This window comes from Mixophyes fleayi, chromosome 2 (genome assembly GCF_038048845.1).
Source record: "Mixophyes fleayi isolate aMixFle1 chromosome 2, aMixFle1.hap1, whole genome shotgun sequence".
NCBI lineage: Eukaryota > Metazoa > Chordata > Amphibia > Anura > Limnodynastidae > Mixophyes > Mixophyes fleayi.
In genome coordinates this window covers 286625792-286697880 of record NC_134403.1, presented here as the reverse complement: position 1 = coordinate 286697880, position 72089 = coordinate 286625792, and the positions used below count along the sequence as shown (strand labels likewise).

The 72089-nt window shown below is 40.8% G+C and overlaps 1 protein-coding gene across 1 annotated transcript; it reads right to left on the bottom strand.

The window, feature by feature from the left end:
* Positions 1–32615: 32615 nt before the first annotated feature.
* On the bottom strand, positions 32616–40190 carry LOC142139061 (potassium voltage-gated channel subfamily A member 2). The gene is made up of 2 exons (XM_075196328.1): positions 39765–40190; positions 32616–38929 (listed from the first exon to the last, which is right to left on the bottom strand). Exon 2 carries the CDS (start codon positions 38792–38794, stop codon positions 37295–37297), a length of 1500 nt encoding a protein of 499 aa, XP_075052429.1. The 5' UTR covers positions 38795–38929; positions 39765–40190; the 3' UTR covers positions 32616–37294.
* Between the last annotated feature and the right edge of the window lie 31899 nt (positions 40191–72089).

Genomic DNA, 72089 nt, shown 5'->3' with positions numbered 1-72089 from the left:
GAGTGCAGGCATATTTCGTCTCTTGTTTTGTTCTAAAATATTGCCTTATTATGTCTTGTCAGCTGTCTAGCAGTCCTATTTAAGGTATTTGGGTGTGCTTACAAGCCAACCTTTGCTTAATGTAAGCTACCTCCCTATACCAGTGTCAGACTGGGACACAAATGGCTCACCAGTGGAATACAATTTTAGGGGCCCCCGAAATAGTGTGTGCTACAGTGAAGCAGCACCACACGGCTGAAGGTGAGTGATCAGCCAACAGAGAGGCATCGCCAGTCACTACAGGGTCAACTGACATGAGTGCATATTCCTTACTTCAGGCACAGTGGATGTGTAGTGAGGCTGTAATTTCAGCCAGAGTAAGGCGCTCTCCACCCTATTCCCACTCACGTGAAATACACAGCAATGCTGCATGCATTACTGTGAGGTGCACACAGCTCTCCATCCACAAGCAGGGCAATGTGAATCGGGACTTATATATACATACATATATATATATATATATATATATATATATATATGTAGAGTTCAAAGTGGGGGTGTATACAGTGGTGTGCCATACCGCCACTTCTCCTACTGCATTCATTGTGAAATTATCAAACTCCATTCACTTACATTCCTATTACGGTTTACATGCCACCCCTTCTAAATTTCCAATTCGACCACACTATAAATATATTTGTATATATTAGGGATGAGCGCACTCGGATTTATGAAATCCGAGCCCACCCGAACGTTGCGGATCCGAGTCGGATCCGAGACAGATCCGGGTATTGGCGCCAAATTCAAATGTGAAACTGAGGCTCTGACTCATAATCCCGTTGTCGGATCTCGCGATACTCGGATCCTATAAATTCCCCGCTAGTCGCCGCCATCTTCACTCGGGCATTGATCAGGGTAGAGGGAGGGTGTGTTAGGTGGTCCTCTGTCCTGGTAGATCTCGTGCTGTGCTGTTTAGTTCTGTGCTGTGCTGTTTAGTTCTGTGCTGTGCTGTGCTGTGCTGTGCTGTGCTGTGCTGTGTTCTGCAGTATCAGTCCAGTGGTGCTGTGTGCTGTGCTCTGTCCTTCTGAGGTCAGTGGTGCTGCTGGGTCCTGTGCTGTGTCCTGTTCAGTCCAGTGGTGCTGTGTCCTGTGCTCTGTGCTTCTAAGGGCATAGTTATTTCCCCAATATTCCCCTGTGTTTAAAAAAATAAAAAAAAGTTTTTTAAAAAAATACCAAAAACTACTTTAATTTTTTTTTATTACCACAAAATTTGCACAACCAATCCTGCAGTATAAGCCCATTGGTACTGCAATATTACCAAGTTCACACATTCAGCAGTTAAAGTCCAGTGGTACTGCAATATTACAAAGTTTACACATTCTGCAGTATCAGTCCAGTGGTGCTGTGTCCTGTGCTCTGTCCTGCTGAGTTCCGTAGTGCTGCTGGGTCCTGTGCCGTGTCCTGTTCAGTCCAGTGGTGCTGTGTCCTGTGCTCTGTGCTTCTAAGGGCATAGTTATTTCCCCATTATTCCCAAGTTTTTAAAAAATAAAAAAAAAGTAAAAAAAAATAAAAAATTAAAAAAAAAAAAAAAATATATAATAATTATAACCAAATTTGCAAAACCAATCCAGCAGTATAAGTCCATTGGTACTGCAATATTACAAAGTTCACACATTCTGCAGTATCAGTCCAGTGGTGCTGTGTCCTGTGCTCTGTCCTGCTGAGTTCCGTAGTGCTGCTGGGTCCTGTGCCGTGTCCTGTTCAGTCCAGTGGTGCTGTGTCCTGTGCTCTGTGCTTCTAAGGGCATAGTTATTTCCCCATTATTCCCAAGTTTTTAAAAAATAAAAAAAAGTAAAAAAAAATAAAAATTTTTAAAAAAAAATAAAATATAATAATTATAACCAAATTTGCAAAACCAATACAGCAGTATAAGTCCATTGGTACTGCAATATTACCAAGTTCACACATTCTGCAGTATCTTGTGCTACATATAATGGAGACCAAAAATTTGGAGGATAAAGTAGGGAAAGATCAAGACCCACTTCCTCCTAATGCTGAAGCTGCTGCCACTAGTCATGACATAGACGATGAAATGCCATCAACGTCGTCTTCCAAGCCCGATGCCCAATCTCGTAGTACCGGGCATGTAAAATCCAAAAAGCCCAAGTTAAGAAAAAGTAGCAAAAAGAGAAACTTAAAATCATCTGAGGAGAAACGTAAAGTTGCCAATATGCCATTTACGACACGGAGTGGCAAGGAACGGCTTAGGCCCTGGCCCGTGTTCATGACTAGTGGTTCAGCTTCACCCACAGATCTTAGCCCTCCTCCTCCTCCCCCCCCCTACAAAAAATTGAAGAGAGTTATGCTGTCAGCAACAAAACAGCAAACAACTCTGCCTTCTAAAGAGAAATTATCACAAATCCACAAGGCGAGTCCAAGGATGTTGGTGGTTGTCAAGCCTGACCTTCCCATCACTGTACGGGAAGAGGTGGCTCGGGAGGAGGCTATTGATGATGTAGCTGGCGCTGTGGAGGAACTTGATGATGAGGATGGTGATGTGGTTATTGTAAATGAGGCACCAGGGGGGGAAACAGCTGATGTCCATGGGATGAAAAAGCCCATCGTCATGCCTGGTCAGAAGACCAAAAAATGCACCTCTTCGGTGTGGAGTTATTTTTATCCAAATCCAGACAACCAATGTATGGCCATATGTAGCTTATGTAAAGCTCAAATAAGCAGGGGTAAGGATCTTGCCCACCTAGGAACATCCTCCCTTATACGTCACCTGAATAACCTTCATAGTTCAGTGGTTAGTTCAGGAACTGGGGCTAGGACCCTCATCGGTACAGGGACACCTAAATCCCGTGGTCCAGTTGGATACACACCAGCAACACCCTGCTCGTCAACTACCTCCACAATCTCCATCAGATTCAGTCCTGCAGCCCAAGTCAGCAGCTAGACTGAGTCCTCCTCAATACGGGATTCATCCGAGGAATCCTGCAGCGGTACGCCTACTACTGCCACTGCTGCTGTTGCTGCTGTTAGTCGGTCATCTTCCCAGAGGGGAAGTCGTAAAACCGCTAAGTCTTTCACAAAACAATTGACCGTCCAACAGTCGTTTGCCATGACCACAAAATACGATAGTAGTCACCCTATTGCAAAGCGTATAACTGCGGCTGTAACTGCAATGTTGGTGTTAGACGTGCGCCCGGTGTCCGCCATCAGTGGAGTGGGATTTAGAGGGTTGATGGAGGTATTGTGTCCCCGGTACCAAATTTACTACCGGGGCCACTCCACTGTGCAGTCCATATTTAGGTGTATCAGATATTAAACAACGGTGACAGTTGATGCCCAATTTTTTAATTATATTGTGGCCTCGGTACCAAATTGTGTACCGGGGCCACCACACTACGCAGTCCAGATACTTGTTTGGTGGAATTCAGACCAGTTGAGGGTTTTATTATTATATTGTGGGGACCACTCTATCTATACCACACTACAACTCTATACCACTCTATTTAATACTTTAATTCTATTTAATACTTTAATTCTATTTCATACTTTAATTCTATTTAATACTTTAATTCTATTTCATACTTTAATTCTATTTAATACTTTAATTCTATTACTAATTACCATAAAGAGGAACTGCCGCTTCTATTTAATACTTTAATTCTATTAGTAGTTACCATAAAGAGGAACAAAATAAACCAATTTTACCAAAAGTATTATATGACTTAGACTTACAAACACTACACTTGAAAGATGGTGCCTTTAAATGAAAAAGTCAGTCTTCATTGCACGACTATGTGCAACAGGGAAAGTTTTTTGGTTTACAAAGTCAACCAATAACACTTCGACCCTGTCTGTCTTTAACATACTTGATGGGATCTCAATGATGAATTGTCTGTACCATGTTTGGAGGAGGTATTGTGGCCCCGGTATCAAATTGGGTACCGGGGCCACCCCACTACGCAGTCCAGATACTTGTTTGGTGGAATTCTGACACGTGGAGGGTGTATTTATTTTATTGTGGCCCCGGTATCAAATTGGGTACCGGGGCCACCCCACTACGCAGTCCAGATACTTGTTTGGTGGAATTCTGACACGTGGAGGGTGTATTTATTTTATTGTGGCCCCGGTATCAAATTGGGTACCGGGGCCACCCCACTACGCAGTCCAGATACTTGTTTGGTGGAATTCTGACACGTGGAGGGTGTATTTATTTTATTGTGGCCCCGGTATCAAATTGGGTACCGGGGCCACCCCACTACGCAGTCCAGATACTTGTTTGGTGGAATTCTGACACGTGGAGGGTGTATTTATTTTATTGTGGCCCCGGTATCAAATTGTGTACCGGGGCCACCACACTACGCAGTCAAGATAGATAGATGCGTATCATAGATAAAGTACATTCAGTGGTGTGGGGCAAATTGAAAAATATTCAAAATGCACTGACATTATCAAAAACAAGAGGTTGTCACACGCTAAAACTCCAACATGTATATGATGGAGAGGATGGAGGAGCAGCCGTATGTGTAGTGTAATGCAGACCTGTTGAAGGTTTTTTATATATTTTATTGTGGTGCCCAGTGCCCACTCCTCTAGGCAGTCCAGGTACATTTATTGGTGCGATTCATAAAAGTTCAGGGTTTTTAATATATTGTGGTGACCCACTCCTCTACGCAGTCCAGGTACATTTATTGGTGCGAATCAAACAAGTTGATGGTTTTCTTATTATATATATTGTGGTGACCCACTCCTCTACGCAGTCCAGGTACATTTATTGGTGCAATTCATAAAAGTTCAGGGTTTTTAATATATTGTGGTGACCCACTCCTCTACGCAGTCCAGGTACATTTATTGGTGAGATTCATAAAAGTTCAGGGTTTTTAATATATTGTGGTGACCCACTCCTCTACGCAGTCCAGGTACATTTATTGGTGCGAATCAAACAAGTTGATGGTTTTCTTATTATATATATTGTGGTGACCCACTCCTCTACGCAGTCCAGGTACATTTATTGGTGCGATTCATAAAAGTTCAGGGTTTTTAATATATTGTGGTGACCCACTCCTCTACGCAGTCCAGGTACATTTATTGGTGCGAATCAAACAAGTTGATGGTTTTCTTATTATATATATTGTGGTGACCCACTCCTCTACGCAGTCCAGGTACATTTATTGGTGCGATTCATAAAAGTTCAGGGTTTTTAATATATTGTGGTGACCCACTCCTCTACGCAGTCCAGGTACATTTATTGGTGAGATTCATAAAAGTTCAGGGTTTTTAATATATATTGTGGTGACCCACTCCTCTACGCAGTCCAGGTACATTTATTGGTGCGATTCATAAAAGTTCAGGGTTTTTAATATATTGTGGTGACCCACTCCTCTACGCAGTCCAGGTACATTTATTGGTGCGATTCATAAAAGTTCAGGGCTTTTAATATATATTGTGGTGACAAACTCCTCTACGCAGTCCAGGTACATTTATTGGTGCGAATCATAAAAGTTCAGGGTTTTTAATATATATTGTGGTGACCCACTCCTCTACGCAGTCCAGGTACATTTATTGGTGCGATTCATAAAAGTTCAGGGTTTTTAATATATATTGTGGTGACCCACTCCTCTACGCAGTCCAGGTACATTTATTGGTGCGAATCATAAAAGTTCAGGGTTTTTAATATATATTGTGGTGACCCACTCCTCTACGCAGTCCAGAAAGATACCTTGTTGCAACGTTTTGGACTAATAACTATATTGTGAGGTGTTCAGAATACACTGTAAATTAGTGGAAATGCTTGTTATTGAATGTTATTGAGGATAATAATAGCGTAGGAGTGAAAATAAGCCCAAAAACTTGATTTTTAAACTTTTTATGTTTTTTTCAAAAAAAATCCGAATCCAAAACCTTAAATCCGAACCGAGACCTTTCGTCAAGTGTTTTGCGAGACAAATCTGAACCCCAAAAAAAACGAAAATCCGGATCCAAAACACAAAACACGAGACCTCAAAAGTCGCCGGTGCACATCCCTAGTATATATATGTATATGTAAGAGATATTTTTAAACAGAACACCACCATAGACACCTACACAGGGAGGCCCAGATGGAAGTATAGGAAAATGCTGCTTTTATACCAGTATATTAATTACTGGGGCATAACAACTTTTTGCCCCTAACCAAAACAACCCTACCTCAAATATACCTGCATGTTTCTCCAAAGTACAGTCCTCTGGCTAGTTCTGTGTTAACAATAACAGTCTCCTTTAGGGTAATTTATAGTAATGTAGCACCTCTCTTCTCTGTAGAGCTTGAGAATTGCGGGCCCAAACTGCACAGAAACACTTTAATGTAAGTGTGGTGTCCGAAGCATATGCCTGTTAACATCACCCATAGAGCAAAACATGTTCTAATGATGTGATGTAGTGATATTTAAATATAGTATTTAATTGCTTTTCCAGTTTAACAATTTCATCAATTTCATCAACTATCCAGGAAAGGATATCCCCTGCCTTTAATTTTAGAAAAAAATGAAAAAGAAAATGGATGAAATAAACAAAAAAATATATATAATTATGTTTGCTTTTTTATCATTATGTTATTGTTTTTTATGTTGTTGCTGTTATATGAAAATTATATTTACTAATCAAAAATTGTGCGATTGTTTTATTCATGAAATGGAAATTTGTAATAATGATATTTATTTGATAGTAAAGGCTGTGATAAAGGGATAATTGTTAACATTGAATACTGCAGATGAAAATAGGTAATATAGTGAAAGGGTTAAAATTGTCAGAAGGCAGCAGTGTTTTACGACTAATAAGAGTAATAACGGAAATCCATGTAGGTACGTTCTGATGTGATTTCTTTGTAAATACACGTTTAAACAAAAAGTGCAATCCATAAGCGGAATTACATAACGTAACTTATTTACTACCACATTCACATTATAACATATCTTAAGAAAAATGTGGATTTGAATACGGGCGGGTACACACAAAAGTTGCATGTAGATTATGTGCAAATTCCATTATGAATCAGGCCCAGTATAAATAGCAAACATATTCATCTATTTCAACCTATTCTCCAAAGTCTGTGAATAAAAATAATGATAATGTAACCCTTGACTGTTTTAGCAAGTTAAACGCTTATAAATTGAATTGACCAGTTTATAAGTTGAATTGACCAAAAAATCAGGGCTTTGGCTGTATACAAATTGCTGGAGGAATCACTGCATTGGACCCACAGAACACTTTGCGTGGTTTTTATCAGCTATTCAACCAAATCAATTCGGTCATCTGCAATCTTATATATTGTTATCAATTGCCATTAGAAACATTAGATCTTCTGACTATTAAAACCAATACTAATCAGATAAACTTTACTCCAAAACAAAAGTGCTGATTGGGAGTTAGGATAGTTATATATGATACAATGAGTAAATCGCAAGCTGTGTCAGTCAGTGATGCATAGCAGTGTCAGTGAAGCACAGAAGTGTACTGCTCTGAATTCTCCTCGTCAGCATTTTAACAATGTTGAAACAATAAATCAATATTTTATAGCTAGTAAAAATAAGTTGTTAATTTATTATTTCTGAAATAATACTAATGATAACACTAAATCACATGCTTATGGTCTCTTATTTATAATAAATAACAAATGACAGCACGGTGGCTAAGTGGTTAGCACTTCTGCCTCACAGCGCTGGGGTCATGAGTTCAATTGCCGATCATGACCTTATCCGATCATGACCTTATTTGTATGTTCTCCCTGTGTTTGCGTGGCTCCGGGTGCTCCAGTTTCTTCCCACACTCCAAAAACATACTAGTAGGTTAATTGGCTGCTATCAAAATTGACCCTAGTCTCTCTCTGTCTGTCTGTGTGTGAGTGTGTGTTAAGGAATTTAGACTGTAAGCTTCAATGGGGCAGGGACTGATGTGAATGAGTTCTCTGTACAGTGCTTCAGAATCAGTGACGCTATATAAATAGATGGTGATGGTGATGATGATGATGAAATGACTTTTAGAGGTTGTATGGACTATACAACCATACGATGTAGGATACAATAAAAGAGGGAGCATCATTGGACTAATGATGCTCCCTCTTTTTATGTATCTTACGGAAAACTTCTGACATAATGGTCAAAAAGAGATTGAGCAAGCAGGTAATATAAATAAAGATTATGGGGCCGATGCTGAGTTGGACGCATTGGCATTTAAACGCACAGGCGCAAAACATGAATTCACACAAAAACACGCAGTTCTGCGTATATGCTGTCTTTAGATCTGTACGAATCAGCATATACAAGTAATCAGGGGCGGATCTAGACAATAACTTTACCCGGGGCGATTTAAGGGGGAGGGGGGATTTAGGCCCCGCCCCCTTTCTGATGTCTAATGCTGCCGGCGGCTGCACAGTATGCACAATCAGAGCAGCCGGGCAGCACACTGTCACTGCTGAACAGACCTGCACAGTGTGCAGCTGTCGGCAGCAAGCCCCTGGTAGGGGGGGGGGGGGGGGGGGGCGATTTAGGGTTTTTTAAAAGGAAGTATGCCCTCACTGTCCCTAGTCTGGTAGTGGTAAAATCAGGGGGAAAAACAGCATGGGGACCTCTCGACAAAGCTGCTCCCAGCACTAGACTATGGCAGGCTGGTGACACAGCAGCATGGGGTAACCCTGTCATAATGTCACTCAGCCCTAGACTGTTCAGCACAGGGCTGAATTCTCCCCTTGCTGAAAGCAGTAGCTCATCTTCCCAATCCCTCAGTGCAGTAGAATTTGGGGTAATATGTGTTGAAAAAAACAGAAAAAAGCATTATTTTTGGCTGCATTACAGATCCCAGCAAACCCTGGCATGTCTAAATTAATTAGGCATACTGGTGTTTGTAGAAGTTCATTCTGCAGATTTTTCTTCTCATTCCTCAGTTTTGCTGCTTCTTCTTTTGCACTCTGACATTGACCTTGACTTATATTCTGGGCATACACATGGCTGCCAGAACTACAAGCGCCAGTATTACCTGGTATCCAGGGCCCTATGAGGTCTGTAATGCACATGTAAAAACACTCTATAGGGTCCATTTTAGTCAGCAGCCAATTAACCCACCAGTATGTTTTTGGACTGTTGGAGAAAACATACACAAACACACAAACTCCACACAGGTACGGCCCTGGTCAGAATCAAACCCATGACCCCAGCGCTTTGAGGCAGTAATGCCAACCACTGTGCGAATGGGGCCAGCTGGTCTGGAGGGTATCTGCCCCCCAGGCCAGTCCCATAGTGGGCTATGTTGGGCATTTTTTGTCTTTAAAATGTTCTTAATAGGTTGTTCAGTCGATTCTTGCCCCAGGGCTTTTATTTCAGATAGTGGTGTGGGGGCATGCATTTTGTGGGTGAGCCTGATTTTGCTATATGCTGAATAAGCTAGTGTTTACTGCAATTATGAAAGGGGGACTATAGGCTTTGTATTTCCTTGTTATAGTGTCACCAGTCCAGCCTGTCATTACCCAGTGCTTGTAGATCCTTTTGCAGGGGTATTCTCATGCTGTTCTTCCCCCTGATTTTGCAGCTACTAGCCTAGGCTATCAGCGCTGATGCTAGGAAAACTTTTGGGAGGGTGGGGGGTGGAGGGCATGATTTTATTTATTATTATTTATTTTACCTTTTTTTACACAATGCAAATGTCTGTGCAAAAGATACAGCTACAGAGAGGTGTTTCTTCATGTCCCTGCAAGTCCGCATCATTCACAATTATGCGAACACACCATTACTGTACTTGACCTGTGTTTGCACTTCCCTTCACTCATCCATTCCCCAGCTTCAATCATAAGGAGACGTGCCAGGTGCTAACAACGCTGCATATGGATGAATTTGTGCGCTATTGTATGTGGGCTTGTACAGTGCAAATTTGTGTAATTTACGCTAATCAAATGGGCATATGCCCAATTTGGTTTCAGCCTCTGTGTTTTATTCAGATGTATGGTACAATTCAGCTACATCAAAAGCACAATTCAACAATAGAGCAGATGGGGTTAGTATGCAGGGCTGCCATCAGAAACTGTGGGGCCCAGTACTAATTAATCTGGCAGTCCCCCCACACCTCCATCTTCATGGTATATGCCCACCTCCTTCTTCGCCGTATATGCCCCCTCTCTCTTTGCCGTATATGCCCCCTCCCTCTTTGCTGTATATGCCCCCTCCCTCTTTGCCATATATGCCCCCTCCCTCTTTGCCCTTGTCATAGTACATGCCTCCCCATCCCTCATCACAGTACATGCCCCTCCCTCATCACAGTACATGCCTCCACCTCCCTCGTCACAGTACATGCCCCTCCCTCATCACAGTACATGCCTCTCCCTCATCACAGTACATGCTTCCCCCTCCCTCGTCACAGTACACGACCCCCTTCCTCATCACAGTACACGCCTCCACCTCCCTCGTCACAGTACATGCCCCTCCTACATCACAGTACATGCCCCTCCCTCCTCACAGTACATGCCTCCACTCCCTCACTCCCTTATCGGTGCAAATGCTTGTGATATGCTGTTCACAATTGCAGGGTTTATTTTGATAAAATGTAAGTACAATAGGGATGTCAAATAAAGTAAAAGTTGAAATTATATATCTGTAAATAATGGAAATGCTCTAATTAACTTACCTTGTGGCCCGGCTTCCTGTCTTCTATACCCATCCGCAAAGTGGTAGCTCCCAGTCACTGATAGTCTGCGAGCGTGCCGCACAATAATGACGTTGTGGCACCGCATGCTCCCAGACTGTCAGCGTCTGGGAGTCGCCACATAGCTTAGGCAGAAGACAGGCTGCCAAGCTAGGGGGCCCGGACAGACCAGGGGCCTGGACAGACGGAGAGGTCTGTCTGGGCCCCTTAGTCTGTCGGGGCTCCTCAAAGCCGTACCCCCTGATGGTGGTCCTGTTAGTATGTCATGGTCTGGCACATCCTCCACAGCATTGGGGGTGTCGTGTGTTGCCAGTTCAGTAAAACAAAATGATGTAGCTGAGGGTTAAATGTGTGCTAATTTAGAAGGACCCAGCATGATATCGCCAGTAGAGCAGAGAAAATAATAGGGAGCAAAGGATGCAAAGAACAGATGCTTTCACACTATAGCTTTCATGTTTCAAGACTATACTATTGACACACTACAAGTCTTGTAGTGTTAGATACACTGAAATTCAAAATTCTCTTGTCCCCCTGTCATTAGGCTAATTGGTAAAAGAAAGAATTTAACATAATATATTCAATTTGGGTTTTCATTTTATTTCATTAAATTCCTGTCACTGTTCCTTATATCTGACTGTCATGCCCCTTTCCTATTTTCATGGTTGATTGGCTATGGTGCTATTCTACTGCAATGATTGGATGATTCATTTGCCCAGGACATCGCAGGACATTTTTAGGGATCAGTAACACCCAGTTGCTTGCCACTAGTTGCCCCTTTATTGATAAGTAACACCTATTTTTGTTAGCGAATTGGCTGCCACACGTAACAGGAAATGATGGGTATATTATTTATGACCGTGGTAAAAATGACTGAAAATGTATTAATATTTGAAATTAACTATTAGAAACAGTACAACAACATTTGGGTACTTGCCGAAAACGCAATTTAACATTGCAATACACCCTACAGTAATTTACATCAATAAATTAAAATAATTGGGTATGACTGGTCCTGAATGAGAATTTATTGTACATGTGTTCTTACTACTATTGACTTCAATAATAACTGTACAACCAATGGCACTCAAGTTCTTAGGACTTCCTGTTTTTTTTATTAGATTGTAAATTATTGAATGCCTAGTTGTGTACAAAGACTTAGCTTAATAACATAGGCATAGATGGTATTTTAGAAAACCTAGCAGCTGCGCTAGATCCCAACAGCTGATGGTCCCCATCAGGTTGTAATGGAGCCAATAGAGCTCCTGGGCCCTGGTGCTGTTGCTATCACTGTGTCAGACACCATCCCTGCGTGCCAGAGTAACAGGTTCCTGTCTCCAGCATTTTCAGTTAGTGTCTCCTGTTGTGACCCGGCTCCCCTGAATATTCTCCTGTTTATCCACTCTCCTGTTGTGACCCGGCTTGTCGACCATCCTCCTGTCTGCCTGGCCCATATTGTTCCTGCGACCTTGGCTTGTCTGACTACCCATTTGGATTCTCCTTTTGTACCTTGCATTCCCGATTAGCTTGACCCGGACCATCTGACCCTTCTATCACTACAGCGGCAACTGGCTAGTAGGACCGCGACCTGCGTGCCCTGTGCAGCGAAGTCCAAACCTCCTTGCGGGGGTCCCTGGTGAATACCAGGGGTGCGTTAGACTCCGCACCTGCTAGTTCAGTAGTGCTAATACCGGTTAGTGGCCTTCTTCATCTCAAGTCTTCAGCAAGGCCTGACAGTTTACTCTGGGCATGACGGACGTCTCTGGGGAACCCTCTGCTCGTGACCTCCTCCTCCATTTGGGCCAGTGAGTGGAACAGCAAGAGACTAACCAGGCTCAACTTCTTCAGTGTATACAAGGAGTGATATCCCGCCTGGATTCCCTGCAGGGGCCCCTGAATCTCCCCCAGGCAGCTTCTCCGGCCACACCTCCTCCTAGTGTGAATGCCGCTACATCCAGGAGCCTATGTATACCTACGCCTGAGAAGTATGATGACAACCCCAAGGGATGTCGTGGATTTCTTAATCAATGCTTCATCCAATTCGAACTCGCACCAGAAAATTTCTCTTCTGAGAGAGCCAAGGTAGCTTACATCATATCTTCTCCCTGGCCTGGGCTTCCCCATTATGGGAATGTAACGATGTGTCTCTTTACAATTCCTCTACATTCATTGAACATTTTCGTAAAGTATTTGATGAGCTCGGCCGAGTGTCTTCTGTCGCTTCCAGTCTTCTTGCTCTTCGTCAAGGATCCCTATCCGCTGGGCAGTATGCTGTTCAATTTTGTACCTTTGCCTCTGAGCTGGGGTGGAACGATGAGGCCTTGACAGCTACCTTTTGGCAAGGGTTATCTGATCCTATCAAAGATGCTCTCGCTTCCCGGGATCTTCCTACTAAATTGGACGAGCTGGTCTCACTTAGCATCAAGTTGGACATTTGTCAACAAGAAAGCTCTCTGGAGAGAGACCAAGGCCACCGGCTCGTTCGTTTGGCTCCTCGCTTCCAGTCTCCGGCTCCTCCGGCCGAAGAGCCTATGCAGACTGGTTGTTCTCGTCTATCCCGGGGCGAAAGATAACACCGGATTAAGAACCGCCTCTGCCTGTATTGTGGAGAGTCCGGCCACCTGCTATCAACTTGTCCTAAGGCCATAGAAGGGAGGTTGTCCTAGGATCCAGTTTCCATACTCCCTATTCTCTTGAGGATACCAACTTTTTGATGCCAGTTACCCTCAAGTCTACGGATGTCTCCCTGGAATGCTCCGCCTTTGTGGATTCTGGATCCGCAGGGAACTTCATTTCCGCCACTCTTGTGTCTAAGCTCTGTATACACTCTCATCCATTGCCGCAACCGTTGGTTCTCACTGTAGTGGATGGTAACTGAGTCAGCAACAGTTCCATCACCTGTATCACTAGTCCAGTCTGGTTGCAGGTAGGGGTTCTTCACCACGAGTGGATCAAGTTCCTGGTCATTCCTCAATCCGTCAATTCCATCATTTTGGGTTTGCCCTGGCTCAGAACTCACTCTCCACAGTTTGATTGGCTTCATGCCCAGGTATCCTCTTGGGTTGCTTCTTGTTTCAACAGATGCTTACCTAACGTGCAAGCCTTGTCTTTCTCTTGCCTCCCAGTATAAGCTTCTGGAACCGTACCTAGAGTTCCTTGATGTGTTCAGCAAATCTGCCGCTGAGAGTCTACCTCCACATCGTGCGTGGGATTGTCCCATCGAACTCATGCCCGGCAAAACCATCCCCAGGAGTAGGGTTTATCCGCTATCTTTACCGGAGACCGAAGCCATGTCACAGTACATCTCTGACAATCTTCAGCGAGGCTTTATCAGGAAATCCTCCTCTCCTGCGGGGGCCGGATTCTTTTTCGTAAACAAAAAGGAAAGCTCCTTAAGACCCTGCATTGATTACCGTCGCCTGAATGCAATTACTATCAAGAATCGCTACCCTCTCCCCCTTATTACGGAACTATTTGATTGCATCCGGGGTGCCAAGATCTTCTCCAAACTTGATCTCAGAGGTGCTTACAATCTGATACGCATTCGTAAGGGCAATGAATGGAAAACAGCATTCAACACTGGTGATGGGCACTACGAGTACTTGGTGATGCCCTTTGGACTCTGTAATGCCCCCGCTATTTTCCAGGATTTTGTCAACGAGATCTTCAGGGATCTTCTGTACCAATCTGTGATCGTCTACCTGGACGATATCCTGGTATTTTCTCCTGATCTACCCTCCCATCATGTTCATGTTAAGACTGTCCTCTCCCGTCTCCGAGAACATTTCCTGTATTGTAAACTGGACAAATGTCTCTTCGAATGTCCCCAGTTACCCTTCCTCTGCGACCTGGTTTCTGGCACTGGCCTCCAAATGGATCTGGAGAAAGTAGAGGCAATCCTCAACTGGCCACTACCCACTGGTCTTAAAGCCACTCAACGCTTCATCGGGTTTGCCAACTACTACAGCCAGTTTATTAGAGGGTTCTCATCCATCATCAGTCCCATTACGGCCTTAACTCGCAAGGGAGTCTGCTGTAAACTATGGCCCCTAGACGCAGGTACGGCTTTTAAGACACTTAAGGAGGCTTTCAATGCTGCTCCCATTCTCAAGTAACTGGGCCAAGGGAGACCTTTCTTTCTCGAAGTTGATGCCTCCTCCGTAGGAATAGGGGCTGTCCTGTCCCAAAAGTCCTCGTCTGGCTCCTTGGAGACATGTGGATTCCTCTCCAAGAAATTTTCCAGCTGTGAATTGAATTATGGAATTGGAGATAAGGAGCTCCTAGCTGTTAAGATGGCACTGGAGGAATGGCGTTACCTTCTTGAGGGTACGTTACACCCCGTGACAGTAATGACTGACCACAAGAATCTAACTTACCTCCAGGAGGCACAATATCTCAATCCTCGCCAGGCTCGCTGGTCTCTTTTTTTTCTCGTTTCCAACTCTTCCTTACTTTTCTTCCTGGTTGTAAGAATTGCAAAGCCGACGCTTTGTCCAGATCTTTTGACAATGCTGATTCCCTGGTTCCTCCGGACAACAAGACCATTCTGAACTCCGTTCAAGTAGTAGCACTTACTAATTCTACTGCGGTCTCTCCCCCTTCTGGACGCTCCTTTGTAGATCCACATCTCCGTCCCAAGTTGCTGTGCTGGGCACATGAATCTAAATTCGCAGGTCACGCCGGCTACAAGAGGACAAAGGAATTCCTCTCCAGATACTACTGGTGGCCTTCTCTTGGTTCTGATGTAAGCAAGTTTGTGTCGGCCTGTTGTGTATGTGCTCGCCACAAGACTCCCAGGCAGAGTCCTTCTGGTCTTCTACTTCCTCTCCCCATTCCTGACTCCCCCTGGAACAGCATCATGATGGACTTTATCACCGATCTTCCTTTTAATCCACGGCTACAATACCATCTGGGTTGTGGTAGATCGATTCTCCAAGATGTCCCACTTCATTCCCTGTAAAGGTCTTCCCTCAACTCCTGAGCTCGCAAATCTGTTCTTAAAGAATGTGTTCCGTCTCCACGGATGTCCTCAAGAGATTATCTCCGATCGTGGAGTAGAATTTGTGGCTAAATTCTGGAGAGCCTTCTGTACCAAACTTGGGGTCAAACTTAAATTCTTATCTGGCTATCACCCTCAGACTAATGGACAGACTGAATGAGTGAATCAGGATCTGGAATGTTTCCTGCGATGCTTTTCTTCAGAGTACCAAGCCTTCTAAAGTGACCTCCTCTATTGGGCCGAGTTTGCACAAAACAACCTCTTACACTCTTCCTCGGGCTATTCTCCTTTTTTTATTGTCTACGGAAGACATCCTACACCCTCCCTCTTATCAGAGGCTCCAGTATCTACTGTGCCCGCAGCTGATTCCCTCATCCACGATTTTTTGCAAATCGGGATCAAGACTCAAGCGAAACTTTCTACTTCTGTGCAACGGTACAAGACGGCTGCTGATTGACATCAAAGAAATGTTCCTGCATTGAAGGTGGGAGACCGCGTTTCGCTGGCTACCCGCAACATCCAACTCTGAGTTCCCTCCATGAAGTTGGCTCCCCGTTTTATCGGTCCATTTCCCATATCTCAAGTCATTAATCCAGTCTCCTACAAACTTTCCTTACCTCCTTCCCTCAGGATCCACAACACTTTCCACATCTCCCTGCTGAAACCTCTAGTCCTTAACGCATTCTTCAAAGAACCTGTCTCTCCTCCGCCCATCAAAACTTCTCTAGGTGACGAATTTGAGATAGAAAGAAATCTGAAGGTCCGCTCTGTTCAAGGCAACTCCCAGTATTTGGTACATTGGAAGGGCTATGGCCCTGAGGGTAGATCCTGTGTCCCGGAGGCTGATCTTCATACTCCTCAACTTCTTGCTAAATTTCTGGAGAGGACTAATCCTTCTTTGAGGGAGAAGAAGGGAGGGGGTACTGTCAGGCGCCGTCCCCACTGTTCCCCTGCCATACGGGGACGGACGCCTGCTTCCTCTAGCCGGAGCGCTCTGTTGCCTAGCAACAGTTGCGCTGCGGCTTCCGCCGGATCTCCCTGTCGGGCGCATGCGCCCTGCTCCGTCCCGTTGCCTAGCAATGGGACGCTACCTCTCACGTAGCGTGCCTCTCTCTGGCACCTCCAATCTCTTCCCAGTTGCTCCTATTTAAACCTGGCTCTGGCGCCATTAGGGTGCCAGAGTAACAGGTTCCTGCCTCTAGCATTTCCAGTTATTGTCTCCTGTTGTGACCCGTCTCCCCTGACCATTTTCCTGTTTATCCGCTCTCCTGTTGTGACCCGGCTTGTCAACCATCCTCCTGTCTGCCTGGCCCATATTGTTCCTGCGACCTTGGCTTGTCTGACTACCCATTTGGATTCTCCTTTCGTACCTTGCATTCCCGATTGGCTTGACCTGGACCGTCTGACCCTTCTATCACTACACCGGCAACTGGCTAGTAGGACCGCAACCTGCGTGCCCTGTGCAGCGAAGTCCAAACCTCCTTGCGGGGGTCCCTGGCAAATACCAGGGGTACGTTAGACTCCGCACCTGCTAGTTTAGTAGTGCTAATACCTGTTAGTGGCCTTCTTCAACTCCAGTCTTCAACAAGGCCTGACACACTGCTATCCTTATTTCTACATCAGTGAGCCATTTTATTGTTAAGCAGAGACTAACTAGATATTTGTGACCCCCATAGCAAGATTTTGAAGCACCCCCCAAAATGTTCACACCTGGTGATATGGGGGACTGATGTTATGGGGGTTTATGCTGACAATGATGATATAGGGGAATGAGAGGAAGCTAATATATGGGGGTTTGATGGAGGAGTTAATGATATAGGGGATTTATGGGTGCATGATGACAAGGGGGATTGTGGTACATGATATAGGGATTGGTGGAAGGCATGGTGATATGCGTGAGTGAGAGGGGCATTATGATACACAAGATCGATGAATAATCGTGGTTTCAGAAAGGTTGGCTGGGGATAACACTTGCCAGAGCTGAGAATTACCCTGCTTATAGGAGTCTGTTAATGCCATAAAGACTCCCATAAGTCCAATTTTGCGACAGCTCCATAGGCTACTCAAGATAGTCTGCAGCTCCAACCAATGCTACTTGGCTGACCAAAACAAATGGGGGTATATATACAGATAACAGCTTAAGACATTTAATAAGGGACTGACCATGAGGGAATATCCCCCCCCCCTGCCCTTCTGAGCAACTATAATAAGAGTGAGTTTTGCACATTTGAACAACCATAATAAAAGTCTGCAAGTAGCATAACTTTACAACCACTGTGCCACCATATATAATAAACAAAATTATATTTGATGGCTAATCTTTGTCTAGATTGCTGGTATTAGAAGTTATCACTTGTTAACTGTGTGGTCCACTTACTGAGTATAATATGCTGCACTCTTTATGACATGCTCAGTGCTCTTACATAAAATGTGCTGGTCACTGCATGGTATGTTGGGATAGAGAATAACACGTTATCCTCAATTTATAAATCAATGTTCTTTAATGGGCTACTTAAAGTGTGGATGCAATGTGAAGTTGTTAATTGAAGACAGTTTGCCTAGAAACAGCCCTGTTTGGATGCTTACCTTGCAAATGAAATGATCTGTAGCTATAATGATAAATAACATTTTATATTGATAAAGAAAATGCTAACAATGTTTTTTTTTGCCTTCTGTGAGGCAGCCTCAATTTATTTTATTTGCTCCATAGGCCACACACACCACACCGATTATTTACCCCAACGGGTGTGTACAAACACTTTAAACACAGTCATGGCTAAATATACTGCCTAAATACTCTCAATAAATATGATGCAAGTATAGAAAAAAAAAAGAGATATATCCAGTTGCAAAATGTATGAGTGACGTTCATTCATTTGGAAATACCTCCAGTGAGCAGAGATTGAAATATGAATGGTAGTAAAGTAAAAATTACTCTTTAAAGTCTAGACAACTATAACTTTTGGACCGGCCTCCTTAATAACATACATTTTCTCCTAAAATACTGCTCCCTGCAGCCTCATTTATCTCTTAAATCATGTAAGTAAGAGGACATCAGGCGTGTCTTTATTTCATGTGTCTCACTTATACATTTTAATGTTTTTGTTACTTGAACTGGTGTTCATATGATTTAAAACATGCCTTCCTGTGTAAAATTGTGCCTGGAAAGAGCAATAGTCATCCCACTGTGAGTACTGGCTGAAGCCTAATCTTGGCCACCTCTGAGGGCCTGTAACAAGTTGGTGGGGAGATTGAAATGCTCAGAGACTACCAGCTGGGAATGCAATCTATAAATGCATAATTTCAACTTGAAGTTCATACAAATCTCTTATCCAAAAATGCCCACATTCACAATTGCTTCAATCTGCCTAGGAGCAATTGTGGAAAAACAGGTGCACGATGCCATAAAACAGCATTTCCATTGCAAGGCCCAATGTTTTACATTTATTAAATGAACGTATATGCTAAGTGGAGTTAAAACAGTTAGATACAACAGTTTGTATGTTATTTGGAGGATATCGAGGAGCAAAAACAGGTATTTTTTAGGTGGTTTTGCATGTTCTAATTTTGAGGAAATAAAGACTATTTCAGCAGCTGAGTAACAGATCTAAGGGGTATAATAGATGGAAATGATTAAGAACATACAAAAACATGAGTTGATTCATTTTGTAGCAACCATTGTATCAGGGCTTCTATACTAAAATGTTGATTTGAAAACTTAATAACAGGTTTGACAAAAACATATAAAGAGTAAATGAAATTTGCTATTTTAGCATTAAAAAAATATTGTATATAATAAGAGTTAGTGTAAATGCCTTCATCTACATTCCAATTTATTATATTGTAAAATATTTTGAGGTAAAGGTCTAACTAATATTGTGACTATAATTGCAAAACAGCTAAATTTTAGCAGTTTCAAAGCCACGCTCCTTTTCACATAACTATATAGCACTATTTATATAGCGGATGTTATTGGAAATTTAGCAGAATAGTGAACGCAATAATGATTAGTTTACAATGGCTTTAAGAGTAACATTTTTACATTGCTAAATAGTCTCCATGGTTTAAAAAGTGCAAACATGATGCAACAGTAGTTATAATTTGGCAGAGAATATCTGAGAGCGCCACAATCTCAACCCAGATGGCAAAATCATCAGCTGCATAATGTATTAGAAAATGTATTATGTTTATTTCAGTACATATGACATTTAATGTTGTGATAACGTGTCAAATTAAACAGAGATACCAACTGTAAAATGCCACAACATGAGAAGAGCCCATGTGTAATAAAAAGATTCCCATAAGTTTGAAACTCTTTTTTAAACAACATATTTTAATTTGTTACATGCAGATGGTATATTTTGCATTAACAATAATTACGATCAGATACAAATATTGAGGGTGATTTGGAGTTGGATGCAAGTGCTTTTGCATGGCGTAATTTTGAGTGTCGCATTGGACATGTGCCAAACTTGTGCCAGTTCTTGCAGGACTGCAGGCTGAGATGATATATACATACAGATTAAACTGCATGTATCTATCACTGGCATCCCCTTACGCATAGAGAGGCGAATTAGGGGCACTCATATACAAGTGTAGTACAGTAAGGGCATGGAGACACGCATTAACTACACTCACCTTAGTTGCTCACTTATTAGAATTGTGATTTGTAAGAGTATTTTCTGAGCCTACACAGAGTAGGTGCAAATTCTAACTGGCACATTGTTTATGTCTGTATTTAGTGTTGAGAAGTTACTAAGCTCAACGCAATCTTAAATACAAGGTAGACATATTTAACTTGTGTCCTTGCATATTTGCGGGGAAGCATGTTTACCAACATACATGTGACCCTAAAACACATCATCTGGTCGGAAAAAAGTCCACATAATGAGAATCATTTACTACCATAGAAAACTGCATAAATATGAAGCATATATTTTGCTCATATACACATTTATGCTTGTGACGAAACGAGTGTGATAGGCTAACCATTCTGTGTCTCGTTTCTCACATATTGTAGATTATAGTACCTTTTTATAGCCCTTGCTTTTGTTCCCCAGCTTACCAGAATACAACTGCATTGTCCAATTACATGTGGTTAAGGGGACATTGTAGTTCAGTGTAAATATGTATATTATGTATTGTATATTGATGTCTTGTAGTAAGGTTGTTATTCATTGTCTTTAAAGTGAAGCCAGGGGGATTATGGGTAGGGATAAGGTTGTAAGATGCTGGAGTGGGAAAACTAATTAGTGTCCATTGTTCTCACCAGGCTAGTCCAGACAGGAATTCTAACAGGGGAGGTTCTGTGGAAGGACAGCTCATCTTCACTCCCCTCTCCAACCCCCACTTGTCCAGCACTGACCACTGGTTAAGGAGAATAGACACAGGGGTTGGTGGAGGGGAAAGACTGTGGAAATTAGACCTGAGATATAAGGAACGACTCCAGGGGGGGGAGGGTGTTCATTCTGGGATTTCATTCATGAAGACTGCAAGATCTAGTTTTTGAGTTGTCGTTCTCTACTAGTCTATATATGCAGCTGAGAGAGATCCATGGGTCGTGAAGTCTGGACAACCAGGTGACTATAACTCCTTAAGCTTAGATTGTACGCTCCCTTGAGCAGGGCCATCTCTCCTCCTGTTTCCTACACTTCTAACTCTGCTCTCCAGCTACCTTTTCCCCCACCCCTCTGGGGGTCTCCCCGTCATCACCGCCCTTCCTCTTGGGCTCCAGCGCTTGCTGGTCTTCCCTCCCCCTCTCTCTAGCTGTGCTTTGAGCTTACTGAGTTACTGTGCTTACTGTTTACTGTACCGTGCCGTCCCACCTTGTATTGTACTTGTTTGTCCCTGTACGGCACTACGGACACCTAGTGGCGCCCTATAAATAAAAATTAATAATAATAATAATAATAAGCTAGTGGGGTAAGGGACAGATGATGTGGTAAATCTGCCTGGCATTTATTTACTGTGTGTACATAATATTCTAGTGTTGTTTGTATGACAATAAATATACTGTTGTATTTTTATAACTGCATTTGCCTGAGTGACTATACGAATCATAGAAGGTACTGGGTAGACTTCCCTGGCATAGGAAGGCACCCGTGGGTGGCCAGCCAGCGTGAAGTGGGTAGCATTGGCCAGATAAACCCGGTATCTTCACAATGCTCATACCAGGTTCTCACCCTTTTACATCTTTTGAAGTATATCTGGGCAGATGCATTATGTAGCCATTTGCTGGATTTTCATCAGTCTTAGGGGTGTGATACATACACTATATGGACAAAAGTATTCCGACGCTTGACCATTACACCAACATGGACTGTAATGACATTGTATTATAATACATATACTTTGATATGGAGGTGGTCCCCTTTTGCAGCGATTACAGCTTCTACTTTTATTGTAAGGCTTTCCACAAGATGTTGGAGTGTTTCTGTTGGAATTTGTGCCCATTCATTCTGTAGAGCATTTATGAGGTCTGTCACTGATGTTAGACGAGAAGGCCTGGCCTGCAAACTCCAGTTCCAGTTCATCCCACAGGTGTTCAGTGGGGTTAGAGGTCAGAGCTCTGTGCAGGTCAGTCAAGTTCTTCCACACCGAACTCATCAAATCATGTCTTTGTAGTCATTGTTTTGTGCACTGGGCACAATCATATTGAAATAGAAAAGGGCCTTCCCCCAAACTGTTGCCACAAAGTTGGAAGCATAGCATTGTCTAAAATGACTTGGTATGCTGAAGCATTAAGATTGCTCTTCACTTGTGATAAGGGGCCTAGCCCAAACCCTGAAAAACAGCCCCATGACATTATCCTTCCTCCACAAAACTTCATGGTTGGCATAATTCAGTCAGGTAAGTAACGTTCTCCCGGTATTTGCCAAACAAAGAATGCCATCTGACTGCTAAACAGAGAAGCATGATTCATCACTCCACAAAACATGTTTCTAGTGCTCCACAGTCCAGTGTTGGTGAGCTTTACACCACTCCATCTGACGCTTGGCATTGATCTTGGTGATGTGAAGCTTGCATGCAGCTGCTCGGCCATGGAAACCGATTCCATTAAGCTCCCACTGCACAGTTTGTTTGCTTACATTAATGTCAGTGGAAGTTCAGAACTCTTCAGATATGGAATCAGCACAGCTTTGGCGACTTTTACACACCATGCGCCTTAGCAGTTGTTGACCCCGCTCTGTGATTTTACGTGATCTTCTGCTTTGTGACTAAGTTGCTGTTGTTCCTAAATACTTCCACTTTCCAATAACATCACTTACAGTTGACCATGGAATATCCAGTATGGAATTAGTGGTCCAAGTGCAAAGTTTATAGCCCCCTTGTGCCTTTGCAAATCCCTGAGGACACCTTGCTAAAAGTATTAAGTATATCACACTTTTCAGAAGAGTAATATGGCAATAGTTGTTTTGATCTCATTTTAAAAATGCTTTGTATACTTGTATGCATGGTCAACCTATTGTGACAGCCCCCACCTACCATTGCTGGGATTTGCCTACCATCGTCTATCAACAATACTACATGAGGCTTCTTTCAGAATTTTGTTCCAGTGCCACATAAAGGTCTCAATTTGCCTTGCTCCTCATTATGTATATGTATCTTGTGTCTCTTGCCTCCTCCCACATGTGTCTATGTGTCTATTTCTATCTTCTCCTACTATCTCAGTTTCACCTTTGTGTTTGTCTCCTTCCAATTTTTCCTTTCTCCCTGTGTCCCCATATATGACTCTGACCAGCCCTGTTATATGTATGTGCATATTGCTTTGTGTGGTACTGTCCCTTTCTTTCTGCCCCTGTGTGTGTGTCTGTGTCTCTCTGTCCCCTTATATGTGTATGCCTTTCTTTCTCCCCCTTTGTGTGTATGTCTCTATACTTTTGTTCTCTCATCCCATCTGTGCCCCAGGTGAACACCGGGGGTATGTTTACTAAATTGCGAGTTTGAAAAAGTGCAGATGTTGCCTAAAGCAACCAATCAGATTCTAGTTATTTATTTAGTACAAACTACAAAATTAAAGCTAGAATGTGATTGGTTGCTATAGGCAACATCTCCACTTTTTCAAACCTGCAATTTAGTAAATCTAGTCCTTAGAGTGTTTTCAGTTGACCCGAACTCCCACCACCATAGTAAAATCACAATCTCCTGAAATCTGCAACTGTGCAGACATAGTATGCGGAAGCAGGTTGCTGCATGGAGACTTCTCACCCGGTGGAATGTGTGTGTGGCAGAGCAGGGGCACGGCCAAACACCGAAGCCCACTGTCCCTATTCCCCAACACCAAAAATGGCGGGGAGCAGACAACATGTTTGAGGGAAGATGAGTGGCTGTTAATAATGCTGTATATATATATGAGTGACACTGGGGTTTATTTATCAATAGTTCCCTTGCTCCAGCGAAAAGTAAGTTTTTAATAGCTGTAAACTATACTAACTATATTGGGCTTTTGGTTTAATGTTTAAAAAAACACATTAAATTTATTTAAAAAAGCTACAAAATTAATTCATTAAAAAAAATACTATATTCAAAGAATAAAGCATTTTTTAAATAAAATGAATCTATTATCGCCATCCTGAGTAGGCGATAACAGAACAGGTATTGCAGTGTTACAAGTACCACCACAATGCTTGTGAAATAGACATCCCCATTAAAACATTTGGTCGACAATTCAAGTTGCTTTTGCGCGTCAGAAATGCTCTGCGGACACCAGCTAATCATAAATGCCCCCTCACTGGCGCTAAGTGCACTGTCGCCACCACTTGAAGTTCATCACAATATTTCATCTTGCAACATGAAATCTCGTTTTCGTATTTGGATGCAGAACCATACTCATGATTGCAATGTGCCCACACCAGAGCAAGGAACACCCAGATTCACTCAGTTTCTCCCATAAGGTGCTTAGCCAGTGCTTACCTGTAAAAATGTGCACAATGACACAGAAATAGGCACAGGCTAACCTGTGGCTAACATTGTTTAAAATGATATAATCTATGGCACAGGTTTAAAGGTATTTTCTACCTTCAGATAATTTTACTTTATAGGCATGAACATGCCCTACGGCACCTTTACTAAATAAAATAATCATTTCCTTTTATCCTTCTGTTGTTTATCTCTATATATTTGTACAGTCATACAGGGCAATGAAAATAAATAACTGTGTGATGATATAAAAATATACCTTATAAGCCACACTAGAAAGCCAGTACAAAAAGACAACATAAGCAGCTGCATGAGAGCATGTACAAAACAATACATTAAATTCATCAGAAGATGGATATCCACTTTATCTGCTAGTACCTATAGCTGTCCTAGTGGTATAATAGGATCACCCCTCTACTAGGGGCAACAGTGATGCAGAAATGGTCACCAGACTAAGCCTAATTAAATTTTGCCCTTTTCGTAACAAGTAAGCAATAAGTAAACCTGGTACAGTACCACTAATTGTGGGTTCAATATCTTAACCATGCACGTAGCATTGGCACATGGTGAATATCACTAAACTGTGAGGTCAATTTAAATTTTCCATAAAGAAAACAAACTTCAATACCAATATGGTTACTGGGAATCATGACTAACAAAATGTTAAATTTAAATTTAGTAGTAATTGGTAATATTGGTATTATGTAATATTAACATATTAAATGATACTTTATACTAAATTTTAAATTATTGGTGGAGGAGTTAGTTAACGTCACTGTATCATCTAAATTGGATATGTTAAAAGTCTTCAATACATTGAAATGTAATTAAATATTTCAATAAGTTTAATTAGAAACAAAATAAACATTTGGATACTATATATTGTTTTCAATTAATATGCTTTTACTAGCATGCAGAATCACATTTCAGCCTGCAGGTGTCACTATTTCAATTGCAGTATACAGCTATTTTTGTCAGAATTATTTTTTTTTGTAGGACTAAAGCCTGTCGGAATTTTCATGATCGTTAATACCTACTCAATCCGGTTTATCAGCCATTTCTTATATAGTGTATGATTTGTGGGTCTAATCACAAGGGCAGAGGTTTAATTAGTGTCTTGCAATATGTTATTCACCTGTGCAGTATAGAAGAGATCCACACGAGAGATCTAATTGTCGGTTTCAGAACTTTTACATTCACTGATACCACTGGACACAGTGACTTGTACAGGCCAGTAATAAATAAAAATGTTTTACAAATCTATTTAGAAGTTCTAAATGATGCACATACAATACATCAATACTAGTAACCTTGTTTTCTTTTTGACAAGTACAATATATTGTACTGATTTGTTTTTGCTAAAACAAATGTAACAAAATGTATGATTCAATTAAAAACTATTTACTTAAACAACTTTACTTCAAAATCACAACAAAATATTTTCAAATATTTTTTTGAACAGAACTATTTTTATGTCACTTTTTAACCAACAATTATATTTTAAAAGAAAAAAATAACAGATTTAATAAATGCATATTATATATGACTTTTACACATAAGACGTTGCTGCAGCTATTAATAAAAGATGAATGAATTGGTTTGATGAAAACTATTATAGTTTTTTGTATATCGTGAATCGTTCTGCGAACTGAACATCTTTTAACTTTATGCTAGGTTCAGTTGAAGCAATCTATCATCTAAGTACTTAGCTCACTTATGCAGTTGCAGAATGATGTGGTTTTGCAATACTGCTTTCTAATGCAGATGTTCTTAACCATTTATAGGCCAGGACCCAAATTAAGTCTTTATCATAATAGTGTCTATAAAATGGCTGTACTGCTGTTAATAATATACACCTAATGTTGAGAAAATGAGATACTTTAGCAAATAAAATATGACAACAAATTAGTGTATGTTTTATTATTATTTCATATAAACAATAGATGATAACATTTTTATTTTATTTTAATGGCAAACAGATGCATTTTTTGGATTTTCTCCTTAGAGTAATACAAGACTATTATTCTTTAAAAAGTTAATACTTTAAATATTTCATGTTATGGAGTGTTGTACATTAAGGACCTCATTTAGAGTCGGACGCAAAGTCCGTTTATGAAGTGTAGGAGTGGGAGTGTTCCGTAGCTTGGTAGGGTATTACGAGTGGCAAGCAACCTCAGTTGCGTCCCTCTCTTAATACCCTATCGAGCTGCGAGCAGTTCCTGCAGCTAGCTAACCGCTTGCACCACCTAATTCCTGCCGCACAGCTTTAGCCCTGTTTTGACGTGTGTTCTGTCTGCGCCTCACTGTGACTGGGATTTATTTACATGGTCATGCCTTCACAATTCCGCGTTCCTCCCATTCTCTTGTAGTGAGTCGCTAGCTTTCGCAAGTGTTAATTGCGTCCAAGATGCAGGCGGATTTTGTGCTTTCAGCACATGCGTGTTAGTGGGGGTTTTTTAGCTGCGCCTAAAACGGACTTTGCGTCCGACTCTAAATGAGGTTCTAATTGTCTGCATTAATCATCATTGTTTCCTATGGAAAGCTTTCGTTAGCAACTGGGGAAATTTATGAAAGTGTCATGTGCTTCTGTTTTTGATTTTATAGAACATGCAAAAGATTTTACAAATTAAAGTGTTGACAGAAGCGCTGCTGGCAGAAAAAATGTGTTTCTGCTGGTGAAAGGTACTGGGTATATATATGTACAGAGTTTTCCTGGCTTAGTGTGGACATGAATGTACCTACTAATGCACCCACATGCTACAATTAAAAAAAATTATTTGCCATCATGATTATTTAAATGAGATTAAAGAGCTGGAGAAGGTACATTGACAGAGGGGTTCTCTCTATGGCAGGTGCTGCGGCAGAGCATTTTCCTCCCCACAACAGATTGTGCTTTTTTTATTTCCTCTGAGATAGCAGAAACTAGGTCAATATATTCGTCGCAATTCTCTTTGCAGCTTCCAGGTGCAATTCTAGGCGCATTTCCACCAATATAAAAAAAAAAACACGCAAAAGTGACACGTTGCAAAGACAGGCCTGATCTTTGCTCCTGGTTATTTTAAGACATGAATGTAATTCAGCAGTATTTAAGAAGAAAACCAGAACTGCTGCAATAATGAATGAGGCGGTCATAAATTAGTAGCAGTAAGAACTTTGAAGTGACATTTTAAGTCTTTTCAATATGCCCATTCAAATACTAACAGCAATCCCACAAAAGTAAGAACAAATTGGTTTAACAGGGGCAGTTCCCAAAATCTGAATGCAACTAGGAATGCCCAAGGTAGACAAATAGATGTATTAGCGCAAAATGTAACACTCTATTTGCAAATAACCTAGAAATAGTTATATGCATATAAAAAGCCAGTGCTACCTATAAAAATCATCATCATCAGCAGCATTTGTATAGCGTTTATATAATTCCACAGCGAACTCACATCAGTCTCTGCCCCATTGTAGCTTACAGTCTAAAATCTTTAACAGACATGCACACAGACTGAGAGAGACTAAGGTCAATTTAACAGCAGCCAATTAGCCTACTAGTATGTTTTTGGAGTGTGGAAGGAAACCAGAGCTCCTGGAGAAAACCCACGCAAACACAGGGAGAACATACAAACTCCGCACAGATAAGGTCATGATTGGGAATCAAACTCATAACCTCAGTGCTGTGAGGCAGAAGTGCTAACCACTAAGCCACCATGCTGCCCCAAAAATGGTTATTATAATAAAGTAGAGGATCCAAGAGAAAGAGAGCCTGATTTAGTTAAATACAATAGAAATGTTTGTGCACAATAGAGCATAAGAAAATGTGTAAAAAAAAAAAGTGCTGTAACCCATAGCAACCAATCAGATTATAAATGTCATGCTTCTAATACAGTTGAGAAAATGAGAGTAAACATCTGATTAGTTACCATGGGTTCCATCATTTTTTGGGGGTTTAGCAGTGGAACACTTTTCAAAAATAACCCCATTAACATATTCTACATTTAAATTATATGCAGGTGTGATATTCTAGCATGATCTTTTAGTGAAAGAGGTGTATTTCAGGTTTCTGAATCTGAAACCCGATAACCAAGAAACAGTATGGGACTAATTTAGAGTTAGGAGCAATGCAATGAAAAGGAGCAACTTTGCACCTGGACAAACCATGTTACAATGCAAAGTGTACAAATTTGCTTATTTTTTTGTACGCAAGGAAAATACTGGCTGTTTTTTTCATGTAGCACACAAACACTTGATAGCTTTATTTTTACACTAAAATTTAAAGTTGATCTATGACTTGCCGTCTCCCAACTACAAATCTGTCCCCACATTTTAAATTTACCTCCCCCTCCAATGCATTTTGTCCTTTTCTTTTCTTTGCTCCTGACTCAAAACCAGACCCTATGTGATTTATGACAGCAAAAAATCAGGACCATCTGCAGGTGTGATGGGCTATGGACATACTTTAATCACAATACAATGGATTGTGCCATATTTGCTCCACCTACTGACGTGCTACATTTCTAAATGGACTCAGTGCAGTGTACCTCCATGCAGCAAGAAGTCAATTCCACCATTTTATTTTATTTTTAATGTTGGAACCTTGACAAAATTAAAAGACTAATTTTATCACAGCAACATAATACATTCTTTAATTTGGTCATTATTTAGTGTCACAAATGGGTGGAGATAGCAATCAGTGGCATATCTGGCTTTAGAATTGTAACAAGCTACTAGTGTCTGACTTTATTAACTGTCACTCCAAGCACTGGCTACTCAGAATTCTGCCACCAGCTGTCTGGGTTACAAGGTTTTCCCATGTGTTTTATTAAATAATAACCAACATAAACTAAAAAAACAATATTTTGATGTGATAAATTTTTTATTGCTTTTTCACTGTAGTTCCCCTCGAACCTTGTTCCACTTGTATAAAGGACACACTGGTAATATATTGTAAGGGCCTCCATACACTCCCCAATGGTGAAAACCTCACATATATACATGGAACTTTGATAGGGAAGATGGGGCCCCGGCTGTGTGTCCCAAATAAGCTGCACCCTCTCTACCTACGGTTGTTACAGCGTTTTCTTTGACAGAACAGTGCTTTAAATGCTGTTCAGTTTATGTGTTCAGCAGTGAGTATTATACATATGCAGGGAAGGTTTTTAATATGAGACCCTGAATATACATTTGTTTCACATGCTAGCGCTAGCGGTGCTAGGGACTCACCTACAGGAGATGCCTTGACATTGGCAGGTGAGCTTATCCCAACATAGCTGTATTGTGCACAAATTTCTCCTATTTATCTATATGCTGACACATAATGATTTATATATTGTTTGTTTTAGAGCACCAAACTATAGTTTCTTTAAAATGCTTAACGGTTGATGTTCCTATATAACATAACGTCTCTTATCCTCTTAACATTTGACTTAGAATAATTGACAGCAGACGCAATTTTGGCAAAATAAAGGAGTTTACTTTGGTACCAAAAAACTGTACGGTAAAGGTGAAAACAGCGGGCAGTGCAGAAAGGCCCAAACTGGATATCCCAACGCGGGTCAACTACCCTTTGGATATTAAACAACGTGAGTAACATTTTCACACAGGTGCACATGCCATCCTTCACCTCCAACGGGATCAGTTATCCCGGCCAATCCAGAACCCGCAACCCCTCTGGGCTAAAAGAAGCGCAACCACAAGCCGACACACAGGGGGTACTTACACCGAACTATAGCCGACTCTTCGAACGGAAATAGGTTCAGAATGCCCCAAACCAACGTAATGTGTGCCCACCAAGCATTGGCCGCCAAATGAACAGTGTTTTTCAGCAACAAAAAAATAACTATCCGGGACTTCCAAATTTACAGACACCAGGAAGTGATAGAAAAAGGGAAAAAATTGGCAAAAAAATAGAAACCATCACAAAATTCCAGCTCCAGGTACGAAGATCCATCCAGACCAGGGAGGGTGGGCGGTCAATGTCCTCGATCCTAGATCCTGCTCTACCCATCACTCTTATTAACTGACCCTTAGCCCTTCCCCAATGACAAACCAATGGGCCTACTCCCATACCCTGCTAGATTTTTAACCATTAGAGAGGTGCACTTTAGCTATGAAAACAACCTCAGCTTATAATTTCCCTTGTGCTTAATTCAGCCATGATTTTATTCAACTGATCATATTTCCTTAATTTAAAGAAGTGCACCTTCTTTCTACTAATTTATACATATCCTATATATATATGAGGGATTTGTTTGATAAAACACAAGGTGGAACCCCTTTACAATCCTCGAAAATCCCGGATTTGCCTCTAATAATTTGTGTAAGATAATATTACAAAACAGCAGAAGGTAATTTGACAAACTGGACATTTTTATACACAAGCATCAATAGTATACATTATCTTTTATTATCATATGTTAATTACATAAGTTATACTTACAATGGACCAATATGGTATAAATAAATCTTACATATGGTATGTAAGAATAAAATTATTTCACTGTGTTTACAAATATGTATGCATATCTATGCATGGGTATGTGCTCATGTAGACATATAAATATATACAGTGGTGGAAGTGGCGGTATGAAAAATGTAATGGGAATGTAGGTAAATGGAATTTGATAGCTTTACAATGAAGACAGTAGGGGAAGTGGTGATATGACATACCACAGTATACACCCCCACTTCCACCACTGAATGTATACATATATATAATACAAACATGCCTCCATTAAAAACAAAAAATTGTGTCTCAAATATGTAGAAAAAAAATCTTTACATTGTAATACAAAAAGATCACATATTTTTTAATATTAAGTTGAAATATGATTCACAATTGATTTAAATAAATACAGTTTTTTTTACTTAAAAGTAGGACTGTATTAACCATACAGGCAAACTAGGCACACATACAAGGGCAGTTTTATAACTTTTGTAATTTTTTTATTTTCTTCGTTACTACTTGGTCTTCACCGGCCACCTATTTGAGAAGTTGTAAAGTAAGAGGGACATGAACATTTGAGGTCATTATAGTCAGTATCAACTTTATTTATAGCCCTGCTTAATGGCCAATACATCTGGTATAAGTTTACCTCAAATCAAATGAAATTTAACACCTTAAAATGAACTTGGTTACATATAAAAAGAGAAAAGATTCAATTACAAATGTGTATTTCTCAGTCTACAAGGACCACAGACAGTCAATAGTCAGTCATTTACCTGTGCAGCAGATAGGCAATACTGTTTTCTCTATATGATTATGTTTATGTCTACCATATATTGCAATTAATCTGACCTATAACACTCAAACATATGAACTGCCTGATCATGTTATAAATAGGCTTAACATCCCTACATTTATTCAAAAGCAAATTCCCCATTTGAATATCTAAGCAGCCAGCTCACCGTGCTGAAGAGGAATGGTCGCACCTGAGGCAAGTTGTGCACCCCCAAAACACTTTTTTCCATACATTCGTACTTAAGTGAACAGAAAGAAAAACAAACTTTGTAAAAAGATGGGTGTTATACAATGGGTCTTTCAAAATAACATGCAAGCTTATTCAATATAACAAGGCATTTTGCAAATTTCACATATACATTCTACATGTAAATGTTCTTCTCTGATGTAAGTTGAGATGTTTAGCAGAACTTGGGACTCTTTTTACATCTGCTAATCAGATGAGTGCAAACTAACGTTCTCTGTTGTAAGCCATGTCAGAATATAAAGCCTGGTTGCAAAGTCCTTCAATAGACAGGGTGTAAAAATATCACTCACAATCATATCTTTATGGCTAATAGCTTAGTTTGCCACTAGTTCCTGAATTGTATACTTGTGGATGCTGCTAGTAGCTTTGTCAATATAAGATGACTTGTATTTTAACTAAGTGGACCTTTAATTAAGCTCTGCGCAACTATATATATATTTATATATATATATGTATATGTATATATATATATATATATATATATATATATATATATACATATATATATATATGTATATATATATATATATGTATATATATATATATATATATATATATATATATATGCAACTTCAACTTATCTGCATATTTTATTTGTATTATGCATGGTATAAACATACAGGAGTATTTTAAACAATTAGGGGTCTGTTTATCGAGAGTACTTTTTAACGTGCAGTTTATTATAATAATGTCACTTGGGCAGCTGGGCGATGCTCAGATCCCTGGTGATACTAGCTGGTAACAGTAAGACCCCTCTTATTATTTGACAAGTCAGTCCTGGGACCCTGTGTGCATGCTTGAGCTGGAATGCCAGCTTTTGTTGCTATCTGGGACTGGAAGTCCGGACCCGGACATGGGCTTCTAGTACTAGATTCTACAAAATAAATATATTAGTGTTTTAAAATAAAAAAAAAACAAAAAAACAAAACAAAAAAAAACAAACAGAAACAAATGTTTTATTTTAATAGTAAACCATTTCTTCATGTGGGCATTCCTTGCTAATGCCATCCTGAGTACACAATTACCGCTGCTGTCCTTGGCTCTTTGCATGGGGAAGCAGTGCAGGTGGCCCCAGTGATGGCTACCTACCTGCAGTAGCTATCTGGGGGCTTTGTTAAAAGTAGGGAGAAGCCCTAAATCCTGAGAACAATCTGTTTGTCAAGGATTTAAGGTTTATCTCCCTTTAATAAATAAACCCCTTATTTTCCATCAAAGAATAGAAATTAACATCATTTCCATACATGACAGAAATGTAGCTGTATTTTAGATAACAGTATACACTTTTCTTTATCTTTATACATTTTTGTTCAAATCACAGTATAGCTCTTCAAGGAACTCATAATCCGGGCTGGTGCTACCATTAGGTGGCTTTGGGCACCAACATTGTCAGGACATCTAAAACACTGATCATGCCACTTATTTAGTGTTTTTATTTTTCCTTGTGGTGCACCTGCACTGAGCCTCAGTTGTCCTTGGGATTTAAACTAAGCACTGACATATTGACTGACATTGGGGAGGGGTGTGTTTAACTAATTAAATTAACCGGAGTTCATTCCGTGCACTTCCCACCTTGAGCTGTAATGCTGCAGGCTGCTGCTCATCCATCTCAGTGATAAGCCTGGGAGTGTGTCATACGCTATGACATCCCAGCTTACTGCAACAATTCCAGCCTGTCACTGATACAGAGGAGCAGTAGATGGCAGCATCACAGGTACCGCTGACACTAACATCTCCCCTCTCTGCCTGCAAACACCCCCCCCCCCCATATGTTCCACCACACAAGGTAAGAAGCTGTGGGTGGAAGCACTTAAGAAAGGGTGAGTGGTACCTACAACCCTTCCATTGGCCCTGCCCATAATCACTATTTAACCATACTTGCCAACTCTCTTCTGTGAGCTCTCCAAAGCTGCCGTGTCCTGGGGGCATGGCCACATGAATTGCGTCATCCTGGCCCGCCCCTCTGTCAAACTATACCAATACAGAGGGTTGGGCCAGAATGATTTCATTAACCCCGCCTCTGCCCACTTCACTAACGAAGTGGACAGAATGCGGGAGGTTGCCCTGCTCTATCGGATGCCTGGGAGAACTCTCAAAAACTCCTGAGCATTCCGGCAGAGAAGGCAACTTAACCGTCTTTTGAGAGGCTGGCTGTCATAGAGCAGATATTTCTATTTTATGATAACCTTACTATGTGGAAAAAGGAAGATTAAATATGTATGAAATTTGTATTAAAATATAAGTATTATAGGAGTGTGCTGCTTAGTATTGTAACATTAAAAACATAAAATCTCATTTTCATTTTTAAGGTGTTAATTCTTCAACCATTTTAAAGTATATATGTAAGCTTGAAATATAAGTAAATGCTCAGAGGCACAAAATGAAAATGACTTCATTAGCATACATTTTAGAGGAAAACGCCTTTGATGTTTTGCATAAATATATTTTAAACTAATATGCTAAAATAGAAAAAATGCAAGTGAATGTTAAGTGCTTTAGTTCTGTGAAATTGCTATGCTAAGCACTCTATTGTCAGCTGACACTCAAGGGTTAAAAACTACATAATGTCCGTGACAACAATTGCCTATTTGGTCCAGGAATCACTAAAAATGGTAAAAAATTGGCAGTTCTGGGGACTTGCAGCTGCCAAATGATTGTGCCGATTTCTTCTTTTTTTTCTACATTTTTTAAGTGAACTTTTACATATTGTTAAAACTTCAGCCAATCAGTTTATTGAAAACAATGATTAACTTTCTGTATAGGCAATGCTACATTTGATATCAGACTGTGATTATTATATGAATGATACATTTAAATTGACAATAATATCTAAAGCTTTGTAATTCATATTGTTTCTCAGAATAAATATATTGATTCTATTGCACCATTAGATAGATATTGGTATGTAATTGTGTGTGGCTGTTTAATTTATGTGCTTAAATATACATACATGCATGATTAGATACTCTTTGAATAAACAGATATTCATGTATCGTTCATACATATATAATTATATCAGTATGACTAATCTCAATGCAAAGGTAATACGATTCTATATGGAACGTGTCATAAAAATCACCCATTTGGTTTCTGCTTTCATATATAAGCAGGACTTTTTCCCCCAGTAGAACTGTACCAACTTTCAAGAGTCATTAATAATTATCGCCTTGTGAGTTTGTGAGTGCAGAATTGTGTACGTTTATCATTGCTCTCATATACCCATGCACGCGTATACACATATGTATGCACATTTTTATATACATATGTAAATATATAAACATACATTTCTAGACATTCTACAATGCTTAGGCTGACACTTACATCCACAGCCAATCAAATTGTGTGTCAATGGACATCATAATTTATTTCATTTTAACTAACACCCTTTTTTGTGCCTTTTATTCTAACAGTTACACTGGTGTTGTTTGTTATTACTTACTATGTTAATACAGTACATATATTTTCAAGCGTGACAAAGTTTCCCTGAAACGTATACACAATCCTTGGTGCAAGCTTATTTTTACCTAGTTTGAACCTTATTTTAAAATGTACAATCAGTGTGTCCCTTTTTCCTGCTTTAACTTCTGTATTCCTATAAGGAACTTATCAAGAGAATGCAATTCTAAAATAAACACTATTAACACTGATACAGCTACATATAGTTGGATATTTTCTACTAAGAAGAAATTGTGTGTGTGTTTGTATATGTGCTTGGATATATATATATATGTAGATAGCTAGTGTGTGCATGCAATAATTATCCATGCATTATTACTATTTCACAGTTACTAATTTATGAATGGAATGTAGGTAAGAGTATAATAGTGCGACAGTATATTAGAATTTCTAACACAACACCTGAAACCTCCAGCACCAGAGGAGACATATTACACTTTACCCTGCAAGGAATATCTCTCCAGTGAACTGATTCTGCAACAAAGTGTGAAATCAGGGGCTCCCTGTCACTAAGAGATCTGCAGGCCTAAAGTACAAAAGTTTTTAAGGCAGACATTATCCACATTACATAGAACTGCTGACAGACCAGATTGCTAGGAACAGTTAAATAACAACTAATTACATAGGCATGCAGTTATTTTACATACGGTAGAAGTGGTATTTGTGGGTTACCCTAACTACACCATGGTCGCATTGCTGTGCCATGTGATCACATTTGACCTTTGAACCCTTTGCAGGATGTTGCCTTAACACCTAAGTGTGAGGCTGCTTTTAAATATTCATACATCCATTGGACAAACTCAGACCCTGTTCTCAACTTCTATTCTTGATCAGTAATGATGTGGTACCCATAACTATGAAGCAGTAGTATATTTTTCTTTTAGTGATAATTGCAATGACTATGTATACACTGTGTCTGCAGATTATAGTACATACTGACTACCTGTTTACATGTCTTTCATCCCAGAACAGACACACTGCAGTGGCAGCAAAGTAGCTTACTCAATTCTTTAAAAAATAAAATATCAGTGCTTTGATATACACATAACAGAACTTTAACACAAAAATATATGTTCCTCATTAAAATATGGAAGGCCTTTTTTAAAAACAGCTATTTAATTATTAAAGCATGAAATGTTGGCCTGTACATATGTGCATTGGTCATTTAAGTGCAATTTAAGTTTACATCACTACAGGATATGCTGGACACATCCAATAGAATTCAATACAATTCTAGTACTAATCTGAAAACATTTTATAGCTATGGTTATATTTGTATCTGTGTGTTTCATGTAAAGTACATTTCTTTGGAAACCATCGTCTTGGCATTGTAATCGACAGGGGCAGTTTGATCCTTCCTCAAAACAATAATTGTTCGGGTCACTAGAAAAAGTAACTGTCCTGTGCAGTGCAGCCTGATGCTGCTGCAGAACCTCTTTGTGATCTTCATGAAGTTATGCCTATTTGTTTAGTCACAAGCAAAACATTGATGGGGCACATATGTATCCAAAGAGGTTGTATGTAGATCAGAGTGAGGCCTACTGATTACCTCATTTTTATGTCATTACAATTCATATACCCTCTAGTCAAAATATGCTACCAGATTGCTTTGGCCTACCAATGTTGTCAATAGATGTTCCCGTGACTTCGAATTTAGTTGCAGATGCATTAAAACATCACTTACACAACTATTGCTCTCCATGCAAAATTGACACAACTAGAAAAGTATTACCTAGCAGATTATTGCATTACACAAATTCTGCAGCTGCCCCGTACACTCTTTCAAGGAGCAAGCCAGTCAAACGTCAGTGAGCATTTTGGTTATATTTACATAGTTTGTATTTCCTAAGGTGCAATTTGCAGTTGTTAAGTTCTTCTCTCTAAAATCTTCATTGCTATGATTAACTCCTTCTTGGATCTCCATGTATTCAGACTTACTCAGTGTGGAGGCACTTCTACTTTTTTGAAGGTCAGGGGAAGATGGGATCTTTGGACAGCTGGTTACTTGCAAATATTGTGCTTGTTCCTCACCCTCTGTCTCTCTGTGATAGAAGTAATTGAAGTTGGATACTATAACAGGAACAGGTAAGGCAATGGTTAACACGCCTGCAATTGCACAGAGGGAGCCTACTATTTTGCCACCTATTGTTGTAGGGACCATGTCTCCATATCCTACTGTTGTCATGGAAACCACGGCCCACCAGAAGGCATCTGGGATGCTGGGAAACTGAGATTCTCTCTCATCAGCTTCTGCAAAATACACAGCACTGGAGAAAAGAATTACACCAATAAAGAGGAAAAATATTAAAAGGCCTAATTCCCTCATGCTCGCTTTGAGTGTCTGACCTAAAATCTGAAGGCCTTTTGAATGCCTAGAAAGTTTGAAGATCCTAAATACTCTAACCAATCTTATAACCCTAAGAATTGCTAAAGACATTGCTTGCTGACCTTGCTGCGCCTCTTCAGTTTTTTCTGCCAGTTCTGTACCTAGCGTTATAAAGTATGGAATAATAGCCACTATGTCAATAATGTTCATAATATTGGTAAAAAATCCAGCTTTGCTTGGGCAGGCAAAAAAACGAACCAAGAACTCAAATGAGAACCATATGATGCAAAGTGTCTCAACAATAAAGAACGGGTCTGTGAATGTATTTGATTGTTGGTATCGAACTGTACTATTGGAGTATGGATAATAATTGACTGCACTCCCATGCATGTCTTCATTTTCATCTCTAAAAACAGGCAATGTTTCAAGGCAAAAACTCACAATCGAGATCAATATCACCATAACTGATATAATTGCTATAATCCTGGCTGGGCCAGAGCTTTCAGGATATTCAAAGAGAAGCCACACTTGTTTCTGGTACTCATTATCTGGCAAAGGGCGTTCTTCTTCCTTAATATAGCCTTCATCCTCTCTAAAAATCTCCATGGCTTCTTCACCAAGTTCATAGAACCTTATTTCCTCTGAGAAAATATCCAAGGGCACGTTCACAGGTCTCCTTAACCTACCGCCAGACTGGTAATAATATAAGATGGCATCAAAACTTGGTCTGTTCCTGTCAAAAAAATATTCATTCCTCAATGGATCAAAGTATCTCATCCTCTTTTTTGGATCCCCCAGTAATGTTTCTGGAAACTGAGATAAGGTTTTCAGCTGAGTTTCAAATCGAAGTCCTGAAATGTTAATAACGACTCTCTCACAACATTCGTGATCAGGTTCAGGATCATAACTGTCCTGTGGATGACCTGGCAAAGCTGATGCTTCATCTGTGGGATCTCCAGTGGCAACTGTCATAGTTGTGGACCAAATAAGTGTACAGCCTGGTTCTTCTGTTTGGCTGTTGGAAAGTAACCACAGGAAGCAATAGGTAAATATTTGCACTCAGGATAAGAAAGGTTTTCTGGAAATGAGAGGTATATAACCTCTCACCTAGAAAAGAGGAGAGAATAATTACAATAAGGGTCATTTATTTTCATGATACATGATAGAGAGACTGCTAGAGATGTTTTGCAAAGAAAAGCTCAGAGGAGACCATAGGCACTGAAGAAGATGAAGGGGTTAAAATGCTCCATAGATCAATGCATATATCTCTGGGGTGTTGCATGGATTAAAGGTATGCATCCTCAGCCTGTACTACAGCAGAAAATATGCAGTATTTTAGGGCAGGGTTTTACTGCTGTCCAGTTGCTCTCAACTCATATGAGATCCCAAGAGCATCACAAGTAATATACATTTCAAGGACAGAAAAGTGATACTAAAATGCTTCCTGTATGCAATGCTGTATATAATTAGTTCTGTCTAATTTGTTGTAGGCATAACATCATCTGAAGAATTTATTTATGTAACAATATGTATATTATATGTGTATATTTTAAAATAATAAAAAAAAATGTACAGGCTTAAATTATTCATTAAAATAAGAAGCATTTATGTTGAAGGCAGAGACATATTCTATAGCACTGTACAGTGGGATTCTTAATTGCTTGATCAAAAAATGTTTGTACCTCACAGGGTAATGATAGATGTTAAGAATGTTAACATACTACAGGATATAGATATAGATAATGCAGCTTTGTTTTGGATTTTTTAAAATACATTATAAAATGCACCAACAAGTGAAACATGGCGAAAATCCTTAAAGGTCTTTAAGGAGTTAAACATGTAAGACAGTAATAATAAAATGTCTGTGATTAACAAAATACAGTATGTTGGCTAAATTAGAAACACTGACAACCTGTGTGAAAGCAATGAATCAAGACATTACCTTGAGAAACAATCCTCCAGGTTTCTTAGTAACCAGACTAGGTAGAATCAGTTCTCCGGGGAATACAATGAAGGAAAACAGGTTTTCTGGCATCCTATAAATTTGTTTGTCCTAATAGTTCAAAAAAATGTAATCAGCTGACTCTAAAATGGGGGATTCCTTGGTAAGAGGAGCTCATTGTTCTTGAAGTGAAAGGACAGGATTAGTCTGGCAGGTTCCTTTACTTGAAAGCCTCTGTTTAAAGCATATAATGTAATAGATGGAAGATGCTAAGCTCAGCAAAAAAAAAAAAGATCTGGAGTCCTCAGGAGGTGTGACGTTGCCTGGTGGTAAGGACTAAAAAATAGGTGCTAGGTAAAGCTGGTACATCATGAAACATCTGCAGAGACCCAGTTTCCAGATGCAGTAGTCACACAGCCTTCCCCCTTGTCAGCCTGCGTTATGATGCTTCGCTATTCTGCACTGCAACAAAACAAGAGGCAGCATTCACAGCACATCCCACATTACAGGGAGAGCTGAAATAGATGCAATATAGGAAGGAATTCACATAGCATGAAACATCTCAGAATGGAGGCAAACATATTAAAAGACACACATATGTGTGTGTGTGTATACATATATCTACTTAAACTTCTGTGTGATAATAATAAATGGACAGTTGCCTCATTCATTATACTGTATATCTTGAAACCAGAAAATGCTCCACATTCTTATAAAGACACTAAAGTTCAGAGCGCGGATAATGTGACCCATCATTGAATGAGCATTCAAACAAATATCCCCATTATGAATACATTCTTTATGACTGCAATGCAACGGTGGAAGTAGGACGCTGCCCTGGAATATGGAGTGTGCGTTATTAATCTGTTAACTTTTATATTTCCAGATAGCAAAGGCAGAAGTTGCTCTACAAGTGTAAACAGTAAAATAACAGACAACCATAATGCCCTTCTGCCCTTCATCTTCATTAGGCATTTATTATGATAAATTGGTGTTTTACATTCAACATTATATATATATATATATATATATATATATATATATATATATATATACACTGTGTGTGTGTGACTTTGAACACGCCAAACCTCAATGCAGGGGCATTGCATGCCATATATCTAATCTCGCACTCTTCTCTGAGGATGCTGTTCTTCCCCACCCTTAAGAGCAGTAAAATAGGCTTTTTGTCTCCTGCCCAGGTCACACAGCTCATAGAGAAGACAAATGAAATGTGTATTCAAGTGTATTCTGCATAACAAATGAGCTGCCTGGGTATTGAGCCTTGACTCTGGATAGGTTTACTGAGAGTAGACAGCAAGCTGACATTTGATCCATAGCAAAAGGAATCTTAGCAAATCTAATACTCTGCCTACTGCATGTTCAAGAAACACCCTGCTGTAAATGTGTCATTGGGAAGAGCACCATATTTATAGTGCAGATACATTAACTCTAAGATATTCTGCACTATGTATAGAATCATTGTGAAGCCTTTTTTTTCCCACAACATTGCTGACGTTAGAATAGGGAGATCCCAAGTTCAACCCCCTTCTCTCTACCATTTCACTGCTGGGGATGCCGGTAAATGCATTGATTTGATATGCAGCGAGTGTCGTGCATTGACCTTTCACACGATTCAGAGATCCAGCACTTCAGGGGTTAAAGTAAACCCCTCTAGTCTCCTACCTACAGCAGCTACACTGCTAGTTCTTCACAGCAACAGGGATTTCAGAATTAGTCTGGGGACAGGTAACGCACAACACAATTTCATTACGCAGTCCACTTTCAAAAAGAGCTCCTACATTTTATTCCTTACATTTCAGAAGTCTTGTTTCAGGTTATAGAATTTTTTTAATACACTAGGCTATTGTCTCTCTATTCAGTGGGCACTCCAGCAATCCCCTTTTCTATCCATCACCTCCCTTTCCTAATCACCAGAGAGATAGTACATTCCTTACAGTCCCCTGCACAGAAGGCTGGAATTTCCCTATTGAGTATAGTCTACAGATCCTATTAATGAGACATGTTTTTATGATTCAATAGCAGCCTGGACACCGAAAAAACTAAATTTGGGATGTCAGTTGATATGCATGACACATTTGTTTGAAACACATGTCCTAGGTTGTTTGAACAGGATGACAACTATGATACAAAACAACGCATGTGTACACATATAATGACATGCGTATGTGAAAGCGTTTTGTATGATCACAAATCTCCACTGCAATTTTAATATTTGTGTACATTTCACTTCCCATAACATGATAAAGGATGTTGCAGCTGTCTTCATAATTAAGCCACCACCTGTAATGAATGTTCGTCTTTGTCAATGTATTCCTCTGTTGCAGGAAATTGGTTAAATGTTTTATGCATTAAGCAGCGACACAACAATGGCCCTTGTACCCATAATTTACTTTTCTATGCAAATGGCCTTAAATGGTGTTTCATCAGAGCAGCATGCACAGTGTTAATGCTAATGAGCCATATTACAGACAGTTGTCATCCGTATTATACTTGCTACTACAAATTATTTCGTATAAACTAGGATGGGTTACAATCTCCATGCAATGAAGTAATTACCATGTTTGATTTACCCTTTTCATTCAAAATCAGAAGCATCCATTTTCCCAGTTTGTGGTAAACCTTTACTTAATGGGTGGGGGGGCAGAAGCATACAATTGGTTCTGCAGTAAGACATGCAGTGCATACATAAAGACTTCACTGCACTGTATTATCTCTCCCTACCTGACGGTTTGACTAAATGACAGCAGCTATCCTATCAGTACAATAAAATGCAATATCCATGAGGTGTTGGTGCTGCAAAGTAATGCTTCTTTCCCTTATTAGCAAATGAATAAAAGCAAAAATGTTTTGAACATGTAGATAATTGATTATTGAATTTAAAAGTCTGACACAGTATTTGTGGTAAATGGAGCAATGAGCGTTTAGGCAAAAATAGTATAGGTGCCTAAAATCCCCTTCTGTATCAAAAATACTGAATAGATTGTTTAAAGATACACTTTGTAGAATTGACATTCATTAGCATATTACATTTTGTCTGTGGTGTTTCTGTAGTAAAAGATAAACCATTCTGTATATAAATTACTTATTAAAATCTATTGTTCCCAACATTTTAAAACATTTTACTAATGAACAGAAGGTAATTCTGACACACGTTTGTATGGCCGGTCAGCATTTTATTTAATTTGTATGAAAAGTACCTGAATACTCATCGGTCAATATTTTTCAAACAAAAAGTGGAAAAAGGAGAAAACAATTCAAGCAACACAACTCGTATTATTACATTTAAATATGCTTTAATTACTTTAGGGTGCAGACCTTCAAATGTATTGCAAGTCCTTACTGATTAAAGTGCATGGCTTAGTAGTCATTGACATACAGGGCAGTGCTGGAGACATTGGGCCTAAGTCATTAAGGAGAGCAAAGCAAAAAACAATATTCAGTTGCTCCTGGTCAAGCCATGTTACAATGTAAGAGGTGCAAATTAGTTTATTGTTTTGCATGTAAGGAAAATACTGTTCATATAGCACACAAATATTTTTATACTGAAATTTAAAGTTGATCTAGGACATGCCCTACCCCAACTATAAATCTATCCTCACATTTTAAATTTACCTCCCCCTCCAGTGCAACATGGTTTTGCCCAGGTGCAAAGATACTCCTTTTGTATTCTTTGCTCTCCTTAATGACTCAGGCCCTGTATGTATATATCCATAAAAACACATATAATAGGAATAGTTAGTGATAACAGAATGTGTGCTGTATAGTTGGTCCATATTGCAAATTAAAGACATTGTCAAGGACAAATTCTTAACATGTTGTGCTGTCCTTGGAAGTTAAGGACATTTTTCAATTGTTCAGAATTCTATGTACTTATAGAAGTGTCACAAATATTCATGAACTGATTTTCCTAACTTTAAATGATAAAAGCCATGATAAGGAGTTTCTTATTTTTTTTGCAAGTGTTGGAAAGCTCAGATGATGTAGAGAACGTAAATACCTGGATAAATGGAATGCCAAAGTTATACTGACAACAAGGGCTGCCAACCAGGAATGTCTCATGAAGACTTTTTGATGAGATTGACTCCTTGCTTTCAAAATTGATGTTTTCAGTCAGATCTGTACTTACTTGCTCTTTCAAGGAATGCACTGATATTATTTTATATATTATTGCATTTGCTAATGGTCTACAACCAGAGTGCTCAAAATGTAGCCTAGAGGTCACATTCCAGCAACCAAGGGTATTTTTGAGGAACATATATCAACAACGGTTCTCGGTGGATTTGCAGTTCCATGCGTTATCATTAGTTATCATTACCATCGTTCACTGGTTGAAATGGCCACAGTAATGTCTTGCGATGTAAGTGCAGTTGTAGGCAGAAAATAATTAGCATAATTAAATGTGCAGTGGAACCAAATTTTTTCTGTTCATAGATGACCTGCAGTTTCTTTGGGAATGCTTGGCATGAAACCATGGGAAGACTTGTATTGTGTCTCCCTGGTCACATCCTACTGAAGACATCCAAAGTGACACCACAATGACTTCTCCAGGTTGCACTAGCAAAGTGGAATCATAGCTTCTGTCCTGGGAAATCATGAAAATAATATGGTATAACTTTATTAGTCATCAGGTGGACAGAAACCTGTCACTGACAGCCCATTTCCGGTGCAGTAAGACAAATGAAACCGGAGCTTCCTTCTTGTCAGCATGTTTAGGTACAGTATAACCCGGCGGAACTTAAGATAGATGTAGATTGTAGATAATTCTCAGCTAGTTTAAAAACTACTTAGAAAAATAGGTGAATATAACCATTCTACAAAAAACATGCTGGAAAGCAGATATTCAGTCTTAGGTATATTATTTCAACTAACCTTCTGGTAATACTTGGTATACATATTAAAAGGGTATACTCTACAAAAGAGGAACAGCAAAGTTCACATTGTTCCAAATTATTTTTGCAAATTTCTGACATCTTGTCATTCCTATTTAAGGTGTAAATGAAATCACTATTTTGTTATTGGTATTCATCTCCTGCTTGTCTGTGGTTATAGTTTATAAATTGGTGACGGGAGAACAGCTTGCAGTTAATCAGATCATCATAATGTTCACAGCAGTACATAGTATTTTAGGGGATAAATGTGATAGTCTTGTCGGAGGTAATGATCTGTCCACGCGTGCGATTGTGTAAGTACAAGATAGGCTGCATATGTATATGCTTATGAACAGTGTAATGATGTGTCAAGAAGAGGGGAGGCAAGCAGAATTCAATTAACTGACAATTAAATATTAGTAGCCCCCAACAGCAGAATTGCTGTGAACTTATGGTAACAAAAGAAGAAGGAGGTAACAAATGCTGGAGAGTGCAGAGCTTACTGGGGGCCTGGGTACAAAGGTGCAGCAAATACGTAAACTGAGAATATCAGAGCAGGTCTAGCGCAGGACAGGAGCTTTTCTAAATATTGTGGGAAACTAGTCACAAATGAGTAAAAAAAAAACTCTAAAAATTTTTTTCTTTGATTGGCTGATGCTATCACTGGCTCCCATAGCACATTTGAAAACTTTATCAAAGTTCACATACGCTCGCCTCTGACAACATAACCAATGTATTTCCACAGGGCAAAATCTGTTCCTCACTGGGTGGCAGGTCCATGTAAAACTGAGAATTGTTGAGGACGTATTTAAGTAAATTTTTCTGGGTGGTCTGGTGACAGGTCCATTGTGAAAAATAAATTGAGGCTTTTGTTTCCTCCCCTCCATCTTTCTATGTATAAGCTCATGTGAGCAGGGATCTCTAACCTTCTATTTCACCAAAACTCTACTTGAACCAGAACGAACGAATTTGATAAAATTTTACCGGTTTGATTGTCATGATCAATAGTCAAACAACTTCTGATTTGAATTTGTGGTTCGAAATTTATAGCTCGATTTTAGAACCATTTTGTTGAACTGATTTGTATAATTCAATTTTTCTGGTGCTTTTTTTTTTTATATTTGAAATTAGTGTGAGTGCTTAACACGAATGAAAAAAAAAAACATGTATAAGTGTCTAGAACAGTGATGGCTAACCTGTGACACTCCAGGTGTTGTGAAACTACAAGTCCCAGCATGCTCTACCAGCTATCAGCTAGCTATCTACTGGCAAAGCATGCTGGGGCTTGTAGTTTCACAACACCTGGAGTGTCACAGGTTAGCCATCACTGGTCTAGAACATAGTAGTTACGTCCAGTGCTTATTTTTTAGATAAAAAGTGAAATTCAAATATTGCAAGTGACTGAACTTTTGCATAGGTATCAGCTTGGAACAGCATGTATTGTGCCCTTTAGCAGGTATTCACCAGCAATGGACCTCATTTAGAGTCGGACGCAAAGTCCGATTTAGGCGCATCTAACCAAAAAACACTACCACGCATGTGCAGAAAGCTCCAAATCCGCCTGCATCTTGGACACAATTAACACTTGCGACAGCTTGCGACTCACTACGAGAGAATGGGAGGAATGCAGAATTGTGAAGGTGTGATCATGTAAATGCATCCTAGTCGCAGTGAGGCGCAGACGCAACACACCTCAAAACAGGGCTAAAGTTGTGCGGCAGGAATTAGGTGGCACAAGCGTTAGCTAGCTGCAGGAACTGCTCGCAGCTCGATAGGGTATTACGAGTGGGACGCAACTGGGGTTTGCTTGCAACTCATATTACCCTACCAAGCTGCGGCACACTCCCACTTCTACACTCCTTACATGGACTTTGCGTCCGACTCTAAATGAGGTCCAATGTGTACAATATGAATACACAGGGCTTTAGCTTACTTATGTTGAAATTCAAACACTTACATGTGTAAACAATCTGCTCATGTTTTTATTCACTTTTGTTTAGCAAAACTTTTGATTGTCTCACACAAGATAAAAGCGTTAAAAGTATAGGAGCATCATTTTCGAAACTGTGCCACGGAACATATGACTCATTCCGTGCTTTGAGCGTGGAATTCCACCCATTTCTCTGGCAGAATTTGCCCTTATGGATTCAACACGGAAATCTCCCTATAAATTTTGTTGCTCCTGGAATTGCCCAATAATTTTGTTCTGCCTGGATTTCTCCCTTATTCTGTTCTGTTCTAGTATTACAATCCAGTTGGCAAAACAAGCAGAATACACTATAAATAGATATGCCACGCTGAATGCTACTGGGTTAAGGCAAATAATTTAGAGAGAAAGAAAAAATTTGAAAACGGGAGTGAGAGGAAATACAGAGGAAATACAGAAAATAAGTTAGAGGGAAATTGAGAAAAGGAAAGAGAAAACAGTACAGAAAAAGGGGAGAGACTGAGAGAAAGAGAAAGAGAAAGAGAAAGAGAAAGAGAGAACAGATGGAAAGAGAGGAAGAGAAAGAGATGATGAAAGAGGCAGGTTTGTTTAAAAAAACAAAACTTTTTGCCCATATTATTAAATGTCTAGTCCTGGTTTGATTGAAAACAGACTTTGGCATCCACAAAGTCATGCCAGTGGAATAATTTCACTAACAGTTCCACCAGGTGTTTTAACTGGTACTTGGAACAGCTCTGCAGCCTTCATGTTGCTAGTTACTGCGTCACGTGTTGATCCTGAATTTAGGGCAACAGGATGTGGTAAAGGTGCAGCTTGAGAACAATCATCTGTAATTGGAAGTAGCTGCTTTGCAGGAGATGACTGACAAGGGTGTGGCAAAGTTAATTTTAGACGATGGTGACTTTATTATGCCGCTGTAAATTGTGCCTGATGCAGTCATGCTATTTGACATATCAGCTCCAGTTGTTGAGATAGAGAGTATTGTTGGGGCTGTTGTTGAGATAGAGAGTATTGTTGTGGCTGTTGTTGAGATAGAGAGTATTGTTGTGGCTGTTGTTGAGATAGAGAGTATTGTTGTGGCTGTTGAGCGCATCTTCTTGGCGTGAGACTGTGACTAATACTGTTGCTTCTGTGGTAGTGACAAAACAACCTTTCTAACTTATTTTCCAAACAGTACTGCTAACAAATTAGAGCATATAGTACAATGAAAAAAAAAATGGAAAAAGTTCCATTGATATTTCAAAATCTAGCCTGACCATAGCTAGGTGGAAGCAGACATAGCAAATACAGGAACACAGCACAGCAATTGTTCAATAATTATAGGTTTCAGGTAGTACACAGACGTACAATGCCAGCACAGCGGAGTGTAGCAAACTAGATGTCCAAGTGCGCACAAATTGCATGCAAAAAAAGCTGCAGTAATCAGCACAGAGCAGATTCAGGTTCAGGTAACAGGACTGCTGGACACTGGTCTGAGGAGACTTAATTATCTGACTGGACCATATAAGTGCAGGTATCCCCTGCAGCACCTGCACAGTTCTATATTCATCAAGATATTTAGATATTACCCTGTGCTGTGTTTATTTAGGCCTAAACCAGCTGCCAATCTAGAAAAAAAGTCTGTGAAACATAATTCCTAGCAAGTCTGTTGTATTGCACATTTTTTTTTAGAGCATTCGTTATTCTGGACCTCTGGGCTTCAGATGACACCTATGCTGTTAATATTTCTGGATGCATTAAGTATAGTTTGTCTAGAGACACCAGTACATAAATGTATTATATTTGACCAAATACTGCACAAATAAACAATAATAATAGTAATTCTGTATCAATTTGACCTTCTATTGCTTTACTGTTCTGTGCTGGCATACTTTGTAGTACACTGTGCACACAATCTGATTTATGATCAACAGCAAGTACAATTGACAAGAGACATCCCTTTATAAGCTTTTAAAAGACAATTACTAAATGCAACAGGACATCACAATTCTCACAGTGATCAACAGATATTTTTGGCCATTAGCCAGTAAGCAAATAAAAGTATTACTAGTAGTAATATTAATTATGTCACACTAGATCAAGATTCAATTGTATGAATTTCAGCTGCTGTATCGCTGTGCTGTACCTCATATACCTGAACTGGCAGTACTAAATTGCAATACATTGGGCATACAGTCCGAGTCGTGACCAACAACAAGTGTAACTAATCACAGGATAGAGCAATTCTCTTAGAGTCTGATGTAGAGTTGGATGCAATTTATGCTTAAATCATAACTGTTAATTGCATCTCGTATTTGCATAGGATTCCAAATCGCATTGATCTTTAGATCTGTTTGACTTAGAATGCTATGCAAATTGCACAAACACACCTATTTATCTGCCTTTTGGGCCGGTGTGCTTGATAAACTTATGTGTATCAGTCACAGTGGCCTTGTAAGGCAGACAAATTAATAAGTAAATTTATGCAACAATAGCAAAAGATGGCATGCGCCCCCTCCCCCCCACTCTCCAAACAACATTAGGTTTTTTGGACGGGGCACTCCTTTTTTAAAAAATGGAAAAAAAATGTACTTCTTTATTTTGTAATACTGCAAGGTCTGTTGCACCTTGAGAAAGCACCCGCAAGTGATAAGTCTCCTAGAGACTCATCTGCAGCTGCTTTCAGCTCAGCATTGAATGTAAAATGCATGAATACGTCTTTACATTGCTAGACTCGCCCAGTACCTGCACTGTTCCACCTCTCTTAGCTCAGAGAGGTGCAAAGTATCGCAAGTCGCGGCCGTGCCCATGCTGCCGCAGCTCATTGTTTTTTGTCTAGCCGTATCCCGGCTATCGCTATGGCGAACTGGACGTCACTTCCCACTTTTTTAATCAGCGCTGCATCTTGGCAACTGACAGCTGGATGCTTGTGCGTTCTGTGCACATTAACTAGTAGCCTCCTGTGGAGGTAATTAGGCTAGTTGGAGCACTGGTCTCTCATTGGTCAGTGTGGGTATATAAGGCAGGGAGGGCTTAGCCTCCCTGCTGGTTATAACTTCTGTTCACACACTTGCTGCCTGTAATATGACTGATACCTGTTGTCAACTCGGCTTGTTCTGGACCCTGCTGTTTGCTGGTTGCCCTTGACCCCTACCTATTTACTGGATTCTCCTTGCTTGCAATCTGCCCTGATGCCTCGCCTTTCCCTGGTTATTCTGATTGCTTCGGACCAATGACCCTTGGACTGTTCCTGGTTAATCTCTTGTATTCCGGTTACTCCTCCCATCTCCAGTGCTACGTTTTCTGCGTTTAAGACCTGGGGGCATCCGAATACCTGTGAGCATAACAAGCTCTATGGAAAAGGCAGCTGCTAAAAGCGGAGTGGAGCCTAAACTAAATCTGCCAGACCGGTTCTCTGGGGACAAAGCCCTGTTTTGTAATTTCAAGAAGAACTGCAAGCTCTATTTTGGTCTGAGACCGAGCTTTTCCAAGCTGACCCTCAGTCCTGGGCCTTCAGTCTTGCTCCAACTAGTTCTACTTTACAGTCGGTGGATGCCGTTTTCAATGCCCTGGGTCTACTCTATGATGATCTTGACTGGGTAGCTTCAGCTGAGTCACATTTAAGGGCCCTGAGGTAAGACCAGCAAACCGCCAAAGAGTATTGTGCCAAGTTCAGGCGCTGGTCCACGGACAGTGGAATGTTCCAGCGCTTCAGAGTAAATTTTGTCTCAGTGTCTCTGAGCAGATTAAGGACTCCTAGGTGCAGTAATTCTCACCAACTATCTTGGAGAGTATAATGCAGTTGGTAATCAAATTGACCGCAGGATTAAAGAAAGGAAGGCCAAAAAGGACACATCTTCAATTTCCATCTCCCCTCCAGTCTCTTATCCTGCACCACTGGATCTCTCTGAACCCACGGAGTTAGGAGCCTAGGTGACGCTCCTTGTGTCTCTGCCTGTACTGTGGCAACAAGGGTCATCTACTCTGTTGCTATCCTAATAAGGCGGGAAAAAACCCAGACCTAGACATTGAGGAAGAGGTGCGCCTAGGTCTGACTGTCTCTTCCAAGAATTATGTGCTGATTCCTGCTCGGATTGCCATGAAACTGGTTCCACCTTGGTCTCTGCCTTCTTGGATAGTGGCACTGACGGTAATTTCCTTCATCTGGAATTCACCCAGTCTCTTTCCCCAGTGGAGCTTAAATCAAGTATTACAGTCTGCGGGTTGGATGGAAGACCCTTGACTGGAGGTAGGATCTTCTCCAGGACTGCAGCTTTGCAACTCATGGTGGGCACACTCCGTTCCAAAATCCTCTCTTTCTTCCTGATCTCATGTCCTTCTGTCCCTTTGATTCTGGGGCATCCCTGGCACCAGTGCCACAATCCTCATATTGATTGGAGTAAGGGAGAGATCTTACATTGAGCTTTGACCTTACCCCTCTGGGTTTGGCAGCCTTGTTCCGAACAGCCTCCATTGCCCTACCAGGATTTTCAGGATGTATTTCTAAGAAGATGGTGGACTCCCTTCCACCACATTTGGTTTATGACTGTATATCGACCACATCTCCGGTTCCAAGCTACCCAAAAGTAGATTGTACACACTGTCAATTCCGGAAACCAAGGCTATGGAAGAGTTTGTGGAGGAAAACCTGCAGAAAGTGTTCATCAGATCTTCTAAATCGCCGGTAGTAGCCGGTAAAACATAGATTTTCGTGGCCTAAACAAAATAACAGTAAAAAATACTGACCCGCTTCCTCTTATCTCGGTTTTCTTTGACCAGCTTAAGTGGGCCACAATCTTCTCCAAGATTGATTTGTGGGGAGCAAATAATCTGGTTCGGATCAGAGATTAGAGTGGGGGGACGAGTGGAAAACCGCCTTCAATACCCACTGGGGTCACTACGAGTACCTGGTCATGCCTTTTGGCCTCTGCAACACCCCAGCTGTTTTCCAGAATCTAATTAATGATGTCCTCTGGGAGTTACTGGGCAAATTCATTGTTGTTTACCTTGATGACATTCTGATCTACTCCCAGTCCCTGGCTTTACACCGCCAACATGTCAAACTTCGTCAACACTACATCTTCTGTCAAAAGGGCAACAGGTGGGACGCTTCTCTAATCAGCACCGTTTCTTGGAAACTGACAACTGGATGCGTGCTCATGATTCTGTGCACATTAATTAGTGGCCTCCTGAGGAGGTAATTAGGATAGTTGGAGATCTGGCCTCTCATTGGTCAGTGTGGGTATATAAGGCAGAGAGGGCTTAGCCTCCCTGCCAATTATAACTTCTGTTCATACACAAAGTGCTTTTTGCACTCAAGAGTGGCACTTGCGTCCAACTCTACATGAGGCTCTTAGTCAGCAATAGGTGTTTTAGCCACTAGCGCATTCAAAAAAATGCATTATCGGTATTAGTAATATTATTTATTGTATATCAAATTAAGATCAATAGAATGAATAACAGCTACTGTATTTGTTTCTCCTGCAATGCTTTAATGTGCTAGTCCTATCCCTACTGAGGAAGAATGGAACATCATACATCTTTTAAAGTGCAATAACTATATATAAAATATTTTACTTCAAAGGACCTCTCTGGCTTACAGACAGACAGATAGATATTAGAGGGCTCCAAAGTGAGGGGCTCTTGCTCCCCCTGCCCCTCTCCCCCAAGACCCCTCTCTACTCTTAAAATAACAGAGTGAAGATCTTTTCTGAGCCAGCACAAGTGCAGTGGGCTCTTGCTACGGAAACACATGCTCAGAAGCAGGGTCGGTGCAAGGTTGCTCGGCACCCTAAGCAAAGTTTAAACTTTCCACCCCTTCTCCTCACCAAAAATGTCACTTCTCAGCCCCTAACACACTTGACATTTCTAAAATAAAAATAATAACTCTTATCACCTCCTGGCTGGCAGGTAAGGCTGCAGTCCAGATGCTCTGATGTCCAGATGTACTGATGTCTGATGCAGAATGCTGTCCAGACTTCACTGCTGCCCAGGAACAAACGCAGGATATCTAGAGGGGAGGCTCCGAATGTCAGATTTCAGAACAAAACAAAAACAACTTGACATCACACACCTATTACACACCGACATGTCCCCAGCTGCCCAGCAACTTTTCTCACACATGCCCATCTGCCCACTAGCTATTCTCACATATGCCACCCCCTTGCCCATCAGCTTTTGTCACTACCCACATAACACCAGCTTCATTCACATGCCCCCCTGTCCACCAGCTTACCTTTCACATACACCGCTGTCCTAAGCGCCCTAGGCAGCTTTTTACCTACCGGCTTTTCTTTAAAATCCCCCCCCCCCCCCGTCAACCTGCTTTCCCCAAACATGTTCCTTTGCCAAACTGCTTTCCTCTCACATACCCCCTTGCCAACCTGAGATTTTTTTTCACAAACCCTCTTGCCTACAATCATTTAAAAAACTGCTTAATGGTTGAGCAACTCATTTTTTTTTTAGTATTTGCCCACTATTTGGCTCTCCTCTGTTGCTGTCTATTAATGTATTCTGTAGATGTAATATTAAATATGCAAATAAATACAGACAGGTAATGTAAATGATATAGATAATCTAGACCTTTCTATAATTATTTGCATTTGTTAATGTATTCTGTAGATGTAAAATTAATTATACTAATAGAAAACAACTATCCTAGAGTAGCCATGACTTGGTGAATAACAGCGGTGCTTCATTATGCATCACTGCAATTTGTCACTGTGCTATTATAGTACATAGATCCCATAGTCTCTAACTTTTCTGTAGCATCCTTTCTCCAACCCCTTTTCTATAGCATCATAGCATCCTTCCCCCTTAATATAGCATCCACCCCCCCTTTCAATAGCATCTACTCGCCTTCCTATAGCATCCAACCCCCTATTCTATAGCATCAACCCCCCCTATTCTATAGTATCCATTCTCCCCCTTTCTATAGCATCCATTCCTCCCCTTTCTATAGCATCCATTGTCCCCCTTTTTATACCATCCATTCTCCCCCTTTCTATATCATCCATTCTCACCCTTTCTATAGCATCCATTCTCCCCTTTTCTATATCATCCACCCCCCCTTTCTATAGCATCCACCCCCCTTTGTATAACATACATTCTTTCCCCTCTGTATAGCCTCCATTCTCCCCCCTTTGTATAGCACCCCCCCCCCCCAGTTTTCTGTAGTCTCCTCTTTTCTGTACTCACCTTCACTTCTTAATTTTTCTTCCTTTCTCTTCTTGCATGCCTCTAGTTTCTTCCTTCTTACTTCTGTCTCTGACTCTGCCTGACTCCTGTCGGCTCCTCTACACTGGCAGTGTCGTGACGCCATGACGCTGCCAGGAGCCGGGCAGATTTTAAAATGCAGTGCTGCACAGTAGAAGCACTGCATAGTTCTGCAGGGCGACATTATTGCGGGCAGGCGACCTGCCCTGGGCGATCACACTGCCCGCATTCATTTAACTAATTATTAATAATATTAATAATTATTGTATATCCAGCCTCAGTGTCGCCCCCTAGAGGCCGAAGCCCTAGGCAGCTGCCTAAGGCTGCCTAATGGTGGCGCTGACCCTGCTCAGAAGAGTATCAAAAGAGCTAAATTTTGAGTCCAGGAGGCTAGATCAGCATCTCTGGGCCCCAACCCAAATTTTGCTTTGGGGCCCTGCCTTGCCTGTTCTAAAATGCTCTGTAAAAAAAAAAAGCTTGCAATGAGCATGCAGTATTTGCCATGCATATAGAAAAGTTTGCATTTGCACTGTTGTAGTGCAACATAATTTGCTCTTTTTCAAATTCTGCATCTGCGCAAAATATGCACCTAACTCTAAATCAGCCCATAAATAAAAACTAAACAAAACTAATCAAACATCTGTCAAAAGATAGTACTGATCATCCACTTTATCCTTAGCCATGGTTAACCATTATCTTGAATAAACTTTATACCACTTGCTAAATCTACAGTAGCCACTTACTGGAACCCCAGATTGTCAATCAGTCCAAAACCCATATGATATATATACATCTCATCAAAACAGAGATAAGAAGTTAATAAACATTTAAAATCTGAGTTATAGACATTCTCACATGCTCTAAAAGAAAGCTAATCCTTGCAATGCTACAATTACATTAGACTTTAAAGCAATGTTAAGGGAGACTTATTAAAAATCAATGTCATAGGAAGTAAAGAATGGCACTTTACTTACATTTACTGGTATCCTGTTATCAAAGGTGTTGCTATACTAATTTATTTGTACAGCAGTCAGTAAACCTCTGCACTTGACTATTGGCAATTAGAATTTATCTCCTCTGTGGTTCTCTGCTATGTTTTGCTATTCTACTGCATGACCTGTGCCAATAAAGCAATTTTTTTTTAAAAAGCAAATGAAATAATGGCTGTATTAGTTAGACAATGCATAAGATCATTATCATTATCATCATCATCATATTAATATTAATAATAGTTTAATAAAATAAAAATAAAATTGTTCATAATCTAATAAAAGTTTATTAAAAAGGGGCATCATCTTGAACTAACGTAATGCTCAACCAAAGTCCTCAATTATTTTCTTGCTTTCATGTAACTGTAAAAATAATGAAATCAAAAATTGGTCCGCTTAAATATAACTTGCCCAACAACTTTATTGCTGCCAGGAAAATGTTTAACACCAATGATGAGGATGAGTAAATATATTACAATTTTTTTAAATAATTATTTTCCATGCAAAGTGGATATTTTTTGTTTCAGCTGAATGTTCATCCAAAACTCACAAAAATAGTACAGCTTATAGATATGTGAACAGTATTATACATACAGTTGAGTATTTAACCTACGCCATTTGTTAATTATCAACATATAGAAATCCAAAGTGAATCAAACAGCGCCTGTTTTGTGATACATTAAGATACAATTAGATTTTTCACAACAAGCTATACAGACAATACTGTACTTTATGGAAATAAACTTATGAAAAGATGTGCGTTTGCTTAACCATATTTGGATGGGGAATAAGGGGAGAGGGAAGACAAGAAGGGTCGGGGTGGGAATTATTTGGGAAATAGGGCTTGGACTTTAGTTATTCCATTGAGTGTACAATTACAATGTGGTTTCTTTGAACTCCATCCATTCAAACCATAGAAGATAGAATATCCTGTATTTATTGCCTGAGGAGTAGATCAGGTCATCCATGGACATGTAAAAGTCTAAACAGTCAAACCATTCTTTTATGGAGGGGGCTTTTGGTGATCTCCAGTGGACCAGTACCACAGCCTTTGCTGCATTGCTAAGGTATTTCATAGTAGACTTTTTATATTGGGAAATAGGCATTTTGGTATCGTTTAGTAGCCAATAAGCTGGACAATTTGGTAAAGCGGAACCCATTATAGCATTGTAAAGAAGTATAACTGTATCCCAGAAGGGTCTCAGAGATGAACATGACCACCAAATATGTAGCGGAGTACCCGGCTCCATTTGGCATCTCCAACAAAGATCTGAAGTCCCCGGGATCATTTTATCTAGGAGGCTGGGACACCGGTACCACCTAGATAATACTTTGTATTGTGTTTCGACCACTCGCACACTTACAGAACTGGTTTCGATGCGTTAGATAATGTCACTCCAATCTTGTACAAATATAACCATTCCCCGTTCACGTTCCGAATCGTTGGTGAACTTTGGTAAGTCATGGAATTAATGTTCAATTAATGTGCTGTAAATGGCAGATAAAGTGTGTTTTGGGCGCAGAGGAGTTATACATAATGTTTCAAATTGTGTAAGTGTCTGCCCTGCCATCTCCCGAATCCCTGGGAAGGCTATGAAGTATTCAACTGCAGAATTCTCCATATATTTGTATTGGTTAATTCGCATTTCGACTGCAAGTCAGCAAAAGGTAGGACCCCTGATGCACCCACTAGCTGGTCGACATGAGTGACCCCTGCCTGTATCAATCGAATAAAGGACTGCTTTGTGAGGCCAGGATGGAAATCTGGGTTGTTGAAGAGTGGGGTCAAGGGTGAGTATTTTGTTGAAATGTGAGGGATGTTCGGTAGCTTGGATCATTTTGTCAGGGTAGGAGCAATTGTCGAGTTTTTGGTGATGGAGAATGATGATTGCCAAGCAGTGCAGCTAATCTGTGTTCTTAGTGTATGTCCCTCAATCCAAACCCATTGCTTATCTGATCCCCCTCTCGTCCAGTTGAGAACGCTATTCAACATGACAGCATCATAGAAAGTAGAGAAATGTGGCAGCTGTAAACCACCAGCACGTTTACGTCCGGTGGTTTACGAGGATGTCGTGTTTGAAGACGGGTCTCCTACCTCTCCAAACAAAATATCTTATAGCCCTGTGTAATTCATTGAACCATGAGACTGGGATGTGAACTGGGAGTGTATGTTGTAGGTAAAGGCACAAGGTTCATTTTAGCTATATTGACTCTACCTATCAAAGTAAATTCCTTCGGGAGCCAGTCTTTCAAGTTGTTTCGAATGGTGTCGGTGATGGGAAAGAAATTATCTGCATAAACCTTTGAGACATCTTTGTATATAATCACACCTAAATATTTGCGTTGGATAGGATGCCAGACAAAAGGGAAAGCCAGCTTCAGGCTTTCAACTACCGCCAATGACATCGCTATATTAAGGGCCACGGTTTTTGACTAATTAACCTTAGAGTTAGAGAGTTATCTAAAGTCATGAAATTCCTACATTATATTCGGTATTAAAACTACAGGGTTTGTGAGTACAGCCAGGAGGTCATCCGCGAAATGAGCAAGCTTAAATTCTTTGTCCCCCATCTTCAAGCCAAAAATATCCGGATTCAATCTAATGGACCGTGCAAAAGCCTCCATACACAGGATAAAAATCATTAACGGGTTAACGGGTTCTGACAAATCTTCATTGACCCGGACCCTAGCCGTCGGATGGGAATACAACGTTTGAATTTGTGCCAGACTCAGGGGACCCAAACCCAAATGATGAAGCATGCCCATCATGAAATCCCAGTCTACTCAATCAAATGCTTTTTCCGCGTCAATGGATAACAGGACCATCGGGGTATCAGTGAATGTTGCACACTGAATTAAGTCTATTATTTTTGTGGTGTTATCTAGCGCTTCTCGGCTGGGTACAAACCCTACCTGGTCTGATTAAATGATCTGGGGCAATAATAATTTCAAACTACTCGCTATAAGTTTGGCATATAATTTTAAATCTACATTTATCAATGATATGGGTCTATAACCGGGGCATAAGGATGGATCTTTCCCTTTCTTAGATAAAACTGTAATATGTGCCATCAGAGAATGGTGTGAAAAGTGGGATTGAACTGATATTGATTTGAAGGCCTGAAGCATAAGTGGCATTAATTGCTTTTTGAAGGTTTTGTAATATGAAACTGTAAAACCATCGGGGCCTGGGCTCCTACCTGAAGGAGTCAATTGTATCCTCTAGTTCCCCAGGAGAAAAGGGGGCCTCTAGCATTTGTATGTTGTCCTCATTTAATATGGGAAAGTTAATCCTACTAAGGTAATTGGCTATAAGTTCCTGTTTAAATGAATGTGCTCCTGGGCATGAATCACTAGTGAGGTTATAGAGTTTTGAATAATAAGTGTAAAATGCCGCGGCTATATCAGACGAGGTGACACATACTTTTCCAGTAACTGATTTGATAAGTGGAATGTATACCTGGTTTATCTCCCCATTGAAGAACTTATTACGGCATTTGCGGTAATCCAGCTTTATCTTATTGGACATCAATTTATTTAAAGCCTTTCTAGTTTCAGCTAACTCAGCTAGGGTGCTTGTCTCCTGAGAGGCTTTATGCCTTATCTCCAGGGATCTAATTTTCTCAAGGAGGGTGTCTCGGTATGCAATTTTTTTCCTTTTTCCTAAGCGTTCTAACTGTATAAGTTGTCCCCTTTAAGACGCTCTTGTGAGCTTCCCATAGAGAAATTTTAGATATGTCAGGAGTGTCATTTAATTGGATATATTCGTCTATTTTCGCCTCAATTTGGGTTTTGTTACAAGCGTCTTGGATTAAGAGCTCATTTAGTCTCCAAGTGTACAGTCTGCGGCCCGGGCGGGTTAATGAGAGTGTCATATAAACCGGGGCATGATCGGACCACGTGGTCTGACCTATTTCAACTCCTTTTAACAGGATTAGGTGAGTGTGATATAAGAAGAAGTAGTCCAGTCATGAATAAATGTTATGGGGGTGTGAAAAGAAAGTTCCACGGGGCATCTAAGCCTCCAAGTATCAATCAGCTGGTGTTCGTGCATGATGCGTTTCACCCTGCGATGTGTTTTCCCAGAATATCTAGCTGCCCCAGAAGAATCGTCTACTGCAAGGTGGAAAGTTCATTTGAAGTCAACGCCTACCAGGAGAATACCTTCTCTCAAGGGATCTACTTTGTCCAATATGGTTTCTAGGAAAACAGATTGATTACTATTTGGAACATATATATTTACAAAAGTAAAAGCTTGGTCAAAGATCTTGCATTTCAAAACTAAACCTCTATCTGCTTGTAATTTATGTATAGTAATATCCTTAACAGAGAGGCTGTTAGGTCTGTCTGATCACATGACCTGAGAGGCGGGAATTCAAACTTCTCCACTATTTGTTAGGTCTGTCTGATCATGTGACCTGAGAGGCGGGGAGTTCAAACTTCCCCACTATTTAGTCTTCACTCTGACACTCTCCTGTGTCAGAGCAACAAGTGTACTTAGTGTCTGGCTGATCCTGATCCCTGTGCTTTACCTGTGCACTTCTCCCTGTGAATACTGGCTGACTTTCTGTGTACTGACCCGGCTTATCTGATTAACCCTGCATCTGCTGAATCCCTGGCAACATGCACTGGCTGACTTTCTGTGTACCGACTCAGCTTGTCTGATTAACCCTGCATCTGCTGAATCCCTGGCAACACGCAACGGCTAACCTGCGTACCGAACCGGCTACAGTTCCTGACTCCTTTCGTGTTTGTCTCCTCGTGACTCTCTACTAGACAGCAAGGTACGTCTGGCTTCCTACTTCTTACAGTTAAGCTGTTTAATATCCAGCTAGACGAGGCCTTTTACTGTGTTCCCAGAACTGTTCACCCTACTACTATCTCTCTACGATGCCGGTTGTCTAACCCAGGGGCCGCGACCTGCGAGCCTCCGGCAGCTAAAACCATACCGCCTCGCGGCGGTTCCTGGAAGAGGCTGGGGGGTCCGTTAGACTCCGCGCCCTGGGAAGGTCAGTGCCAATACCGGTTGGTAGTTGTCTCAAGTGAGACATAACAGAGGAGAATGGCAACTCCCAGTGTCGCCCTCAGGGTTCTTACATGTAAATAGATGGGGGTAATGGTGGTTACGTAGATGGGGTTCTGAGCCTAGCTTAAAATGCGTCTCCTGTATGAATGCCACATCTATATTTGTAGTTATTAGATCCCTAAACAACCGGGATCTCTTTTCCGGGATATTTAGACCCTTAACGTTAAGGGTCATACACTTACAAAATTTGTTATAGAAATTTAGTGAACAATGTGCTTTTTACTATATGGCAAGTGCAAAGCATTTTCTTGTTAATAAATAAAGTGCTTTCACACTAAAGTAAAGATAGCTTTTTAATATATTTTTTTTGGCCTCCTAGGAGATTTTTTTTAGTCTTAGCTGGAAAAAGTGTTGGATGTGAAGGGCATAATAAATGTATAGAGTCCATAGCTCTTCATAAAATGTGTTGTTGGCAGAGAGTAGGATAGAACAGCACAAGTAGCAAGCAGGATCAGCTCCTAGTGCTGATCCTACCATTTGCAACAATATCTACAGTATGTTACTGTTGCTTTTGCTGTGGAAACTGATCTGGTAATGTGCACAGTAGATGACAAAGCTGTGCTTCCCAATGTCTATAATGAAAGTGTGCCACCAGGGGTCTAACATACAATTGTGGATCCGCCTAGCAAAATTGGAGGGTGATGATGCGTTTCCACTCCCCACTCCAAGCATCTCTCTAGAACTACTCCTACAGGATCTCCCATCTTTGAACTCTGATCCTAATCATCTGTCTCTGACCTTTAAGAGACTGCTACTTTCAACTGTCTGGGCCAGTTCACCAAATGTCACTTCTGCTGGTCTCCCTGTGAAAACTCCTTTGACCTGATCTTGACGTCCTCCCTGGTTTTTAACTCTTGCTTCATTTGACCTTGTTCCTGCTTACTTCCTAGTATTATTGTGCTTCCAGCTTCTGGCCCCTGGCTTGCCTGACCCTCCTTTTCCTGATTCTCTCATGGATCATCCATTGATTCCAGACATCATATATCTGCATTCACCTGTCAAACTTGGAAAACCAGAGTCTCCAGCTTCCCAACTTAACCTGGCAAACCAGATAACCTATACCTGCAGTGATCTGTCAAACTTGGAAAACCAAGATCTCCAGGATCTCAGCTTAACCTGACAATTAATACATCCTATATCTGCAATCTTCTACCTAACTTGGAAAACCCGAGTCTTCAGCTTCTCAGATTAATCTGACAATCCAGACATCCTACAGCTGCAGTCACCAAAGTTAGAAAATCTGGGTCTTAAGCTTCCCAGCTAAACCTGATTATCCTGACAACCCACACCTGCTGTCATCCTGTTGTGCCTGGTCTCCAGTTTCCAAGCCAAACCTACTTACTCTGAATAAACCTGTTCCTGCAGTTAACCTGTTGTGCCAAGTATCCAGTACTCCTCTTCCTCAGATAACCTGGGATCCTATTTCAACTGTTTCTATGGACTTGTGTTAGTTGTCTTATTATTTACTGTATCTCATGTTTGTGTGACCTGTGTAAATAAATCACTTGTTTCATTTACATTATCTCCATAGTCTTCATATTGGAAATCCTGACATCCTGTCACCACCTTTGGCATGCATTTTTCAAACACAACATGTATGCAGAGCATGAGGGAAACTGAAAGCCTAAACAGTTATGATTACTACATACTTACATGATCATCTTCTTTCCATAATAAATATTTATTGAGACATGTTTGGTGCATTGCTGATGTCAGTAGAGTACAAAAAGAACTTCAGTAGTCATGCTATGTTTTGGATTCTGCTCATTCGGTTGGTCTGCCACCCTCTTCAGCCTCTACTTCCATACATTAATGTAGTCCCCTTTCTCTACTAATAACTATGCATAGTGTACATCTGACCCAATTCCCTTTACCCCTGGCAACTAAGTGTGCTATCCACAAAGGGGAGTCATTTTATCCTCACAAACTGTTACCTTCATTTTCGTAAAATACCATAAGCATTTATGCTCAGGTTTGGGATTGGGAGTGACACATATCATTAGAATACAACTAATTTTCCGCTGAAGTTTTCAGGTGCTCCCCTCTATACTGTACATACTCCTTCCATATCATCTGCCAAGTCTTTTTATTTAAAGCGAGCAAAACATTTAATTGCAGGGGCGGTCCCTGATTGAATCATGTCTGAAGGAGGTAATGGTCTTTTTAGGGGTTTCTTATTTAGTTACAACTGTCTGTTTTATAACCAGATTTTCCTCATTGGGGTTAAGTTAGTAAGTGGTGGGCGGGTATTTTATTATCTTGTAGATAGAGAATGGTTTGGGATGGGTAATGTTTATTTAGTTTATGGATTTTGGACAGTTACATTACTGTAATGGAAGACATTTTCAAAAACAAATTAAATGTTTTCTGAATTACTAGGGTCATAAAATTCATACGACTTATTATAAAAACATACACAGTGTTGTTCATTTTCATTATACCCAATAAGGTGCATTATTAGTAGTATTATTTAAACACAACAGATTCAATGACCATGTGTTTTTTGCTCCGTGAAAAAGAGACATCATTATTCTTTAGTTTCTCACATGGATCTGTAAATACAGCTAGACATTTGTCTGGGTTCTGTTACTCTACCAAGTTGCATCATGGTTGTGGTAGTAGTACTTTTGATAATATAATTTTAAAAAAGGCACGTAGGCTAAGGTTGGCAACACTCTCCAATATCCTTGTCGATATCACTAAATTGGGATTGGTATTAATGTATATATTGGGTTAAATTGAGTGCATTGTCTGAGAATGATCCAATTCAAGTATATTGTCAGGAAAGCCCAAAAATGCAGTCAGCAGTTAAAAGGTCTGCATGTGGTCATCTTCCAACTCATCCACTCATTCAACCTGAGCACCAAACAGCTAGATCTGTCCAATTGGCTAGTCACTTGTAAATCTTCAGATGAAAGCACTGATCAAGAACCAGAGTGGAATATGATGCTTCTTGCTATTTAAAGCTAATCATGTATTGATCTTTGATGATCCATGAGTGTGACAGAATGGGCATCCCAAAATATCTTACCCATCTGTCCAATGCATTGGTTGCAACTACACCCAAGACGTATTAAGGAGCTCTGCGGGTATGGAATATGGACTTACATTTGGACTAACTTGTTTATTGAACTGGTTCAAATTCCCATGGGATACAAAATGAACATAACTCATGCCAGATGTGTTTCATCAATACATCATAGTTTTTCTTTTCCCTTGGATTACAAAATGTTGTCCAGGACACTTCCTGGCATGCAAACCCCTCCCTTTGGACAAAACAGGAAGCCAGCAACGTCTGAAACCCCTGCAAGCGGTTAAAATGAGGAGTTGCTCTTAATTAACTGGGATCAGGATACTCATTAACCAGTTTAAACCACCATTGTTCTCCTTTAGACTTTAACAGACAGTGAGCCACCAGCTTAGCAGGGGAGAACTGTACATGGAGAGAATCTTGATTCCTGCCCATCTCAATCCCACCAAAACCTCTCAACCAATCACAGCATCCCTGACTGGTGGATAAGACTAGAAGGGGGGAAATCTAGCGTGGGAAATTTGGACCCCATAAAAAGGTCTACAGAGAAGATCTCAGGGTGTTCGAGTTTCTGTTGAACTTCTCTCACTAGTTCCATCAAGGTTCCTGTGCCAGATTCTGTGACTAGGATGCATATTCTCTATGAATCTTGCTGCCCAGAACCTATGCTCGTGAGTCTGTTCACCTGATGAGCCTACTGTAGCAGGGAGACTGGAGGCCAGATCCCTACCATGTTGGTAGAGAGCATTGGCCGAGCAGCCAGAATCATCAAGATGTCAAGGAGTACCACCACTGCAACTTGGCTGGAGCACAGCATTGGTGTCTACAGAACTAACAGCTTGGGCAGGAATTTGCATTGAGGTCTGTGAGAAAGATAGCTTGGCTGGGGAATTCATCATTCGAAGGCATCCAGAGAGTCTGAAGGCTTTGTTACTACTGTGACTGCCTCAGGACCATTGACATTGGCTACAGCTTGGTCAGGGACTCTGCCAGGGCCGGACTGGGACTAAAAATCAGCCCTGGCATTTAAAGCACACAGGTCCACGTGTTGTGGGCTCCATGCACTATATTGTTGCACACTGATGCTGGCACAGTACAACATGATGTAGTATGAGTGTGTGTGTGGGGGGGGTATTTATTTCTCCTAATGACCCTCAACATTACATTATTAGCACCCCAATTACATCAATAAACACCATGACAATACATTATTAGTACCCAAATTACAGCAATAAATAACCCCACACACACACTCACACTACATCAATCATCCCCACATTACAGCAACCGGCATCACCCCACACATTACAGCAACCGACATCACCCCCCACATTACAGCATCCAGCATCACCCACCACATTACAGCGTCCAGCATTACCCCCACATTACAGCAACTGGCATCACCCCCCACATTACATCAACCGGCATCACCCCCCACATTACAGCAACCGGCATCACCCCCACATTACAGCAATACCCTCTCCTACTTATTAGCAATACTAAGCACCAAACACACTACAACACTGCCACCAGCACGCCCCCCCATACTACAGCAATACCACCAATTATACAGACGCCACTGTAGGAAACAATGTTTTGCTTTTTTCAAATCTCCCACAAAATAGCAACAACGAACAGAGTACTTACACACATAGGTAACAGGTACCCTTTTCCCTCAATTAAATAGTAATGGCAGAATTTTCATGAATCATTCCACATGAAATAAAACTAACATATATCTAAAAAAAACATAACTATTGAATGATCAGTTGAATCCACACGGCCGCATTAAAAGTATTTCCATCTACAGCAAAATGTCAGAGAAAAATATTTTTGTTTTACTACAGTAATTGGATATGCGTCTTTTCTATTCATTTTAAATAACAAGGTATATAAATTAAGGGGGATAGAGGAGGTGGGTGAGAAATAATTGGATGTGATCCATCAGTTTGATTAGATAGGAAACATTTAGATTATTTACCTGGAGGCGTCTACCCCCTTGACTCACAGGCAGGGCTGACAAGAGGAATTTTGGGCCCAGATACAGCAACTTCTTTGGACTCCCATCATATTCAACAATGAAAGACTTGCCTTTGGCAGAAGTTCATATGATGCCACACCGTAGTGTGCCCAGTTCATATTATGCCACATTGTAGTGCCCCAAGGTCATATTATGCCACATAGTATTACCCTCAATTCATATTTGGTCATGCAGAAGTGCCCACAAATCATATTATGGCATAGTAGTGCCCCCAAATCATTAATAAAGCTCAGATAAAAACTCATTCACAAATAAAAATTGCTACAGCATATCAGATACTGAGTGTGAGTCCCAAGAGCAGCTTAATACATCATTTACAATGCAAACAAAAATAGATATATTGACACAATTACAGATAAAATTTATGACAAGCAATGTTTTTTCCTCTTAATTAAAAATCTCTGTACAGATAAATATGCAAAAAACATTACAGCGCAATAATGAGCAATACATAGTGTTAAACATTATTGGATACGCTGTAGTGTCCCCAGTTCAAGAAAGGATGGTTAAAAACATATTGCACACGAGAAAATATATGAACTTACCTGATTATGGCATCCTGTGTTCTGTTCTCCTAGTGGGCGCGCTGGGCGAGGAGGGATCAGCAGCTGTTAGCTCACACAGGCAGTCGGGAGCAGGAATAGAGGGCAGTGGTCGAAGCAGAAATTTAGGAGTGGGGGTATAGAAAATATAAGTGAATGGAGTATGAAGGCTTGATTTTTTATTTTTTTAACACTTGTCCCCTCTGTGCATTTCCATTCTTCATTACTACTTGTGTTTTATGATGGCTGCATCCCTGACATTCCCATTCTTAAGATGTCTCTCCCTTTACACTTTCTTTTACCTATGCCCCTGCACCATCTTCTCCTTTGTCCCTCTCACTTAACCCCCTGCACCACCTTCTCTGCTGGCTCTCACACATCTTCCTGTACCACCTACTCCCCTGGCTCTCTCACACGTCTTCCTGCACCCTCTACTCCCCGGCTCTCTCACTCCTCTTCCTGCACCCCCTACCACCCTGGCTCTCTCACCCCCTTCGGCTCTCTCATCTCCTTTCCCAGCACCCCCTTCGGCTCTCTCACCCCCTCTTCCAGCACCCCCTGGCTCTCACCCCCTTTCCCAGCACCCCCTTCCGCTCTCTCACCCCCTCTCCCAGCACCTCCTTCAGCTCTCTCACCCCCTTTCCCAGCACCCCCTTGGGCTCTCTCACCCCCTCTCCCAGCACCCCCTGGCTCTCACCCCCTTTCCCAGCACCCCCTTCGGCTCTCTCACCCCCTCTCCCAGCACCCCCTGGCTCTCACCCCCTTTCCCAGCACCCCCTTCCGCTCTCTCACCCCCTCTCCCAGCACCCCATTCAGCTCTCTCACCCCCTCTCCCAGCACCGCCTTCAGCTCTCTCACCCCCTTCGGCTCTCACACCCCCTCTCCCAGCACCCCCTGGCTCTCTCACCCCCTCTCCCAGCACCCCCTTTCCCAGCACCCCCTTCCGCTCTCTCACCCCCTTCAGCTCTCACCCCCTCTCCCAGCACCCCATGGCTCTCTCACCCCCTCTCCCAGCACCCCCTTCGGCTCTCTCACCCCCTCTCCCAGCACCCCCTTCGGCTCTCTCACCCCCTCTCCCAGCACCCCCTGGCTCTCAACCCCTTTCCCAGCACCCCCTTTCGCTCTCTCACCCCCTTTCCCAGCACCACCTTCGGCTCTCTCACCTCCTTTCCCAGCACCCCCTTCGGCTCTCTCACCCCCTCTCCCAGCACCCCCTGGCTCTCATCCCCTTTCCCAGCACCCCCTCCGGCTTTCTCACCCCCTCTCCAAGCACCCCCTAGCTCTCACCCCCTTTCCCAGCACCCCCTGGCTCACACCCCCTTTCCCAGCACTCCCTGGCTCTCACCCCCTGAAAATCGCGGGCACTCCCACCCGAAAATCGCGGCACCCCCGCGACCCCCCCCCCCTGAAAATCGCGGGCACCCCCGCGACCCCCCCCCCTGAAAATCGCGGGCACCCCCGCCCGAAAATCGCGGCACCCCCCCCTCTTCAGTAAAAAAAAAAACAAGTTAAAAAAGACAGGAAACTCACCAGTGTAACTGGCTGCACAGCATAACGGGGGAGGGAGCTGGGGAGCGCGCAGCAGAGGTGGCTGGTTCCTCCAGCCACCAAGAGGATGGGGAGTCGGGCCGGCCCATATAGCCATCGGCCCTTCTGGCATTTGCCAGAAGTGCCAGATGGCCAGTCCGGCCCTGGACTCTGCTATACAGTTTAATAAGTGGACCATTATGGGAATAGGAGCAATAGTTTGTCCTGGACCACAGACACTCCCTGCATACTAGTGCAACTGCATCAGGATCACTGGTGGAAACTACAGCTTGGCCTGGAGCTTGAATCAACAGCTTGGTTGACCGCTTTCTCCCATTGAATGGTATAGAGGTCCTCATGTATTGCAGTTTGATTCTCTCAATGAAACAAACAACAGCGCTGATAACTGATGTACACATATGAAACAATCCGTGTGGTATATATAAACACTTTAATAAAAAATATATAAATCAAACATAAAATATACAATATAAAATATAAAATCAACACTGGCCAGTGGATAAAGGACAGAGCATCAAATAAATCTATTGCAATGGTACACCATACAATAGAGATGATGTGATTCGAATCAGTTATTCTCTGATGGATGGCAAATAAGGTGTCCCACAATAGAGGACTGGTACTGTCCAATAACCCAGTCACAAAACATGAAGTGGAGCCATGTTGTTGATAAGAGTGTGGCCACACTGCTAATACAAAGGTGATTAGCACCAAAAATGCAAAGAGCACCACTTCTATAATTCTGGCCCGTGAATCCCGGAGATAATTCTGCCGTGAATACCACAAATAGAATGTACACTCTGTGGAGAAAGAAAATGTCACTGAACTGCCAAGGCAGGGAACACACTACAGACCTGGTCCGATTCTAAATCCTGTAAAGATGTCTGTGTGTATGTACTCCTCATGACATGAAGCTCCGTGGAGCCTGAAGTGAAGCTGTAGCTGAATGATCCAATCCAATTAGGAAATGAGAGGCGGCTGGTACGATCGTAGCACAGAGTGTAAAAATGTAAAAACTTGAAGTGGTAGCGGTCTCGGGGAATTCACTAGAATGAAGGCCAGATAGATGGAACTGGGGTGTCCAGCGGCTCAGTGGGATATCCAAGTCACCTGACGCGTTTTTTCACCTGCCGGGTGATTTCATCAGAGGAAGTGATCTGTAGTGCTCCGGCTTCTCTTTAAAAAGCCTGAATGTGATTAATAAATCCACAGCTAATTTAAGGCAGTTTGCTTTAGACCTGTATCATACTCACCACTCCAATGTTCACTCCTCACACCCCCATCAATGGAGAACCTCAAGAGGAGAAGGTTCTTCATTGATTGTATGAAGTGCCTTTGTATTAGCAGTGTGGCCACACTCTTAGCAACAACATGGCTCCACTTCATGTTTTGTGACTGGGTTATTGGACAGTACCAGTCCTCTATTGTGGGACACCTTATTTGCCATCTATCAGAGAATAACTGATTCAAATCACATCATCTCTATTGTATGGTGTACCATTGCAATAGATTTATTTGATGCTCTGTCCTTTATCTACTGGCCAGTGTTGATTTTATATTTTATATTGTATATTTTATGTTTGATTTATATATTTTTTATTAAAGTGTTTATATATACCACACGGATTGTTTCATATGTGTACATCAGTTATCAGCGCTGTTGTTTGTTGTATTCCCTTTGTTGAGATCTCATTGATCTCTACAGCTGCAGATACTGTTCTACACGCAGTCTCCATTATTCAACTTCATCTCTCCTTGCGCCAGGTGTTTTGGTTTGTTTTTTCATTTTTGATTCTCCTAATGAACCAGTGTACCTTCCTTGCTTTTGTCCTGGCAATTGCATCAGGACCACTACTACCTTACAGCATAGCCAGAGAGGAATATAACTGCAGCTTGGAACAGTGAAAGATCTTTGACTATTCTTTATATAGCAGCTGGGAGTTATTGAGCACTGGGGTGCTATTGGGTGATGCTTAAATGTTGGTGAGCACTTGGGTGTTGTTTAAATCATTGTTTCACAGAAAACAATTATTTGCAGTTATCTTTTGCATACCCACAATCTTTCTCTGGCTGTGTGATTCACAGAATCCTAAGGGGCCAGGGTCACCTAGTAAGCTCAGACTCTAAAACCCTGGTGTCCTCACACTGAGGATCTAATGATATATGTAAATAAGCCTTGAAGAGTAGAAAGTGTGTATTTTAGGAGGCTTTCCCAGCTTGAGTTGATGCAGAAAAGCAGTGCAGAACTACCTGATTTTTACACATGCTTGAGAGTCTTTCTATTCTTTTAATGCACAATACACTTTTTGCATGAGTAAGAGTGTTTATAGGAGCAATTCGACTAATGCAATAAATGAAATACAAATGCTAAAATCATGCCCATGCAGTCAATGGCTGTCAGGCCTTGCTAGGAGATGTGGTTACACTATTATACTGGCACCCTGTACTCCAGAGGTACCAGGAAGAGCCCTAGCGCCATTTAGCACATGGCTGTTTTGCCATTCTGGGAAACCGACACTTTTTTGCATGCCCAATTTATCTAGAGTATGACCAGACTCTGGTTGTTTTCACATTATGACAGTTGGGCCCCATGCTACCAGTCTCCCCTGTTATAGTGTGACCAGCCCAGCCTGGCATAACCTGGTGATGGTTGCCACTTTTGCAATGGGATAATCAAAATAATATTTTTAATAAATATTGAAGTAGTTAAACATTTTTTTTTAATTGAACAGCTTGCTGTTTGTGGCTAGATATTCGTGTTCAAGGTTCGCTATTCACTGTTCTCAATAAAGAAAGCCAAGATTATTCACATTTTCTTTTGAACATCTTTGAGCAGTTTCACACATGGACAAACCAGCTAGAACAAATGCAAACTTGCTCACACTACTGTAAACCAGCTTAAACACTAACAAACAAGCTAGAACATGGTTGAACCTTTGAACATATTCAAACCTGATTTTTAACCAGTAATGAACACATTTCACATTTTAGAACCGATTCACAAAACCACAACCACTTCAAGCATCTCTACTCTAGTCGTAGGACTTTGAGGTGACACTTTTGCATAGTGCTCCAAAAAATGTATATTTTTTTTTATCTTTCTGTATATCAAAGAGCACTTTTTATTTGTGTAAGCTTTTCCCAAGAGGTGGCGTGCAATTTGATGAGTGTTAGCCCCAATATCCCTGTGCAGCTATGCAAAAGCTTTGCTCTGTAAATAACATCAGTGTTAAGATTGGCCTCTTATACCCTTTAGCTGGAAATTTTTCTTTCTCTCTCCCTTTCTTTAGGTGTGTATATGGAAATAGGGGTATATTTATAAGTTGTGATGAGCCATACAAACAGAGAATACTGCTGTTTTCTCAGTAAAATGGCCATCACATCTCACTGCATTTTTTACATAGGGTTCAACGCTGGAGAAATCATAATCTCCTGCCATAACCAATTTAATGTTGCTGAGCGCAGACCCCATATATGAGGACTGTGACGCTTACCAATTTTCCAAACTACAAAATCTTTGCTTTTTGCAGCCAAGCTGATTCTATTTATTTTGGAGAGGAAGTGACACAAGAGAACTGCGCATGCCCATTTTCTTTACCAGCGCATGTGCAGAAGATCAGTAGAAAGTTAGAAGTTAGAAGTAAGAAGAAGTATTGCGTAGGACCATCATGTCTGTGTAAGGAGCAATGCAAAGCCCTATCATCTATCATAGAGGAAACGGGATTTCGCATTGCATTGCAAAGCAGGTAAGTTTTAATAAATGCATGCAATACTACATTATGCATCGCAGCATTATGATGCGATACATCATAATGCCTATTGCAGTACACTGAGCTGAATTAGTAAATAGAGCCCTTAGTATTTTAGATTTATTGGACCTTTACTCTACTTGCCTTATTAGCATGGTGACTGCTTTGTTGGACTGTTCCCAAAAATGTGAATTTTTCCAGTAAAATGGTTACCATTTAATACTTGTATGTTAATTCCATTTAATCTCCTGTGATTCATGCAAATTTATTATTTAAGTTTTAATCTAATTAAACTGTAAAAGTATATGACACATAGAAGGATTTAATAACGGCTTCTCTCTGGGCAATATATTTAACAGTATCCAGAGCTATAAAATGAATGAAATATTTATGCTACATAAAATTATAAATCACCCTCATAAATGTATCACGACAATCATACAGCAAAATAACATGACACACATTATAAATTATAGTGCGACATCTAACCTTTTCCAGAAAAAAGAAAAACACTTCCAGTGCTTATCATATAACAGACAAAAGTCACAAATTTCCCAAAAATCATGATGTGGTTTTACACACTAATGGCCCCCTGTAGAGTGTGTCTTTTTCTTCCACAAATTCCACATTTCCATACCACGCATGCACACAATAAAGACTTATACTTCCGCCACATTTTATTTGTCGATCACATTTTATTTGATTGCATTTAACCTCTGGCCTATGTCACTCTGAATATTGGACTCATCACCATCTTTTATTTCGCTATTCAGGACACGTATTTAGGGTGAATTCACTTAATTTTGAAGACTTTTGGCACTATGACAATATTTTTTTTTTTTTTTGGGTACACATTGATTAAGTGGGTTTCAAATTAACTACTCAATAGATATACATTGATGAACTCCACACAAGAATAATTCGGAGCAAACAATTAAGATTCGCCTATTATTTTGTTTTGGAACTTGATGTTTTTCAGGGGCGGGCTGGGCCAGGGGGCAAGGGGGCATCGCCCCCCCGGGCCGCTCAGAATCACGGCTGTTAGGGCCGTCCCCCGGATGCAATATCGCCGATTTTTACCGGCGGCCGCATCTTATGGCACGGGATGCGGCCACGTCAGCGCACAGGCTGCCGTATCACATGACACGCAACGCGGCCGCATCCCGTGTCATGCGATGCGGCCGCCAGTGCGCCCCCTAGGCTGAAATCTGCCAGCCTGCGCCTGGTGTTTTTTCACAAGGAAAGTGAGATTTTTTTTATTGAATTATTAATATTGTGCTTATTTTTGATCTATTGAATATTATTTTG

What these genes read in the sequence shown, in the direction of transcription:
- LOC142139061 (XM_075196328.1), bottom strand. Translation starts at nt 38,794, where the DNA reads ATGACAGTTGCCACTGGAGATCCCACAGATGAAGCATCAGCTTTGCCA.